Source organism: Alnus glutinosa, chromosome 7 (genome assembly GCF_958979055.1).
Source record: "Alnus glutinosa chromosome 7, dhAlnGlut1.1, whole genome shotgun sequence".
NCBI classification, from domain to species: domain Eukaryota; kingdom Viridiplantae; phylum Streptophyta; class Magnoliopsida; order Fagales; family Betulaceae; genus Alnus; species Alnus glutinosa.
The window spans coordinates 27,177,242-27,249,330 of NC_084892.1; the positions used below are offsets into that span (position 1 = coordinate 27,177,242).

Below are 72,089 nucleotides of genomic sequence, written 5' to 3' on the forward strand. Positions count from 1 at the left end.
CTTCGTCTACGGGTGCACCATCATCTATCTCCATGTCGACCTGTGGCTCGCCCAACTGTGGCATGTGAGAAATGCTCTGTGTCCATTGAGCAAGGCTGAACACTGGAATACTTCTATCTAAATTGGCCCGCTCCGGAATAGGAATTCCACTAGAAACGATCAGCTTGGTAATGAGGCACGGAAATGGAAGTGGCCTCTGTGCAGCACTGGCCAGCCTCTTCTCAATCATATCTTCCCAGCACTTATGCAATTGTCTCCATATCAACTCAGGGATGCTAATCCAATACCGCTTTTCAAAAGCATAGAGAGCGGCTAAAACATCACCTATCCTCTGTGTCTTGAGTCCCAATGGACACACATTCTTCTTTAAAATCGAATCTACGAGTAATAGGTGAGGTGGCAATTGTGCTCTCTTCGCACAAGTGCGTCTAATATCCCCATAAGCCCCTCCAAACATATCATGAATAATGAAATGCAAGTCACAGTGTGGAGGGTACTCACCAAAACGGCCTCTCGGGTCATCGATTGGGCAGCCAAGTGCATTGGCAATGTCTTTAATGCTTACGTACACTTGTTGCCCTAAGACAACGGAAGACAAATAGGCCGGGTTGTCCGTGTCGTATGTGAGATTTTGATAGAAGACACGTACAAAAGGTGGATAAAAGAAATCACCGGCGGGCTTCAAAAGTGGCGACAAGTTACGCTTCCGGATTTGACGATACGCCCATTTCACTTCTTCTTTTTCTCGAAATGCACCAACTATGTCGAAACGTGTTTCGACATTGAACGTGCGTCTCTGCCATTCCCGTCGTATGGTTTCACCGAGATGCCCGGGACTGTCGGGAGAGAGAGGAGAGTTCATTTCCATCAAAAAGTTCTTTGAGGACTTTTGTCAAACACTTGGTGTGCCAAAATGAATTTGCCAAGGAAGGCAAATTTTTGGATTTTTAAATGGTGGGAAATAGAAGAAAAGAGAAGGGGAAGAGATTGGAAGAAAAAGAAATGCAAACAAATAATCAAAAGTGAAGAAAATGGAGGAGTTGGGAAGAAGAAACCGAGAGGAAGAAAAGAAGCTCTCGGTGGGTCTGAAAAAAGAAAGAAAAAGTGAGGGAATGAGGAGGGACACGGGTGTTTTAAAACCCTGTCACGTGACTACTAGGCGATGTCGATCGATCGAAGAAAAATTCGATCGATCGAAAAGTCGATCGATCGAAACAAAATCGATCGATCGAAAAGTCGATCGATCGGAACAGAAATAGATCGATCTAAAAGCCTTAAACAAAAATAATTACAAATCAAGAAAAAGCACACAAATAACATGAAATACATAATAAACAAAATGAATGGGGTGCCTCCCAGGAGCGCTAAGTTTAACGTCTTCAGTCAGACCCTTCAAAATTCACTGCTAATGAATGGATTTGTGTCTGGCAGTGGTTGGGCAAAATTTATCGTTTCGTGCCCACTAGAATCCTTGAAACTTAGAGGATAAGGCACTTCAGGTTTAAAATATGCCTCAAGGAATTTTGTGTTGGAGTGTGGTGTTTCGGTAAACACTCCTTTACCCTTGGCAAGTTTGATCTTTTCTAATTGCCCTATTTGTTCAGTCGTTGTCTCTCCCATCTTTGGATCAATGACTACCCCTCCACTCCTAGGCTTAAAAACTGGTGGACTAGAACACTTCCCTTTCTCTCTCTCGCTAAATGACTTAGCTAGTTGTCCAAGTTGGACTTCTAGCTTTGCTATAGACTGAGAATGGGAATTCAGAATTTGAGTCTGAGACTCAAATTTACTGAGACTAGTCAACATCTTTTCCTCAAATGTAGAATTTCTAGGAGGTGGAAGGGTTGATTGCTATTGTGGGTTGGGAGGACGACTATTAGGTGGCGGCTGGTAGAATTGATTGTCGGACTGCTGATAAGCTTGGTTTTGCAGTCCATTATATTGTGGAATGTTAGGCCGCCACACACTACTATTGTTTCTCAAGGCCGGGTTATAAGAATTATTAAAATGATCACTAACCGGTCTAGAGTAAACTGCGTTCATCTGCTCAAAAGGAGGCTCAGAAGACTGTCCAACAATAGGACAATTCCCGGCCTGATGTGATGGATCGGAACAAAATGAACATGCATCATGTGGTGTGTGTATATGAGATGCAGTTGCAGGCCCGACATTGATCCGGTTGAAGCTCCCGTGATACAATGATTGATGTATTTGTTGTGAGTATAATTAGCTTGAACTCAACACACTTGACTGATATATATATATTGTTTGTACAATTCGCTTGAACTCAATACGAATTTTTATTATTTGCATAAATTTCGTTGTATAATTTGCATATTCATTAAAAATATATTAAAAAAAATATTCTAATTAATTTGTCTACATTTGTTCGCAGGTATTGATGGACTAGAGACTCCCTCCTTATGCATATCGGGCACCTCGCCCACCCGTGCCCCCCATGACCACGCCCACTGATTCGACGGCATTATATACTGCGGCGTGGCCACACCACCCAGACAGGGCTTATAGACCATTGTTGCCGGGTATGGTGGTCATGCCCACGTCAGATCACGGGCAGACTAGCACAGCTGGACCTTGCAGCTCTCCATTGTCGGAGCTGCCAACATTATCTCAGATAGGGTTCACCCAACTAGGTAACGCCTATCGATGGTGGGTGCGAGAGGGGATGGGGTCACAAGGTTATGCGCCGTACTTTTCGTATACGTATAGTGTACCGTCGACGTGTAACCCTGATAGTGAGACGCAGGATGGTAGATTTCCACTGTCACAGACCGGGGAGATGCAGATGCCGGCTGTGGGGTTGGGACAGATACCGGCATAGGCGGTGATGCAGGGCCAGATTTTGGGGGCGAGACAGATGCCAACATCGGGGGCGAGTCAGGGCCCGGGGCATGTAGAGAGCCAGATGCCTTTACCTGGTGAGAGCCAGGTGCCACTTTTCGGTGAGAGTCAGATGCCAGATGTGGGGGGGAGCCAGAGTACCCATGAGGAGGACGTTGTGATGTTGGGTACCGATCAGTTGGCCCCCGGTAGCCCCCAGGGTATGGATTCAGATGATGATCAGCAGCCTCCACCAGCCGGAGGGGTTGGCGAGGAGGTTGCAGGCGACCTAGCGACCCAGCACATAGGGATTGAGCAGATTCGGTTGATGGGTAAGTACATATTTAGACATCCTTAAAACTCATATTATGTTACCAAAATATTTTTTTTTTGTTTGGAAAAAAATAACTATTTGATTACAATTTGTTTATATATATATGTGTGTGTGTGTGTGTGTGTGTGTGTTATTTAGTGTTAACCAATTAAATGTTGAATATTTTTTTCATTATGGTACAACCCAGACGGGACCATTTATTATGAGGTGATTGACGACCCAGCGAGAAACTGGGTGCTCCCGAGGGGGAAGAAGGTTGTATTGCAGTACAATGCTGCTATACAACCTGTAGGACGAGCGAGGGCAAGATGATCAGGAGTGGGTCCTACATAAGCAGGCAATGTGGGACGCGCTGATGGTATGTTTATGAATATAATTTAATTATTTATTTAAATTAAACTTGAGATTAATGTTTTTCTTGAAGTTTTTAAACCTATAATGCTTTGATTGAATGTGCAGGAGGAGTTCTATCTACCTGTATCAGTAGACGCGCGCAGGGCACAACAGGAGGCGTTGAATGATATTGGCCGTAAGCACCGCTCGTGGAAGTCTAGGTTCAAAACCAAACTATGTATTGGAGACGGTGACACGCCCGAGAGTATCCGTGCGAGAATGCCAGACAATTTTTTTGAGAAGTATGATGCAGCAGATGTAGAGTTCCTGCTGAGAGATTGGTGCAGGGAGCATAAAATCGTATGTAGGCCAAAAAAATGTCAACTATTTTTTAATAACAGTTCATTTAATTTTAGTTTTAATTTAAGTGTGTCAATGCTTACATTTTTATTTTCATGTTCAATGCGTAGGCAACCTCTGAACAGATGAAGAGGCTGCGGGAGCAAAATGACCTTCCTCATTGTACGGGATCTAAAAGTTATGCCAAATTTAATCACGAGGAGGTATGAAAATATATATGTTTATGTTTTAATATTTGTTGCTAATTGTTTTTCTTTTTCTTTATACTATTTTTATCGCTATCTGTTTGTTATATATGTCAACTGCATGACGACAGACATGTACATCTGGCACGCCCCCCACTCGCGCCGCGTCGTTCGTGAAGACCCACACAAGGAAGGACGGCACTTACGTGAACGAACGTACACGGGTCCTATGCGTATGCTACTGATTTAATTTACTAATATTTTTAAATTATGTGTGATATGTCATTATTCAATATATGACTTTTTCATGTTGACGACGTACAGGAGAGGATGACACAGAGTTTATCCAGTGATCCAGCCGCCACGCAAAGCGTCTCCACAGACACGATGCGTTGGGCACCGAACGACACTTACGAACAGGCGTTTGGGAGGCCTGAGTATGCAGGGAGGGTTCGGCAGGTTGGGCCGAACGTCACACCTGTTCGGGGGACATGTTTCTCATATAGGCCTCGGTCACAGGGGGGACCATCTCAGGGCACGTCTCGGGATTGGGCCGAACAGTCTCGGAAGATGGAAGAGATCCAAGCGGAGCTACAGGCTGAGCGAGCGAGGAATGACCGGTAGCGCGTGCAACAGTTCGACGGCATAGAGCAGCGCATGCGACAGTTTGAAGTCTTCATGTCCTCCATGGGAGTATCAACACCATGTCTTGGTACTCAGTCTTCACCTGCACACGTAGGTAGTACGTCGTCTGTTAGTAGTGCATCTGCAGGTATGATTTATATTGTGTATAGGACAAAATTAATTTCAATTTGTTTTCATTACCCCTTTAATTTTGCAAGTAATATTATATACTTTAATTGTCTATATTATTTGCAGGTAATTCGACAACGGTTGGTACGTTGTCGCCTGTTGGACGACAGCTGAGCCAGCACTCCACTGTCGCTACACCTTCGCCCGCTACACCATTCATTGCGCAGCAATCGCCAGTTGGCGAGAACACGCCTGGGACGGTACCTTATGATTCGCAGGGACGCCCTTCAGATTTGTAGATATTTTGTGTAATTATTTTTTGTTCGTAAATATTTGCTTGTTAACAAATATGTTATTAACTATTGGTTTGTGTAATATGATTTCGTGCTGTTTTTGAGTAAAATAAATATTGCGTTATTTGTGGTCGGAAATTATAAAATCTGGAAAAAAAAAAAAAAATTAATTAATTAACCCAAATAAATTTTAAAAAACAATAACAAAATTAAATTTTAAAAAAATATATCCAAATTCAGTTTTTTATTTAATTAAAATTTTTATTTAATTATTTAATTGTATTTTTAATTAAATTAAAAATACAATTAAATAATTAAAGGGAAAATTATAGTTTAGTCCCCCAAATTACCATCCGTTTTGCGCTTAGCCCCACAAACTGTCAACACTCCGACTCTGGCCTACCAAACTACCAAAACCTTTGAAAAATGCCCCATTTGACGAAATATCTCCATATTACCCCTGCCACGTGTCATTTTTCAATTAAAAACTAAAAAAACTAAATTTTTATTTTTATTTTTTTAAAAAAAAAAAAAGAAAAGAAAATATGGGGTGGCTACCGAGCCACCCCTGAGCCCTAGGGGTGGCTTACGGGCCACCCCGAAGTCCATTTGGGGTGGCCCGAAAGCCACCCCTAGGGCTCTAGGGGTGGCTTACGGGCCACCCCGTAGTCCATTTGGGGTGGCCCGAAGCCACCCCTAGGGCTCTAGGGGTGGCGCGCGGCCACCCCAAGGGGCCGTGGCTCGGAGGTGGCGCCGACCACCTCTGGGGGTGGCTCGTAGGCCACCCCCGAGCCCTAGGGGTGGCTTACGGGCCATCCCGTAGTCCATTTGGGGTGGCCCGAAAGCCACCCCTAGGGCTCTAAGGGTGGCGCGCGGCCACCCCCAGAGGCGGCGCCACCTCTGGGGTGGCTCGCAGGCCACCCCCGAGCCCTAGGGGTGGCTTACGGGCCACCCCGAAGTCCATTTGGGGTGGCCCGAAAGCCACCCCTAGGGCTCTAGGGGCCCAGCGGCCGGGGTGGTCTGCAACCACCCTAGAGGTGGCGCCGGCCACCTCTAGGGGTGGCTCGCAGGCCACCGCACTCCCCAAGGGGGTGGCTCGGCAGCCACCCCATATTTTCTTTTCTTTTTTTAAATAAAAATAAAAATTTAGTTTTTTTAGTTTTTAGTTTTTATTTTTTTTTAGTTTTTTTTTTATTTTTTAATTGAAAAATGACACATGGCAGGGGTAATATGGAGATATTTTGCCAAATGGGGCCTTTTTCAAAGGTTTTGGTAGTTTGGTAGGTCGAAGTCAAAGTGTTGGCAGTTTGTGGGGCTAAGCGCAAAACAGGTGGTAATTTGGGGGGCTAAACTATAATTTTCTCATAATTAAATTTAAATTTTATTTAAATAAAAAACTGAATTTGAATTTTTTTTAAAAAAAAAAATTAAATTTGACACGTGTATTATAATACACGTGTCAAACCGTTTTGACACGTGTATTGTAATACACGTGTCAAAACATTTTGACACGAGTATTGGAATACACGTGTCAAATTTGACACGTGTATTGATATACTCGTGTCAAAATGTTTTAATACACGTGTCAAAACGGTTTGACACGTGTATTATAATACACGTGTCAAATTTGACACGTGTATTGTAATACACGTGTCAAATTGTGCAGTTAGTGACGCACATTTGACACGCGTCTCACGCGTGTCAAAATGAACGTGTCAAACTGTTTGACACGTGTACGACACTGTACACGTGTCAAACTGCACGTGGCAAATTGAAGTGATTTTTGTAGTGATGCTTGCTGCGTGGAAGACAAAGACAAGTTTGGAGTTGCTGTGCGGAGGATCAAAACAAAAGAAGAAGAAAAAATGCAAGCTACATCAAAACAAAAGAATTAAAGAAAGAAGAAAGACTAGCAAACAAAAAAGACAAAAAGACAGAAAGGCAACAAAAGAAGGGCTGAGCAATAAAAGAATGTTAACGAAACCTGCATTGGAGGACTTCGTGTTTTCTTCTCCAGAGCTCCAACCTTTTCAGCTGTGAATAGGGGTATTAGATGACTCTAGCGGCTCGTGAACTCGGTTTAACCTGGCTTGCTTAAACTTGATTCGGTTTCGTTTCGAAAAATAAATGAGTTATTCGTGAACATAATAATCTGCTCGTATATTAAATGAGACGTCATACTTGATAAACTCGGCTCGGCTCGGCTTGTTCAAAGCTCGTGAGTTCGGTTTGTATAAATTCGACTCGACTTGTTTGACTTGAATCATTACCTCACTCATATATATATTAAAAAAAAGTTTTATAAATATAAGATTTTATAATTAAAGTTTATAAATATTAAAATAGTAAACATAATAGATGTAATACCACTAACGTTCTATTTAGAATGTGAAATATATATATAGATGAAAGTTCAAAATTTTCTGAATTTTAATATTAAATTTTTTTTAAGTAATTTTTCTTTTTTTTATAAAACTCCAATCGAGCTCAAACCACTCGAGCTCAATTGGAGAATCGACTTGTTAAGCTAGTCGAGTTCGAGCCAAGCTCGAACTTGGCCTCTTCTTTACGAGCCAAATTCAAACAACCCTTCAAAACTCGGCTCGAGTTCGAGCCGAGCTCGAGTCAATTTTTTATGTATTCTAGCCGAATCCGACAACCCCAAGCTCGACTCGGCTCGAATACAACCATAGTTGTGAATGAGGACGATAGCGGGATTGAAATGCAATAGAGTAGGGGTGTAAACCGGCCAGCAACTGGGTATTAACCGGTAACCGTCAAACTGGTTTGGTACTCGATTGGAAAAAACTAATCACCGGCTCTACCGAAACGGTTACCGATTTTAACAATTATATATACGTGATTATAATTAATAAACGAGTATATATATATATATATAAAATAATATAAAAAAATATATTTAAAATAATATAAAACTAAAATGTAATCCTTGACATAGATTTTGCGTGGCTGAAATAAAGTTTAGCGTGTATGAACATATTTAAAAGGTGAAGACTATTATCGGACATGACCTTGACGAAAGAAGTCCTCCACTACTAGCTAGGAAATGGAGATCCCATTTTCCTTTATCGATAGTCAAAAGAAAGTGAGCCAAAACACTCGAAGCAGAAGGATGTATATATGAAAGAAGAAGTGCATGCAAGAAGTCCTCCACTGCGATTATTTTATTTATTCCAAGAATGGTAGGTACAGCTTCTCCAACTCCAACAACTTGATTTTTAATTCCACTGAGGCTCTGATCATAGTCGTTATTGGAGTACTGCCCATAATGATAACGCTTTTAAATCTAAACGATAGCGGAAATATGTTCTAGGTCCAAGGAGATTAATTCTTTTTTGTTACTTACTGCAGATCTTTGTTATAGCAAGTGGCCGACATATATAGATTCACGGAAAAAAAAAAAATTACGATGTTTCTGATTGTACGGATCGATCCAGAAGGTTGGGATGAGTAAGACTGGTTGTTTTTTTTTTTTTTTTTTTTTTGAATATATATATATATATATATATCATTAACTTTTACGGTAGTTGGGAATTGGGCAAATACAAGGGAACAACCCATGAGACTCACTTCACCCAAGACACAAGAAGGCCAAACAGGGCTAATAAAGCCCATGAATGGGCCTCATGAACCGGTCCCACAGTGCTGTGAGAAGCAGGGTATAAAAATTTGCCAACAACAAATCATATAATATCACCTCTCGAGATACCATACAATCTCCTAACTAATAAAATAAGCATAAATCTCATTATTCGAGGAAGATCACGATTCTAATTATTAAGTCACGACACTCTTATTCTTTGATGCAAAATTCTTATTTCCTTCTAACACAATCTAATTTAAGCATCGTATTCGCCGCCGGCTCACATCGGCAAGCACTTGTACTAATATTTTTTTTTTCTTGCAAGAAGTTTAATTTAATCGGTATTCATCATCCAAAAAATTGTCCCAACAGCAGCAAAATGAAATAGAAACCTATTTAAAATCGGGGTTAAACTCAATGACCTATTTTTGAAATTGACAATTCAAGGACTAAATCTAAATCAGATAAAAAATCTATGGACTAAATATGACCCTTTTTTTTTCTAACCTTTTATAACAAGTTTTTTTTTTTTTTTTTTTTTTTAAAATTGATTTGTGAATCTACATGGCACTTACTACGTAAGCTATTACATTTTTTATTGACACATAATAGTTCACATGGTACTTATCATTTGGAAAATGTTAGATTTACAACACCAATACAACAACTGTACAACAATCCCTCACATGAGGGTGAGTCCCACATACTGGGGTCCACCCTCATGTGAAGAGTTGTTGTGCAGTTGTTGTATTGGTGTTGTACAAGAATCAAATCCCTTATCATTTTTATCACTTGACATAATAATCTACGTGTCACTTATTTCTATAAAATATAGACTATTACATGCGTTTATAAAAAAATTATAATAAAAATTGTAGTGAAAAAAAAAAAAAATCCTTATTGCATTAAAATCATTGGTGGTCTTGCCACAAGTGATATATGATAGGAAAGAAATCTCTAACAATTTCATTTAGCATAAAATGTGATAGATTTTTTATGGGACTGATCGCCTATCTGATCGAGTAGGTTTTAAACGGTCCGTAAATTTATTTAGGCATACGAGTCTCATAAAAAACTCTTTTATATTTGCCATCTTAATTACTAAGAATTTCGCTGACAAATTACTGAACATCCCATATGATATCCCCCGTTTTGTGCCTGGGCCTGAGGTGAGGATATTAAATAGGGAGTGCATGGGTGTGGGCCGTGTGGCACAGTGGAACTGTGGAAACATGGCAGGAACCAATTTGAGCGTTTAAGGTTCTCTCTGCCAGCTTGCAATGGCCGGGTACAACTTAATTTATTAATTGCAGTTGAGAAGCCTCCAGGTACGTAACGTCCACAACATGTTGCTTCATTAAACTTTGTAGGATCCCATATATATATATATATATATATATATATATATATATATATGTCTGGGCCACATTTATAAGAGTTACCGCACCATCGAGAAAAAAAAAAAACTAAAGGTTAAACTTTCTAATTATTCGGTTAATCATACATAAAATGAATATTAGAATGACAAATATCAATTTAATAAGAAAAAAGAAAGTATACATAGCCTCTTCAAACTATTATCTAATTGTCTCCCAAACTATTAATTGTTTTAATCTCCCTTCTAAACTACACAAAAATGTCAACGTCCCTCTAATGACAAAAATACTCTTCATAAAATTATTTTTTTTTAAAAAAAATAAAACTAAAAAAATTATTTAAAAAAATCTAAAATAACAACAAATTATACCAACAAAATAAAAATAAAAACGGGGTTTCTTTTTTTTTTTAATTTTTAATTTTTAATTTTTGTTTTATAATTTTCTGTAATTTTTTCGTTCTTTTTTTATTATTTTTTTAAATTTTAATTTTAATTTTTTTTTTAAAAAAAAGCTTTTTTAAAAAGTTCTTTTTTTAGTTAATTCTAAATTTGTTAGTTTTAGTTTTTTTTTTTCTTTTCGAATTTATAAGGGCATTTTTGTTATATTGAAAAAAAAATTATAATCATTTTTGTTTTTTTAATGGGGTTAGAGGGAACATTGACATGTTTTGGTAGTTTGAGATAGCACATTGACACAATTGATAATTTGAGTGAGACGTTGACAATTGAATGATAACTAATTTGAGAGAAATATGTATACTTTTTTCATTTAATAAATTATATTAATTTCTTTTTTAAAATTTAATTAATAGGGTTTATTAGCCGTGAAATTTGAGATAATGCACTGTTTGAAGGAGGAGGTCCTTAAAAGCCAAACGTCAATCACGTTCTTCTACGGACAGATATGGATGAATAAACATTAAAGTCTGTCTTGTTTTTTCTGACTTTTTGTCTTCTTCTTTTTTTGAGTAATCTTTTAGCTATAGGGGTGCTGGCCTTCGTTGACATGGGGCAGACCTTAAATTGAGCTGGTTTCAGTGTGATGATTGGGCCCAATTCCCCCCATCCAGTTCATCAAAACTAGTTAGGACCACAATAACCCCCACACCACACTGCCTCATCCAAGTTTATTTATGCCCAGCCTAAAAATACAGCTAGTAGCTAGAACGCCATGCATTTAATAACCCACAAAGTTGATGACCCCCAACCCCGCTCAATTGGCTAGTTGGCACCTCCCCTGCATTATTCAAAGAGTAATGCTATTTGTTACGTTTATTTAATTTTGACTCGTGACGAAATATTTTTAAGTGTTACTATATTATCTAATGTAAAATGGTTGTAAAAAAATAACATTGCTCCTATTAAAATTTTATAGTCAATATTCCTTACAGGTAAAACTTTGTTTGCTCACAAATGTACGTATTTCGTTTACCTAGTAAAGTGAGAGATTGAACTGACCCCAAAGGATAACTAAATATTGTGATTTACGCTTCATGAAATGAAGGTTATTAATCCTCCCCCAACCTTTCCATCCCCTTCTAAGCATTTAAAAAAAAAAAAAGAAGAAGAGAGAAGTAAAGTGAGAGATCGAGCTATGCCAAATTATGTGCTACTTATGCATATTTGTGGTTTATGCGTGGCTGCATGTGGCGTAATTAAATATAGACAGCACGAACGTGCCTTTTAGTCCCAACCAAACCTTTCAATGAGATCTACACTTGCACAATAGCTAAGGCCAAAGGATTGGATAGACATTTATGATTTGGGTTTCTTCTTTTATGCAACTAAAAAACACGACGCCATAAATGCCACAATTACACCATGTACCTAATTTCAATTCCCATAGCTAGGTGGCGCATGCATGCAGGGTCAACCATCACTACTGTAGCTAGCCGGCCGCCTGCCATGGCCACCACCATCGTGAAATGTCTTCTAGTAAACAAACATTGTGGGGGCACAAAATGTAGTGTATATATATATATATATGCTTACCCAATTAGTTAATTAACACCAATTAGATATATTCTTGTATACATCAAAGGTGAAAATATATATAACATAACTGTTATTTTGCAAACAGCTATAGCATGACAATATTCAATCTTTATTCTTAATTGTGGTAAAACGTTTCTCTAATATGGGGAAAATTAACAATACAGACAAATGATTGGAATATGCTTTTAGCTAGGCCTTTTCCTTCTTCGATGGAACACGGCCGTCTGTTCCTGCGAGCGTGGCATACTTGTCCTTCCTCGTCAAACATGTGCACTCAAACCCCAATGTCCCAGCCAACACCCTTTGAATGTAATTCGCAACCTCAATCGCAGATTTCCCACCTTTGCAGGTGAGCTCTGTGGGAAGTTGATTCAAGAAGGTGACCTCGTAGGTTGGCATTGGATTCATGAACACAAAATAAGGGTCCAACAGTTTATGCCCACGTGCGGTCGTCCCGTAAAACACCGTTTGTTTGGTGTTAATCGCAACGGGCACGATCCTGTCGGTGAGCTCGGCAAAAAGAGCACTAAATCGTAAGAGAAAAGGCTCTCTACAAGTCGTTCCCTCGGGGCAAATCACTAGGTCTCCATCTTCAAGCAACTGCTTAATATGAGCTGCGTCTTTCTCTCTCTCTCTCGACAATGCCACGGTCTTGATCGGCGAAATCATCTCGCTAAATTTGCTTATACTATACGTGACACAACTGACTTTTCTTCCGAGGGCAACGGAGACGATAACGGGGTCCAAAACTGTACGGTGGTTGCAGATAAAGAGCACTCCCTTGTGGCCTTCCATTGGTGCTGGTGGAGGGGTGCCCTTAACAGTAAGCTTAACGCCTTGGATCTTATAAACTTGTCTGACAATTGGCTCAGGCAAAGGGACGTTGACGTAGACTCTGAAGATGGAGAGGACAATTCCGATCGGCATCCATAAGAAGGTCAAGAGGGCAACCAGTGGTGTCGGTCTCTGAACTAACCGGCCTTCGTGAAATATAATTGGGCTTAATAGCTTGTTGCTTGGAAGTGGCTCACATTTTGTTCTTGGCACCATGTAACCTTCCTGCATGCATTTAATTAACAAAAGCAAAAGGTCAAAAATTATGGGGTTCTCAATATATATATATATATATATATATATATATATATATATATATATATATATATATATATATATATATATATATATATATATATATATATATATAAATATAAATATATACATGCATGCATTCCACGCATTCAGATCGATACCATTCACGAAAATTCTCCTAAATTTTGTATGTGTTTTTACTATGTTTAAATCATAACAAAGTTCTGGATTTGAATATTGTCTCCATCTTTAACCGTCATTTTAAAAATATGAATTTAAATGATTAAGTTTCTCATTTTTATCCACTTAAACTTTTGAGATAAGTGATAATTTAACATACTATTTAATTAAGGTACTAATTAATTTTTTAATCAGTATTTAATTAAGGCACTAATTAATTTTTTAACCGATAAAATTTTCTCTAAATTGAGTTAGAGTTAATTTTTCAACGGACTTTGTGCTTTTTTTCAACCCTTAGTAAATTATCCTTTATCCACCATATATATGTGACACACTTGATTTGTAGATTGAAATAAAATTACTCTTAACGATTAGACTAATAAGTTTACCATAAAGTCGGCTACCGAAGGATCGAAGCCCTAGCTAGCTAGTACTACTAGATGATATAATATGGTAGCTAGGGTTCGCTAGGGCTCAATAATTTGAGGATAAAGGTATCGAAAAAGATTTATTGCCATGTATAGAAACCGACCAAAAATGGATGCAGGAGCACCAATATTTTGGTTTATAGGTAGCGTATTATTTAAGGAACACGATCGATAAAGCCACTCTCTGATCATGACCCAATTGACGTACATTGAAACCATTACTTTTGTGAAGAAATTAAAGAGAGTTTGCTAGCTAGCTAGGAGTCACAAGGATTATGCTTAATGAGTTAAAGACGAGATGGCTGTATAGCAGGATATTAATTATTGTTTCATGTTTCTTCCATGAGGCGCACGAAATAAAGGCTTGGATTGAATAAAGAGAGTACTTGCCGGTTGGGCATGAGGAACTTATGGTGGCCGGCCGGGTGTCAGTTGATCTCCTTAAAATGTGAAATAAATGTTGCTTGTACTACTTAATTCACAAATCACAAAATATAACAGGGCCCAACCACTATTAATTACAAAGGGAAAAAGAGTTTTACGTCCAAAGAGAGTGAACCCAAAGAAGGGCTAAAAATAGAAGCTGTGAGATCAATGGAACGTGAAAACTACGGAGGTGGACCACTTGAAATTTATTGACGATCGATAAAAGCTAGTTTCAAGGAAAGATGACAAATACGTTCATGGACAAAGCATTAATACCATAGACGCTCTCACCAAACCTGTAATAAATCTGGATACGATCGATCGTGTGTCATAATATATGGTACTGCCTATTCTGATCTAAGAAACAGTTATAACAAAGAAAAAAGAGGAAACGCTAATGAAAGACCGAAAGAGAAAGATAAAAAAAGAGATAAGGAATGACAAGTAGTACGTAGTTAATTAACTACTATTAAATTATTATTTATTTCAAACCTTTAAGCTAATACGAAAAGTTTGAGTTTAAATATTTTATAGCTAGTGAAACTTAACAAGTAAACTCTTTACCTAACATAAGAGGTGAATTATGAGATTCAGGTAAAATTATTATTTATTCAAAAACTTTAAGCCAATAAAAAAAATAATGAATTTAATAATTTAATTTATATTCTAACGACGACGTGAGAACAAACCTTGCAAAGCGACATGAAATCATGGTCGGTTTCTCTATCTCCAAGACCCACATCTGGAAAGGTTGTGCCAAATTCCTTTTCAATGGCTGCTTTTTTGTGATCACCAACAAGAACACCTGGTTTCTTAGCAAACCCAGTTGCCCTTCCAGATTTTGTGACCTCCAACTCCGTCCCAATTACCTTATCAGCCCCTAAAAAGGTTTCGGCAAATGGCTCCACCATGATTCTGGGACTGGCGGTAATAATGTATCGCTTGCCGAAGGAATTGAACACTCTCCAGGCCTCCGGGTGAACGTCCTCGGCGTAAAACTTGGGCAGGACAGACCTTGACACAAGTGCAATGTCTCTGATCTTCAACCCCGCCACAGCAATAAAGATGAAGCTTTGGATTGCTAAAGTCTCGGAAATGAATAAGTACGTGAAATATACGCACGGAACTGATGCTAAAAGCAGTAGCGCCCTTGGAAGGCTGCCGGCTTCGAGAGCAACGAGCATGTAGTATGGGAAAGCACTTGTTGACACAAGAAGCGTGCCGTCTAGGTCTGAAGCCACCGTTTGGTTTGATCTCCCGTCAGAGCTACATTTTGAGATCGGCTCGAAACGACGTTGAGCCCCCATGACGATAAGATAGATAGAGATAAAATGAAAAATGAGAGAGTTTGTGGGTGAAAGAAACAAAGATATGTAATGAATAGATAGAGAGGAGAGTTGGGGTGGGTTTTTAAAAGGAGTAGATGATGGCCATGTTGTTGGATTTTTTAGGAGGAAAAAAGATTATGTGGTTGACGTGGACGTAGAAATTAGGGCAGTTGTGAGGAAGTCTCCGAGTGGTTGCAAGTCGATCCTACGTACCACCAACATCACATTCAATTAGCCTAAAGGAACGAGACGGGGGCTTTGAAACCGGCCTCTAGAAATAAAACGCCAAGTTAGTTAGCTTGCTTTCAATAAAGTCAAGCAAAAAATAGGCTCAACGACTCAAGCCTCCAAGCTCCACTTAGGCTCAAGCTATATGGCTCGTATGCAAGTCATGTGCTCAGAAAAAAAAAAAAAAAAAATACTAAATAATAGTAGGGCATACGCAACCATGTGAGCAAGTTTGACAAATAATTATACGTACGAACTTTGCTACTGATTAAGATGACAATTTTCAACCACTTGGGGTACGTGGCACAGTTTAGTACGTGGTCTCGAGAAAATCTTTAGGTGCCAACTAGGCAATTGAGCGGGGTTGGGGGGTCATCAACTTTGTGGGTTATTAATTGCATGGCGTTCTACCAACTGTATTTTTGGGCTGGGCATAAATAAACTTGGATGAGGCAGTGTGGGGGGTTATTGTGGCCCCTAGTTTTGATGAACTGGATGGGGGGGAATTGACCAATCATCACACGGAAACCAGCTCGATTTAAGGTCTGCCCCATGTCAACACAGGCCAGCACCCCCAAAGCTGAAGGCCCCAACCCTAAAAGATTTCTTAAAAAAAAAAAAAGGACAAAACGTAAGAAAAAACAAAAAGACAGACTTTAATGTTTCTCCGCATTTATTCATCCATATCTATCCGTAGTAGAACGTGATTGACGTGTTCGGCTTTTAAGGAGCTCCTCCTTCAAACAGTACATTACCTCAAATTTCACGGCTAATAAATTGGCATTGATGAAGTTTTTCTTCAAATTAAGAGTTTAATATTTTTTTAGTATTTGAATTTTGATAACTTTATTTTTTGGTACATAGATTTTAATTCGTATCACAGATGGTATTTGAGTTTTGGGAAAAGACGAATTTGGTACTTTCGTCTATTTTTTCGTTCAATATTTAACAACTCGCCACGTGTCAACCTCAGCGGTTGACACGTGACACTATATAAAAAAATAAAAAAAGCCCGCCACGTGTCAATCGCTGAGGTTGACACGTGTCACTATATAAAAAAAATTAAAATTAAAATTAATTAAAAAATTAAAAAAAAATTGAAGAAAAAAAAGAAGAGGGGTGGCTCCCTGGCCGGTTTAAGGTGCCGAACCATCCCGTGGTTCGGCCACCACATGGCATAAAAAAAAATAATAAATATATAAATATATATATATATATATATATATATATATATATATATATGATGGGTTGACCCTTGGGGGTGGTTCAGCCACCCCTATGGGCAAATCCTCTAATTTTTTTTGTGGGTTTTGGTCCTTGGAGGTAGCCAACCACCCAAAAGGGTCATACGGGTGGTTCGGCTTAAAATGTGAAATAAATGTTCTTTGTACTACTTAATTCACAAATCATGAAATATAGTAGGGCACAACCACTATTAAATACAAAGGGAAAAAATGTTTTACGTCCAAAGAGAGTGAATCCAAATACGTACTCAAAATAGAAGCCGGCCGTGAGATCAATGGAACGTGAAAACTACGGAGGTGGACCAGTTGAAATTTATTGACAATAAAAGTTAGTTTCAAGGAAAGATGACAAATACGTTCATGGACAAGGCATTATTGCCATAGACGCTCTCACCAAACCTACAATAAATCTGGATACGATCGATTGTGTGTCATAACATATGTGATGGGAAATAATCGGTCCCGAAGTCACATGGCCTCCAAGTCAAGTCAAAGTTTCAACCCATAGGCTCGACCCGGTCCGATCCGACTCGGTCACCTCGGTTAGAAAACCTCAGCTTGATCTGGTTCGATCACCTCGGTTAGAACACCTCGGATCGACCCGATCCGACTCAGCTCGATCACCTCGGTCTTCAAGACCTCGCAGAATGTGGAATAAACCGAGATTTCCAAGTTTGTATGGAGTCAATACGTCTAAGATATTTCCGCCTTGGAGGACTGGTCTGGGTACAGTAAGCACCTTGAAGCTATCTTCTCAGATTCGGCAAGTAAGAATCTATTAATCGTTAGAAATCTATATCCATGATTCGCGGGATTTTTGCTAAGTACCAAATCCCAAGAGATCCAGAATGTATCTATATCCCAACATTAATGGGATACAGATCCTTATCAATGTGGAATTCAACTAAAAGAGGCAGGGTCCTATCCAACTTGTACTCAATTCAAAATCTATAAGGATAAGGATCAAACCTACATGATTCATGGCCAAGACTCCTAGTCCTTCAAGAACTCCCGTAAGTCTATAAATAAGACTACTACACCAAGTATTAGACATATTCTCTAAGCTCTGAGATTTTTAGTTCTCCATTAAAGTCATAAAGTGTGTACTGACTTAATCATCAGAGTGGGCGTCGTCGATGCCCTAGACTAGTTGTTTGTGACTTTCGTAGATCCCAAGGAAGGTAGGGAGGACGAGGAGCTTATTTGACCAATCACAAGGCGACACATCATTATACCGGAAACTGTACCAACAGTTTGGCACCGTCTGTGCATGGGAACAACATTGTTCCTTAAAAAAAAAAAAATTCATCATGGTGAATACACGCCGGTGTTCCAATCCAGGTCAGAACAACACCCATGAAGATGCAGATTCCATCGGCCCTGAGGCCCGAATAGCCAATCTAAATCAACAGTTGGCTCAAGCATAGACGAACGTAGAGGATCTATTGGCTCAGAATGCGGTGTTGTAAGCTGCCAGAACGCCCGCACCATCGCAACACCTAGAAGGTGGAGAGAATAGTTGAAATGAAGATGACCGAGAGGTTCCAAGCGAACACCCGGAAGGGTTTTGAGAACAAGGTAATCCCCGAAATGAGCTGCAAGGGAACCAGCCGCCAACCCAATCAACCGAGGCCGAGAGAAGGTTACAACAGATGGTCCAGGATTTGGGTGCAAAGTACGATATACTGTCGAAAACCGTGGCTGAGAAGCAAGGTGGGAAGGAGCCTTTAGCCAATATCTTTCAGAATGATGATTCCATGTTTACGATGAAGTGGCTAATACAGCTCTTCCCGAGAAATTTAAGATTCTGAATATTCCCATCTTCATGGGCAGTGAGGATCCGATGGAGCATCTGATGACCTTTCCGTCTCATACGTCTTTACACAAGACCCTTGATGTAGTGGCATGTCGAGCCTTTCCACTCAACTTGTCAGGAAAGACCCGAGACTGGCTTAAGAATCTTCTACCAAGGTCTATCGATAATTTCGACACCCTTAGGCCCTGACACAGTTTATGTCAGGTAGGGTTAGGCGAAAACCCCGAGGGTACCTACTCTCCATGCGCTAAGGTCCTAACGAGTCTCTAAGGGACTCCCTCTGGAGGTTCAACCAGGAGAAGTTGGACACCGAGAGCGCACTTGATGATTTTATCTATAGTGCTATCTTCCAAGGACTGAAGAAGGATGGCCCTCTCATGTCAGAATTGGCATTAAAACCACCAAAGGACTCACACGCCTTCATGATCAAGGTTGATAGGTACATCAACCAGGAAGAGACACTTCAAGCCTTCTTGGGCCCCCAGGAAAGTCAACCAGAACTTTCTTCATCCGGGAAGCCCAGCAAGAAGAAAAAGTCCGAGGCAGTGCAGGACAACGACCCCTCGGACTATAAGAAGGTGAGGAAGAATTTTGGGGATCACAAGTGGATCCCTCTGGATGCCACTCTCACTGAAGTCATGAGGGCAATAGAGAAAGACCCCGCCTTCCAAAGGCCGAAACCCCTCCCAGGGGTGCCACTGGCACGTCTGGCGAATAAGTATTGTGCTTTCCACAACTGTAATGGTCATCTTACCGAGCAGTGTATATCACTAAGGCAACTGATCGAGAAGTTCGTTGAGAACAGTAAGTTGGTTCGATTTTTGGTCAATGAAAGGAACCAGCAGGATCGAGCTTGGGCCTCGAGGCCGATAGAAGAAGAAGAAGGAGGCATAGGAGGGACTATGCACCGAGACGGGAAGAAATGCGAGAGAGGGCAAGGGAGCCCACTCTTAGGCCTCGGGCAGAAGAGAGACGTGAAAGAAGCCGGAGTAGAGCCTGAGAGAATGACAACCTCCCCATCGTCCATACCATCTCAGGAGGATTTGAAGGAGGAGAAGAGTCTAGTTCGGCTCGGATGGCTTATGCCAGACAACTGGACGACTTTGAAGTATACTCAATGCAGAAGCCTCCTAAAGGCTGAAGGTGTGATCCTATAGTTGTAAGGTTTTCAGACGAAGATTATGCCGGAGTTTCACTCCCGCATACCGACGCCCTAGTAGTATCTCTAACTATTGCTAATCATCATATTCAGTGGGTACTGATTGATACAGGAAGTTCTGCTGATATTCTTTTCAAATCAGTGTTTGATCATATGAGCATTCCTCGGGGTAGGGTGGCCTTGGTCATTTGTCATTTGTTGGGCTTTGCGGGCGAGAAGGTTTTACCTCTCGGGTCTATCGAGCTTCCAGTCACCGCAGGAACTTATTTGAGGCAGAAGGTTGTCATGGTGAAGTTCCTAGTTCTAGATAAACCTTCGGCGTATAATGCCATTTTTGGAAGAACTGCTCTTAATGAGCTAAAGGCTATCACATCAACTCCGCATTTGAGTATGAATTTTCCAATTGCAAAGGGGATCGAAGTTGTGAAGGGAGACCAGAGGGAAGCTAGAAGGTGCTAGAACCTCTCCTTGAAAAATATCCCCGAGACTCGTAGCCTCGGGGAGAAAACTAAAGAAGAGGAAAGATAGCAGTCACAGGTTGGGGAGCTAGTCGAAGACCTTAAGGTCGAAAATCCCGAGAAGAAAATTCGAGTAGGCTCGCAACTCCCCCAACAAGTGAAGGAGGAGCTAGTGGTGTTTTTTAGGCATAATAAGGATGTGTTTGCCTAGAGCCACGAAGATATGCCAGGGATTGATCCATCGGTCATTGTCCACAAGCTGAATGTGGATCCTAACTATAGACCTGTGAAGCAGAAGAAGGACTTTCATCGCAAAGCAAAATCAAGCTATATCAGAGGAGGTAGAAAAGTTATTGAAGGTCGGATTTATCTGAAAAGTAGATTACCCTGAGTGGCTATTTAATGTAGTGCTAGTAAAGAACTCCAGTGGTAAGTGGAGGATGTGTGTGGACTTTACTGACCTTAATAAAGCTTGTCCGAAGGATAGTTTCCCTCTACCTCAGATTGATCTCCTAGTAGACTCAACGTCTGGACACTAACTCTTAAGTTTTATGGTTGCCTTTTTGGGATACAATCAAATACTTATGGATGAGGCTGACCAGGAGAAGACTTCATTCATTACCGATCGAGCACTGTACTGCTACAAGATGATGCCCTTCAGCCTGAAGAATGCCGGTGCCACGTATCAAAGGTTAGTGGACAAAATTTTCCAAAAACAGATTGGCAAGAATGTTAAAGTTTATGTAGATGACATGCTAGTCAAGAGCATTCAGGCAGCTGAGCATATAGCGGATCTCGATGAGACCTTCAACACATTATAGAAGCATGAGATAAAGCTTAACCCCACTAAGTGTGCCTTCGGAGTATCATCAGGGAAGTTCTTGGGATTGCTAGTATTGTGCCGAGGCATCGAGGCCAATCCTGAGAAAGTAAAGGATGTCCTCAAAATGCAACCTCTGAGAACCACTAAGCAGCTGCAGCAGTTAACAGGGAGAATCGCGGCACTCGACCGATTCATCTCTCGGTCAACAGACAAGTGCCTTCCCTTCTTCAAGATCTTGAGAAAGGCATTTGCCTGGAGTGAAAAATGCGAGGAGGCATTTGGGAAAATGAAAGAATACCTGATGAACCCTCCACTACTAAGCCGACCCTTCGAGGGGGAGATACTTTACTTGTACCTAGCAGTATCCCCTTCGGCTGTAAGCTCAGCCATGGTAAGAAAAGAAGCAGGAGTGCAAAAACCTGTCTACTTCACGAGTAAGGCATTCCACGGGGCAGAAGAGAGGTATCCTCGAATCGAGAAGCTGGCCTTTGCCCTTGTCGTATCAACTCGGAGATTGAGGCCTTGCTTTAAAGCTCATGCGATTCGAGTAATTATGGAATACCCTTTGAAGAAGATTTTACAGAAGCCTGACCTTTCGGGAAGGTTAGTTAACTGAGCTGTGGAACTCAGACAGTTTGATATTGAATTCCATCATCGGACATCAATAAAGGGTCAAGCTTTGGCAAACTTTCTAGTGGAATTTTGTAACATTCCGGAAAGTGAAGAGCTTCCCAAAGAATCCACTTGGGTTGTGTATGTCAATGGGTCCTCGACCAGAGAAAGAAGTGGAGCCGGAGTTATGTTGTTAAACTCCGAAGGTCAAGAGCTTCGATTCGCAGTCAAGCTGAGTTTCGTAACCACCAACAATGAGGCAGAGTACAAAGTAGTTATAGCTGGCATCTCCATTGCACAAGAAGTTGACGCCAAGAATATAGAGATCCAAAGCGGTTCCTAAGTAATGGTGGGCCAAACCCAGGGAGACTTCGAAACTCAAGAAGTCAGGATGGCCAGGTATTTAGAAAAGGTACACGAACTCAAGTCCTGTTTTGACAGGGTTATTATCACAAAGATACCGAGGGAGGGGAATACGGTGGTAGATGAACTCTCAAAATTGGCCTTGGGAAGTAATGAAGAGATTGAAGCCTCGGGACAAGAAGTTATCATTCTAGTTGAGCTGTCCATTTTCACCCGAGAGTGTTCAATTCCTTCGGCAAGCGATACATTATTATCGCCAGTCCCAGAATCATGGTGGAGCCATTTGCCAAAACCTTTTTAGGGGTTGATAATGTGATTGGGATGGAGTTAGAGGTAACAAAATTTGGAAGGGCAACTGGGTTTGCTAAGAAACCAGGTGTTCTTGTTGGTGATCACAAAAAAGCAGCCATTGAAAAGGAATTTGGCACAACCTTTCTAGATGTGGGTCTTGGAGATCGAGAAACGGACCATGATTTCTTGTCGCTTTGCAACGTTTCTTCATCGTGAGAATATAAATTAAATTATTAAATTCATAATTTTTTTTATTACCTTCAATTTTTTGAATAAATAATAATTTTACCTGAATCCCATAATTTACCTCTTATGTTAGTTAAACAGTTTACGTGTTAGGTTTCATTAACTTTAAAAATATTTAAACCCAAACTTTTCGTATTAGCTTAAAGGTTTGAGATAAATAATAATTTAATAGTAGTTAATTAACTACTTGTCATTCCTTCTCTCTTTTTTTGTTTCTCTTTCGGTCTTTCATTAACGTTTCCTGTTTTTTCTTTGTTGTAACTGTTTCTTAGATCAGAATAGGCAGTACCCTATTGTTGGTGCAATTTTTGATATGGAGACGTGTCGCCTTGTGATTGGTCAAATAAGCTCTTCGTCCTCCCTGCCTTCCTTGGGATCTGCGAAAGCCTCAAAAGACTAGTTGAGGGCACCGACTACACCCACTCCGATGATTAAGTCAATACACACTTTATGACTTTAATGGAGAACTAAAAATCTTAGAGCTTAGAGAATATGTCTAATACCTGATGTAGTAGTCTTATTTATAGACTTAAGGGGAGTTCTTGAAGGACTAAGAGTCTTGGCCATGAATCGTGTAGGTTTGATCCTTGTCCTTATAGATTTTAAATTGAATACAAGTTGAATAGGACTCTACCTCTTTTAGCTGAATTCCACGTTGATAGGGATCTGTATCCCATTAATGTTGGGATATAGATACATTTCGGATCTCTTGGGATTGGGTACTTAGCAAAAATCTCATGGATCATGGATATAGATTTTTAACGATTAATAGATACTTACTTGCTGAATCTGAAAAGATAGCTTCAAGGTGCTTACTGTACCCAAACCAATCCTCCGAGGCGAAAATATCTGAGACGTACTAAGTCCATACAAACTTGGGAATCTTGGTTTATTCCACATTCTGCGGGGGCTTGAAGACCGAGGTGATCAAGCCGAGTCGGAATGAGTCGATCCGAGTTGTTTTGACTGAGATATTCTGACCGAGGTGATTGGACCGGATCGAGTCGAGGTGTTCTAACCGAGGTGATCGAGCATGGTCAGACCGAGTCGAGCCTATGGGTTGAAACTTCGACTTGACTTGGGGGCCACGTGGCTTCGGGACCGATTATTTCCCAACAGTTAACTCAGCCTGAGTCGTAAAGCATTGCAACAAGTGCCAAAGATTCTCTAGGGTAGGAAATTCACACCCTGAGAAGTTCACCGCCATCACATCTCCGTGGCCCTTGGCAAAATGGGGGGTAGACATTGTCAGGCCAATGCCTCCGGGTAAGAGTAATAGGAAGTTTCTGGTTGTGGCTGTCGACTATTTCACCAAGTGGGCTAAGGCGTAAGCAATGGCAGCCATTACACCACAAAACATAATCAGTTTCCTCTAGAGATCAGTTGTTTGTTGATTCAAAATACCGTACGCTTTTGTGACAGATAACAGGTCACAGTTTGACTGTAAACAGTTTCGAGAGTGGTGCTCTAAACTCCAGATCCGAAACTATTATTCCAGTGTCTTACGTCCTCAAGCAAATGAACAAGTGGAGGCAACAAACAAGACCCTAATGATAACGTTGAAGAAGAAGCTCCAGCAGAAGAAAGGAGCTTGGGTGGAGTATATTCCCGAACATTTCTGGTCATATCAGATAACAGTCAGAACCCCGACCAGCAATACCCCATTTTCCCTCACTTGTGGGACCGAGGCGGTCATCCTGGCAGAAAAAGGATCCCCAAGCTTCAAGGTGGCTTACTATAATCCAGCGCTCAATGATGAAGTATCAACTTGAACCTGAATCTTCTACAGGAAAAAAGAGACGATGCTCAAGTTACGTTGGCAGCTTATCAGAATCAAACGGCTCGATACTTCAACAAAACTGTAAACCCAAGGAAGTTTCAAGTCGGAGACTGGGTCCTCAGGAAAGTGAACTTAATGACCAAAGATCCAACTGAAGGGAAACTTGCACCAAAGTGGGAAGGCCCTTATCAAGTAGTAAAGTGTCAGAAAAAGGGGGCCTATCATTTGAAGACCGAGATCGGAAAGATGCTCCCGAGAGTATGGAATGCCAAGCACTTGAAGATGTACTATATGTAGTCATTGTAGCTCGGCAATCATATCATCAATAAAGAAATCTTCTTCTCAATTTATTGTCTACTGCGAAGTTATTATGGCAAAGCTACACCGGCTATTTACCCGACTCCCTACCCAAAAAACTTGGTCTAGTATTGGAGGGATTCCCAAGAAACTATCCACCCGACTCCTTCCCCAAAAAACTTGGTCGAGTATTGGAGGGATACCCGGGGGACTATCTGTCCGACTTCCTCCCCAAAAAACTCGGTCGAGTAATGGAGGAATACCCAGAGTACTTGACTACTCACCTAACTTAAAGGTGGTAGTTCAACAAAAGATATGGATAAAAGATATAGATAAAGATATGGATATGACTGAGACAAAGACTAAGAACTGAAAACAACTTGGAGATTATGAAAAGTTTGAAGTGAAAAGAGATATCCTCAAAGCTGAGTCAAGTTGTCAGTTTCAAATCTCAAAGAAAATACATCGGAAGAAGATATGAGGACAAAACCTCTTTAAAAAATCATCAAGTAAGTTTTAAACCTCGGAGGTAAAATTCAAATAAAACCTCGGTGGTTCCAGTTTGTTATACAAGTTTTAAACCTCGGAGGTAATATTCAAAACCTTGCACAAACCGTTTGTTTGTACAAGTTTTGGGGGTAATATGGTCAAGAAGAAAAAGAAAAGGAAGATTCTAAATTTCATTCATTGAGGAAGATTTTAAATTTCATTCATTGATTGTAGAATTTTGTTCATTACAAAATTTTTTACATACAAAATAAATATAAGTCTAATAAGGGAAACCCTAGCCTCAGAGTCGGATTTTAGGCTACATCATCTTCTAGAGGATCATCGTAAGGATTGGGAGTGATTGAGCCCCAACTCGGAACGTCGGGCATAAAGTCGAGGCCGTATTCCTCCATTTCCTTGATGGCTTCGTCTGGGATCCCAACTAGAAGTGGCCCAATAGTGGCAGCGTCAAACTTATACTTAGGATTCGTTGCCAAAGTTCAAAAGTTCTTGAACCCTCAGTTAAAGCCCTGACCCTAGCTCTGGTCTTGAAGGTAAGATACATAGCTGAGTTGCTTCAGATAGCGCTTCGTTTTGGCCATGCACTCATCGTATCTGGCCCAAAGTCTGATTAGAAGGCTCTCTGCTTTATCCTGAACCTTTAAATCTTTGTTATTCTCTGCCTCAAGCCTCTCCACCTTGGCCTTAAGCTTTTCCTTCTCGGCTTCAGCGGCCTCGACATTTTGGCAGGCTTTGGAGCATTCGTTTTGAACAGCTTCCAACCGAGACTCCAGTTGATCCGCCCGTTCAAACTCCTTGGCCAGGCTAATCACAGAGTGGTTGTACTGCTCGTTAGATTCGAGGACTTCCTTCTTCAGACGGGCATTGGTAGACCGTTCCTTAGATATTATTGCATCTCGGGAGGCAAGCTCTTCGTCTCAAGAATGAATGAGAGCTTTTAGGGTCACCACTTCCTTCTCAAGTCCCGAGAGTCTAGCTTGCACCTCAGGGGCTAGAGCAATAGGCTGTGCTTCTTGACGCCTCTCAAAGTTTTGCCAGAGGGCCGTCATTTTTACCAAAAGCTGCAAAGTCAAAGAAGAGAAAAACTCAGAAAAATTGCAATTTAACATAAAGTTGCCTCACATAAAAGACTGTTTCAAAAGGTTTACCTGATAGTGAGAAATAAGGATGCCTTGGGCAATCCTCTCGGGAGAAGCAGTCCCAGCATGCGCCAAGAATCCCTTGGGAATGAGATTCTTGATGGCCTCCATTGGATGTCTAAGAAGACCCCTACCCAGAACCTCGAAAGCCGCTTTAAATCGTGAAGTACCGGATTCTTCGATAGTTGGGATAGCCTCAACATTTGGGGCAGCTTCGGAGTTGGTTCCCCTTAGGCCAAATGTGCTAGCCCCAGGATCGACCCTGGTCTTGTATTGTACCTTGGCAAGTTGAGGCCCATCGGGCCCCATCGATCCTGCAGCTCTGGGATTAGCTTCGGTTCTATCTTGCACTTCAACAGACGGAGGCGCCTTAGGCCTTGTCGTGCCTGCACTTTTGGGAGTAAGGCTATCTGGAAATCCCGTGTGTTTAGGAGTTTCGGGCCTCCCAGCACCCACGCCTTCTAATATCGCCCTTTCAACCTCCACAGTCTAATCTGGAAAAAACCTGAACCCCGGAGAAATCCCACTCTGCACTTCGTCCTTGGGCTCGGGGAGTGGAGGGGTGCCCATTTGCTCATCGAAAAGAGTTCTGGGGGTGTGCTCTTCCTCCATTTCTTCAACAGAAGTTTGGTTTTGGTGCCAAGGAGTTGTGGCCCCTTCACCGTCATTACCCTCAGACTCATTGCCCAAAAAGGCAGACTCTTGACAAACCTCCTTGGCATCAGAAGGCCTAATGACTGGCCTGCCCCACATCCTTTCTGCCTCCCGAGATGATTCCTGCCAGGCGTTCTTGGGGCCCAAATTTTTTTTTCTGGGCCAAATGTTTTACTCGACGCCGAACCGGCTTGAGGCTTGCCTCTGGGGTAAGTTCTGCTTTAGCAGGCGCATGACTAGTTGTTCCTGAAACATCTTGATATCCTAGGTTAGCTTTTGAGCCATTATGCGACGCTTTGGAACTTGGCTCATCCCTTAGGTGAAAGGATTGCAAAGCTCTTGTTCCTCGGGTCGAGGAAACTTCTGGAACAAAACCTCGGAAGCTTATCGAACCTTCCTCGGCATTGGTCTCGGGTGCAGGACTCTTTGGAGGAGTCCTCCTCACACCAGAAGCAGCCAGGGGAATAACTTGCTTCTTCTTTTTTTGAGGAACCTCTTCGGGATTAACGGTAGTGGGTTCGAAAGGTCTCTTTTTGGCGGCTTGTCTCAGAGATTGAGGGGCATCACCCTTCTTCTTGATTGCGCCTCTCTTAGTGACAGTTTTCTTGTTTTCTGGAATTGTATATTCGAGGAATTGCCTCATGGTTTCATCGGTTACCAGTGTGTTGAAGTCCATCTACTCGAACTTTTCCGCTTTTACTCTTGCCTCGGACCAATCGCACATTCTTCTAACATCTTCTCGGTCAATTATGGTGATGGATGAAGGTTCGCATCGGTCAGGTCGCTATAATCGCCAAGTCCGAGGCATCCTATTGATTCTCGGGCAGAATAGTGCCCTTGGGGCATTCCCACTCCCCGGACACTAGGAAGAATTGTAGTTCCCGTAATTTGTTATCTGTCAGCCTGCTCTTGAGTTTGATGAAGATAGGAGGTGTCAAACAGCCAACTCGATCATACCCTCAGCAGTTTGTCTCAGCCGATAGATATTGAAGAACTGAAGGATCTTCATCTCCTTTTTCAGAACCAACCTCCATAGTATGTAGGAGGCAAACAAATATCTCCAAGAATTCGTTAGGATCTGGCTTGGAATGACCATCAGGAATAAGACGAAGTCCCTGGCGATCTTGAGAAAGGGAAGCTAAAGTCCGGCCATGAACATCCTCTTAAAGAGACTGACGTCACCATCGTTCAGAGCCCGAGTCTCCGAGTTTTGATAGAACATCCTCATCGTCGGAGGGATGTCGTAGTTCAGGCGTAGGACATCCTTATGCCTTTCAAAGATGACAGTTTCTACCATGCTCTCTAGGGGAGAAAGATCTACAAAACCGTCTGATTTCTTGGTTCGGGCTCGTGAAGTGGAAGGAACTTCATAAGCAGATTTCTTTTTGGCCATCTTAGGGAAGAAAAGCAAGAAATCGAAAGAGGATGGAAGGGAAAAGGGAATTTAGGAAGGAAAAAGCTTGAAGAATCAGCAACAATGGTAAAAGTGAACAAGTGCGGTAAGGTATAGTATTTATAGGGGGTGAAATGTGGAGAGTTAAATGCCCCCCATACGTGTCCGAGAAATCAAAAGGCGCCATTATTTCAAAAATCGCTGAAATCAAAGAGGCAGCCGTTTGAAGTTCAAAAAGTTAAAATCTCATTAAAGGCGTGGCCTCGAGAATGCAAGCCTCGATTTGACAAATCGGCGTCATCATGAAACGTGCAGGATTCATTCATAATGATGGGAAAAGGCGGCGACTGACAGACGTGGAGTGAATAGTGACAGTTTTCAAAAAATAAAATACGGATTAAAGGGATAAAAATAATTCCCTTAAGTTCAAAAATTTGAAATAAGAAAATTATGGGGTAATTATTGGGAAATAATCGGTCTCGACGCCACGTGGCCCCCAAGTCAAGTCGAAGTTTCAACCCATAGGCTCGACCTAGCCTGACCCGGCTCAGTCACCTCGGTCAGAACACCTCTACTCGATCCGGTCAGATCACCTCGATCGGAATATCTCGATCAAAACACCTCGGATCGACCCTGTCCGACTGGGCTCGATCACCTCAGTCTTCAAGACCCCACAGAATGTGGAATAAATCGAGATTTCCAAGTTTGTATGGAGTTAGTACGTCTCGGATATTTCCACCTCAGAGGATTGGTCTGGGTACAATAAGCGCCTTGAGGCTATCTTCTCATATTCGGCAAATAAGTATCTATTAATAGTTGGAAATCTATATCCATGATTTGTGGGATTTTTGCTAAGTACCCAATCCTAAGAGATCTGGAATGCATCTATATCCCAACATTAACGGGATACAGATCCCTATCAACGTGGAATTCAGCTAAAAAAGGCAGAATCCTATCCAACTTGTACTCAATTCAAAATCTATAAGGATTAGGATCAAACCTACACGATTCTTGGCCAAGACTCCTAGTCCTTCAAGAACTCCCGTAAATCTATAAATAAAACTACTACACCTTGTATTAGACATATTCTCTAAGCATTTTTTAGTTCTCCATTAAAGTCATAAAGTATGTACTGACTTAATCATCGGAGTGGGCGTAGTCAGTGCCCCCGACTAGTCGTTTGTGACTTTCACAGATCCCAAGGAAGGTAGGGAGGACGAAGAGCTTATTTGACCAATCACAAGGCGACATGTCTCCATATCGGAAACTGTACCAACAATATGGTACTGCCTATTCTGATCTAAGAAACAGTTACAACAAAGAAAAAACAGGAAACGCTAATGAAAGACCGAAAGAGAAACAAAAAAAGAGTGAAGGAATGACAAGTAGTTAATTAACTACTATAAAATTATTATTTATTTCAAACCTTTAAGCTAATACGAAAAGTTGGGGTTTAAATATTTTATCATGTAAACTGTTTAACTAACATAAGAGGTGAATTATGGGATTCAGGTAAAATTATTATTTATTCAAAAAAATTAAGCTATTAAAAAAAATAATGAATTTAATAATTTAATTTATATTCTAACGATGACGTGAGAACAAATCTTGCAAAGCGACATAAAATCATGGTTGGTTTCTCGATCTCCAAGACCCACATCTGGAAAGGTTGTGCCAAATTCCTTTTCAATGGCTACTTTTTTGTGATCACCAACAAGAACACCTGGTTTCTTAGCAAACCCAGTTGTCCTTCTATATTTTGTTACCTCTAACTCCGTCCCAATCACCTTATTAGCCCCTAAAAGGGTTTCGGCAAATGGCTCCACCATGATTCTGGGAATGGCATTAATAATTATTGATTGCCGAAGGAATTGAACACTCTCCAAGCCTCCAGGTGAACGTCCTCGACGTAAAACTTGGGCAGGACAGACCTTGACACAAGCGCAATGTCTCTGATCTTCAACCCCGCCACAGCAATAAAGATGAAGCTTTGGATTGCTAAAGTCTCGGAAATGAATAAGTATGTGAAATATACAAACATAACTAATGCTAAAAGCAGTAGCACCCTTGGAAAGCTATCGGCTTCGAGAGCAACGAGCATGTAGTATGGGAATGCACTTATTGACCCGAGAAGCGTACTGTCTAGGTTTGAAGCCACCATCTGGTTTGATCGCTCGTCGAAGCTACATTTTGAGATCGATTCGAAACGACATTGAGCCCCCATGACGATAAGATAGAGAGAAAAAGAAAAATGAGAGAGCTTGTGTGTGAAGGAACAAAGATTTGTAATAAATAAATTGAGAGGAGATGGGGGTGGGGGTGGGTTTATAAAAGGAGTAGATGATCATCGCCATGTTGTTGGATTTATTAGGAGGAAAAAAGATTATATGGTTGGGACCTAGAGGGAGAGTTTTAAAGACTTTTCAAACTGTGAGTGGCCGGTGGTGAGCTGAGGGTTAAGATCGACGATTGGAAGAAGTTGCCCTTTTTTTTTTGAAGTGGACTTAGAAATTAGGGCAGTTGTGAGGAAGGCCCCGAGTGGTTGCAAGTTGATCCTACCACCAACGCATTCAATTAGCCTATTTTCTAGTTTTTAGGTGCCGGCGGAGGCCTCTCATTAAAGATCGGCTCAAGCCCTTTTGTACAGGACTGGCTAGAGGCTATTATAATCAATTAATTAGTTATCTTTTGTTTGAACCTCATTTTTTTAATACTTTTTATTACTCAATCAAGAAAATATAGTAGATTAGATTGGTTTAACAAAACAATTTCACACATACGTTCAGGGATTTCTCCTATCCAAACTACTTGATCTATAATATGTTTAACGGCAGTCTTAATAAAGACATACGCCGCATTATTAACACACAATTATATTAATATGATGAATCTGCCAACTAGAAAGTGAGTTTAAAACTATGCAAGTGTAATTATTCTGTTTGAATGTACGTCTTTAATTGAATAGCGTAATTAATTTGTCTATATGTTTCTTGTTAGAGTTTAAAATGATTAGAATTGTATCCGTAATATTATACTACGTACATTCTATTATTCTGCATGTTAGGTATTGTATTATGGCACTACTAAGTTGTATTACTAGCTAGCTAGGCTGACCATTTTAGTACTGTTGGCTTCTCTATATATACATAAAACAATAAATTTGAGAGAGCTTTTATGAGACTTATCTGTCCAAATAATTTTTGAGTAAATAGGTTCTATATGAATTCTTTCACATTTGTTGTCGGACAACACATTGTTAAAGATCCAAATCCATATATAGGCCCACTCTATACAATTTCTGTGTGATTTCAGTGATATATTTATGATTTCAACAAAGATCATTAACATGAATAATAGACATGTGCAAAAAATATATATTTGTGAGAAATATTCTTTGTATTTTACTCGTGTAGGTTGATCGAGTAATGCTAAAAACTATATTTTTATCCCACAATGCTGATATGACAGTCTTAACTAATCTTTGGGTTAGTCGGAACTATCACGGTAACATTATGGTTGTAAAATAAAAATGTGTCATATAACATTTCTTGATTTGGTAATTATATTTATAGTTATTTCCATTATATTGGTTAAAAACAGACTTACCTATCCACATAAAATTTAGAAATTTCTTCTTTTCTTTTTGCACTCTTCATGACTTAATCACTACCATCACCACAAGGATCCACTCTAATACAAGAAATTTTTGCTCTATTGATGTCAGAAAACAAAACAAAAACAAAAAAAGTTTTAATTATTTAACCGCTAGCTCATGGTTTAAATGCTAGTCATGACAATTTTCGTGCTCCAATTTTTCTGGACATTTAAAGGATCTTGAAATTAATAGGATTTACTCTTTTCTTTTCTTTTTTTAATTTTATATATATATACATATCTCACCAATCAACAAGAGATATAAAATGTAATAAGTTATGGGGAGGATATTATCAAAACTTCTCGTTGAAACCTATCAGATGGTGACGAGGAAGAGTGGGCAAGACAAAAATAATAATAGCATATTTATATACAGAAGAGAAGAAGATCAAAGCAACCTTTCAATATTGAAGAAGATAAAAGGTATATATATAGAACACAACTATTTTCACTATTATTGCTTTCCCTTTTTTGGGTGGAGTATGTCACGAGGCCTTCAGATGTTGCAAATGTAGGCAAATCTTTTACGTGTTGATGATTTTCCTGAGCTTTCAATGATCTGTGGCCTTGGACTCATGACATGATCTTTCAATTAATACAAAGATCAGGTTAAATACAATAACTTCATCAGTGCCCCATCGCCGTTTGGCCTGCCAAACATTGCTCACCAATCTCATTCTGTCATAAATATTTCATCAACTTCATGGTATATAGGAAATTGTCATTTTTTTCCTTTTTTTTTTGGTTAAAAAGGCTGGCAGAAGAAACAAACTATAACTATTGAAGTTGGACGTGACTATAAGAACACCTGCTTGCTACGAGCTGGCTGCATAAGAGGAGTCACCGTATAGTACTTGGATGTAACCATATTAGTAACATCTGTCCGCTAAGAGCTGCATAGGAGGAGTTTAGACAATGAGAACTACATGTGCTTCCTCAAATCTGACTGAGCTATAGTCTGACCCAGTCCCGGCCATCGATCAGGACATTAATAAGACCTAAGACAGCTAATACTAATAGGATTAATGGGATACTCATTTTGAGAATCGAACTCTCAACCTAATACGTACCCAATTATTATCACCTAAAGATTTTCTTGAGATGACTGCCCTGCCACCCTTAGTGGTTGAAAATTGTCATCTTAATCAGTAGCAAATTAAAGTATATATGTATAATTATTTGTCAAACTTGCTCACATGGTTCCGTGTACCCTACGTACTATTATTTAGTTTTTTTTTTTTTTTTTTTTAATATTTTTTTCTGAGCACATGACTTGCATACGAGCCATATAGCTTGAGGCTAAGTGGAGCTTGGAGGCTTGAGTCGTTGAGCCTATTTTTTGCTGGACTTATTGAATGCAAGCTAACTAACTTGGCGATTTATTTCTAGATCGAGGTTTCAAAGCTCCAGTCTCCTTCCTTTAGATTAGACCGACGAACAAATTTCCTTCTCTAATTTGCTTTAGGCTTTATTTATTTTGTGGTTGGAAAGACTTTTTCTGATTCACTTCTTGCAAAAGTTTCCAACGGGTAGATATATCAAAATCAACCAACTGATCATCTAATTTCTCTCCAAGAAAGGGTTAACTTGAAAGAAATCATAAATTTAATGCTAGTTGGGGATTTTGTTGTTGAGGTTAGGAACTCGTTGCCTCTCCAGACCGACACATTAATTTGCTGCTGCCAACAACTGATCATCAATGCATATAATGGTTCATATAATAGTTTTTAGATTTTTCAATAATAACATAGATTCACTAATGTTTTCTCCTTTGGGCTTGTATTTTGCAAATTTATAAGATTATTAATAATTTATTATACCTTTGCATACAAAATTGATCATCCAAAAAAAAATTCAGGGCGCGCGGCTGATTAATAGGCTAGGTAGGCCACTTAATTAGGCCATTACCTATATAAGGCCCCTAAATGGAGAGGAAAAAATAAAAAATAAAAATTAAAGGTCTCATGAAGAAGAAGAAAAAGGAAAAAAGTCATAAATATTAGTAAATGAAAATTGTAAGTACATTAATTTTGTCTCTCCTTATGCAGGAGTTTTGACACTTTGAGGCATATGTATTCTCTATGTGACAATTTTGTATTTTGGCCGTTAATTTTTATGCGTGTGGGAGATCCAGAATTGATCCATAACAATATTAGAATCAAACAAAATTTTAATTAGTAAAACGAGAAGAATGGAATTTAGAGAAAAATAATAATATAGATATTTAATGGCGAAGGGCCACTAGAGACAATGATTGACAACGGTAGAGGACGACAAAGGGCTGCTAAAGACAGCGGTAGACAATTGCCATTAATGGCTGAGGACCGCCAAATATGGTTACTGGCCAATGGTTGGTGGTGGGCTGGCCAATGGTTGGTGGTGGGCTGTGCAGGGTGATGGTCGATAGTGAGTTTCATCGGCTTTTGGTCTACGGAAGATGGTAAATATAAGTGATTATTTTTTTGTGCTCCCCAAAAAAAAAAAAAAAGCATTTTGAAGAATATTCTATTTTTGGGGAAATTAATAACTATTATTTACTTTTTTTATATAAATAGTTTTTAGGGTTAAATACCCCGTTGGTACTTCAGTTTTACGTGTTTTTAAATTTAGTACCTCAGTTTTATTTTGTATCATAGGTGGTACCTGAATTAGGAGTAAAAACCCATTTGATACCTCTGTTAGATTTTCCGTTTAAATTTTAACGTCTCGCCACATGTCAACCGCTAAGGTTGACACGTGTCACTACATAAAAAAAATTAAAAATTAAAAATTAAAATCTTTAAAAATAATAAAATTAAAAAAAAAAAAAAAGAAAAAAACAAGAGGGGTGGCTGAGCCACCCTCCTTGGCCACCATGGGGGTTGGCTGGCCACCCCCATTTTGGCCAGGGGGTGGCTGAACCACCCCATAGGTGGTGGTTCAGCCACCCCATGGTAGAAAAAAAGAAAAAAAAAATTATTGGTTTTGGCCCTAGGGGGTGGCCGGCCACGGGGGTGGTTCGGCCACCCCTCTTCTTTTTTCTTTTTTTAATTTTATTATTTTTAATCATTTTTTAAAGATTTTAATTTGTAATTTTTATTTTTTTTTATGTAATGCCACGTGTCAACCTCAACAGTTAACACGTGACGAAGCGTTAAAATTTGGACGAAAAATCTAACAGAGGTACCAATAGATTTTTACCTCTAATTTAGGTACCACCTATGATACAAAACAAAACTGAGGTACTAAATTTAAAAACACGGAAAACTCAGGTACCAATAAAGTATTTAACCCTAGTTTTTAAATGTAAATAGTACTTATTTCTAGTTATTTATGGCATAACCAAACTACCTATTCACACGAAGTATTGGTAGCGATTATATTTTAAAAGTTGATGTGATTTTTAAAATCGTCAATAAATTTTGATCAAATAAAAATTTTAAAAGTCACATCAATTTTTAAATAATAAAACTAAAATAAAATAATAGTCCCAATCGTACATCACTCATCCATGCATACGTGACCTAAAAGTTTATAAATTGAACTGATTACGGACTGAGGGTGTTTGATATGATGGGAAGATTGTCCATTTTTTTAAGATTGTCATAATTGTCATTGATTAGATAGCAATTCCCAACTTGCAAGAAATAATTTGGACCAGGGAAATCTGATCGATGACAGATCCGATCAGTAATATAATACATACAATGCCCTAAATTGATGACAGATGATCTATTTTTGCTAGGGTTTGACCAGTCGGGATCCCCATCAGTTCTTCAACGTGTTGAATGCTGTTAGCTAATTAACCAATAAGCTTAATTAAAACTTCACAAATGCGCTTAGATCAACACTAGTATCTGCTTAATTACGTGTATATATGAACTATATATCTCATTCATTAATGTGTACGTAAATTAATTAGGGATAAGTGCACTTCTTGAGGTTGGTCTAAATTACGAATCACTCTTTGTGGTACAAAAAGTTCATGGAGGGTCCATATGATAAACCATAATTACTAATCACTCGATCCCTGAACTCGTTTTTCGTTTACCAAGTTAATAGAGTCCGTTAGTTCGCCACGTTATATAAAATAGTGGGACAACCTCTAAATATCATTTGTATTGTAATCCACTAACAGACTCTGTTAACTTGGTGGACGAAAAACGGGTTCAGGGAGTGATTTGTAATTATAGTTTATCACAAGGATCTTCCATATATGAATTTTTTGTACCACAATAAATGATTCATAAATGCAGAAATTTCTTACAAATCGGTTTGTAGGATATTTCATACAACTCACATATAAGACTGACATGTGTCCTTTAAATATGTAAGAAACACATATTTTTTTTATTAATGCTATTAAAAAAACAAGTGAAAAACATATGCTATTAAAACAACATGTGCTTCTTATATGTCGAGGGATACATGTCAATTTTATATATATATAGGTTGTATGAGATTTTCTACAAATCGATTTGTAAGAAATTTCTGTCTAATTCGTAATTTAGGCTAACTTCAGATATTAGTGGTTAAATTATCCCAATTAATTAAGCTGGATTACGGGGAGATCTCCTAAATACGTGGTTTTGCTACTTAAAACAATTTCTAGAAAAAGAGAGAAAAAAAGGCATATATAGAAGATTTAAGACTGTCTCACTCAGCGCCGACTAGAAGGTTAGACAATTAAGGATAACATTAAAAGCTGATCCGACTATCTTAGTGATTGATAAAGATGTTCCAACAGTTAACGTGTTTTATGTTTTTGTCCGAAATTTGCCACAACGTGGATTTCAACTTTTTTTTTTTTTTTTTTTTTTTTTTTTTTTTTTTTTCATGTGGATTCTGAGAGCTTCATCTATCTTCTATAGCGATGTCCCTCTTTTTTTTCTTTTTTTTTTTAAGATTCAAATATGAAAAAAAAAATTATACGAATTGTATAATTATAATGAGTGGGCATCCTAACAATAGTATCCAAACAAAAAAGGCAATATGGAAACAAGCATAAATAGCAAGCAGCGATTTCATCTATGATCACAGAGGAACCATAAACGAGTCGAATATTTTCAAGAATTGCACAAGGCGGTAACAAATGGCAAAATGACTTGGTGAAGAGCTCCAACCGGTAAAATGCAACAACCACTGTGAAATGGTTTTTGCGGGAAAGATACTGCCGAAAACAGAAAAGGATCTGTTGAGGAAGAGTGAAAACCGGCTACAAAAATCTCTACTACGGATCAAACAACATAAAACTAGGGAGACGGTAACCCACCAGCAAAATACGTACAAACTTGCTTGATGAGAAAAATTGTTGTGTGCTCTTGGTGCATGTTATCTCTCTGGTTGTAAGGTGTTTGGGTTGGGCTTGTCTGGGCCCTTGGTCTGCGGAGCCCATTTTCATTCTCTGCGTGGAAACTTAATCTCATAATTGCAAAGGCTTTCAAAAATATACCAAAATATGATACGTTTGCAATTTTTGTATAATTCTTGTACAATTCCAACAACTTGTTTTTAAAATTAACCATTGGATATGTAGGATCCACATGTAAAAATCAGATATAATGATGATTTAAAAAAAAAAAAAAAAAAGTTCTTATAATTGTACAGAACTTGTAAACATATCATTTCTCAGACATATTACTTTCGGCATGTATAATCCAGTGGACATGCACTGAGCTCCTTTAATGGTCATATATTTCAATAGTCTCACATTGGGTTCTTGAAATAACATGATATCATGTACACTCTTAAATGTTAAACAAAAGAAAAGAAATACAATCATAAAATAGCTTATTTGCATTTAACTTGAAATAAAAAGGGTATTTGCTTGATCACTTTACCTAAAGAATTTATCTAGTGTAGCGTTAGTTCTTTAACAACATAAATTGGAGAAGAAGGCAACAATAACAAGCTATAATTCATTGATTGATTGGGATAAGTACATTGGGATCAACAATAATTATCTTTTTGCCTCAAATAAAATTGAGAGAAAAAGAAAAAAGGAAAAAAAAAAGTTAAGTGTAATGAAATATCCATACTCAACCAGAATAATTAATCCAAACTAAATTGTCTTTCTAAATTTGATTTATTTATTTTATTTTTTAAAAAAAATGAAAAATAATTTTAATTTCTTTTTTCTTTACTATCTTTTAGGATTTATCTGGACTATACCGCCATGGCCCATGCCCAGTATACGGGCTCTTGGCCCAAAGCTTTTTCAACTAGAATAACGCATCCCATGATTCCCATCCAATCCACATTAAAGAAAAAGAGAGACAAAAGAGGGCCCAAAAGATTAAACAAACCGACTAAACTATAGGCGTTGAACACACGCACAGGCCACACTGCCACAGAGAGTCGGAAGACAAATACATGTAAATTCAGTATCTTAAACCCTAATTAATCTCCTCTAAAACCAGCAACATCTATATATATATATATTTGAACCCGACCGAGCAGAGTAGCAGTAGGAGAAGTAACGCCGATTCACAGCTTACGTAGTAGTCGGAGCGGAGCCATGGTGATCATGCCCACCAGTTACTTGTCCGAAGATTTGCTTAGAGACATTCTCTTGAGGCTACCGGTGAAGCCGCTTGTTCGATTCAGGTCAGTAAGCAAATCCTGGTCTGCGTTACTGAAAAGTCGAGATTTTACGACCACCCATCTGAGCCGCTCAGCCAATCATGGCTGTCACCTACTTGTTAACAGTGAAGGAGCTGAAAACCACACCATGTCCTTGATATCGAGCGAAGCACTCGATGTGGCGGCCAAGATAGAAAATCCTGAAAAAGGAAAAGTTAGATTAATAATGGTGGGTTCTTGTAACGGTTTAGTCTGTTTATATCAGAATTACTGGTTGATTCGCTTATGGAATCCTGCTACTAGAGAACACAAGATTCTGCCAACACCTCGCATCACCCCCACATTCCCGAGCACGTCGAGTCCTAGGTTCTCCATAGGATTTGGTTGCCATCTTAATGACTACAAGTTGGTGAGGATTGTGTATTCTAAACACCCGGATGAACGTCAAGTTGAGGTGTACTCGACGAGTATAGGTTGTTGGAGATCGATCGATGCCATTGTGCCCTGTTTTATCGAGCAGCGTATGTGTTCGGTAATCCTGAAAGGAGTGCCATATTGGCTGGGTTTTGGACCGTTTTGGGAAGACACAAGGTTTGGACAAGGGGAGCCGCGTAGGGATGAGTTTGTCGTGTCTTTTGACATGGGCAAGGAGGTGTTTCGGCAGGTGCATGTCCCATATGCTGAAGGTTCTTACTCCGACTACAGCAAGAAGCTCGGGGTATTGAACGAATCCCTGGCCATAATCTACTATCCTTGCCGTGAACAAGTCAGCAATTTCATTGATTTCTGGGTGATGACCAAAGATCATGGGGTTGACGAGTGTTGGATCAAAGCACAGAGGATTGGACCCTTTTCAAGTATTGGGATCCCGCTTGGGTTTTGGAAAGATGGGGTGGTCGTTTGTGAGAACGGTGACGAGGAGTTGTTACTGTATGACCCAAATATCAAAGCAGTAAAAAAACTTTCAACTTATGGGGCTGATCATGGGAAGTTAATTTCTACCAACGTTTCTACTTACATGGAGAGCCTTGTTCCTGTGAACGGATGAAGCAGACAACTATAATAGTGGTAAATAATTTTGTTTGACCTGTTCAATCTGATCATGAATCCTGTAATAATTGTTGCGTAGGTTGTAAATCTCTGTCTTTGCGTATTTTCTTTTATATTCGCCTACCCATTAATGAAATAAAGAAGTTGATGGCAACTTGATTTGCCGGTACTACATCGTTTTTGCTAATAAAGTAGGTAAAGAATTTTCTAATAGCAATGGCAATAGAAAAGGAAGTAATTTTTATTAACGCCGGCCAGTTTGTTTTTGCGTAGTTAATTTTTGGAGTTTGTTTGTTTATAACTCTCAAAATTATTTGAAAAATATTTTTGGCGTCTGGCTCGTATGAAAAATCTCTCGAGGAAGAAATAGACGACAACGACGAGATGTGGATAATAGAGTGTTTGAGAATATAAGATCTAATGCAATTGTTTGTTCAATCCTGCTCATATATATTGTTTGCAATTTGGGCAGACAATTGTAAACGGACCTCGTGTGTTCTATATGCATTAAAAGGTGTTTGAGCAGCTTGAGACCTGCTCGGACAAATAGGTCTCATAAGGTACCCTCTCATAATTGAATGTTCGGGGTGTAGGGAAGCAGCAAAACATGGTTTACACATAAGAAACATAAATCATTTTACATCTAATGATAGTTTTTTTTTTCTTAGTTAACTGAAAATATTTTCAAATTGATCGAAAAAAAATAAAATAAAACATGTTACGAGTCTACAATTATATGGAAAGAGACATTATTTAACTAAGGAGAGTATTATTTCTATTAAAATTTTAGTAATAGATAATAGTAGAGAATAAAGGGATAGTATGTTATCCCTAAATACTTGTATATTATCTTAATTAATAATCTTGGTGCGTTTAGAGACAAACTAACTTGAATAAAATACTAAACTCCTAATTCTACTGGAACGCACGTTCTTTTTTTTTTTTTTTTGAATGAAATATTTGAATATTTCATTGATCAAAGATCACAAGTATAGAATTCTTACATCGCAAAGCATAAAGTTCTATAAAATCATAGCCACATGCTATGAGATTACATAGTCATAGATACAAACAAAATTCTTATAATAAAGTGTTATCTATAACTTTCATCTTCTCTTAACCTATGTAAAAAAATAGTTAAAGAGTAGATCTAAGATAATGGTAGCCAAATATCTTAGAAAAATTTATTTAAACCGGTTGTGAGAGATAACCCCTCATACTTAACTAAGCTTCATCCTATAGATTATCCATGATGACAAATCTAAAAAGAAGAAAACTCTTATTCAAAGCAAAGACACAACTAACAAACAGCAGCAGCAGCCAGTGAAGAGATGAACGATGAATGACACAACATGAAGGTAGATGGATGGAGAGGCCAAAAATGCTGATATGGACGGAGAACACCTACAAACAAAAGAAAAAACTAAAATGGAAGGGGGAGGGTAAGAGTGGGGAGTAAAAAAGGAAAGGGAGAGGAGGAGGAAGCATCAGATCTTTTTTCTGAGAGGTGAAGTATAAGGCCAACTTAGGGAGAGAGAGAGAGAACGCACGTTCCTTTTAGACTCCTATTGCTTTAAGAGCAAAGTCTCAATCCTAATGAAATAACAACATTATCTAATGGGGATGTAAGTCCTCATCTAATAAGGTAGAGTCATGCTTTAAGAGCAACACTCTTCTTCTTTATCAAGTCTTCTTCTTCAATATGAAGTCATCTTTTCATAGAACTATAGACTCGTAACGTTGTACTGATAATTATGAGAAATATTGACATGACAAATTGACAATGAATTGCAATATATGTAGTATTTTGCTTGTGTTTGATTTACATACTTTTTAAACTTACATTGTCTTTTAGTTGAATGAAAGTTAAATTTCAAATAACAGTCATGATTGCTTGTGTTGTAGGTAAAAGCACAGTTTATATAGCTGTAGTGGGATTATGTGGTGGGTTTCACTCGATCTGTTTTTTACTGGATAAACAGATATGAAGAAATCCCTTTATGTATATATGCTTTTGTACTGAGACAAATGTATTCAATATAAAGTTGAAACTTCATATATTTTGGAATTTTGACAAATCTTTTAAATTTGGAGTTATGAGTTCCTATTCATGATTGGCAATCATGCCCTGCAGCCCTGGTTTCAAATTTGTGAGCCCCTTATTATGCAAGCACTTGTTGGATTTGAGTAATGATGATATTATTTTTAATTGGAATGCTGTAATTATACATATCTGCCATTCTTAATCTTCATTACTTACAGAACAAGCAAACTCAATACACCTTGTTTGCTTGCCCGCTTACATACATAAAAAAATACCCTGGTAAAAACAGAAGGATAGAGGGGGAGATTTACCCACGGGTAAGATAACATAGATACCAATCAACCATTTTGCAGGTCATTGCTTCAATGATGTGATCATTTAGACTTGAATGGAATGGCCCTGATCACTGTCTGATGGTACAAAGCAGCCAGTGCTGCCCCAATGAAAGGTCCTACCCAAAATATCCACTGCACCAGAAGAATTTAACAAGAAAACTGTCAGTGAATTCTGCAAAACATCTGCTCTCTTAACAAAGTTTTCCTCGGAATCGGATTATAGAAAAAATTCTTTCAATTTAATCTATTAAACCGATGTGTTCAAAATAAGACAGAAATTTCCGCGGACTATAATGTGAACTGATATTTCACTTGTAATAGACAACAAAAATGATAAAAAGCTTACATGGTCATCCCAAGCTTGGTCCTTGTTGTAAATGAGGGCTGCCCCAAGACTCCTAGCAGGGTTGATGCCTGTCCCAGTGATGGGGATGGTGGCCAAGTGAACCAGAAACACAGCAAACCCAATTGGCAGTGGAGCCAAGATCTGAACATAAAGTTGAATTGTGTGGTCATTAAAATTGCAGCCATTAATAATTAGAAACAGAGATGCATGCGCATTGCGTGAAGATTTTGCTTACAGGAACGTGGGAATCTCGGGCATTTCGCTTGGCGTCGGTGGCAGAGAAAACAGTGTAGACAAGCACGAAGGTGCCAACAATCTCGGCGCCAAGGCCATCACCCTTGGAATATCCGGAGCTGATGGTATTGGCACCACCACCAAGCCTCTCGTACTGGCCTTTCTGGAAGCTTTTTACTACACCAGCACCGCAGATGGCTCCCAAACACTGCATTAACATGTAGAACACCGCCCTCGTCAGCGACACCTTCCTTGCCAAGAACAGCCCAAAAGTCACCGCAGGGTTGATATGACCCCCTGCATCGCCACCCCCACACAAACAATTAGTCCTCTCAAAACTTCACACCGGCGGATCAAACCCATATGTGACACTAAATGCATGGTATCATGAGCCATGATTAAGCATTAAGTTTTGAGCCCACAATGAGAGAAGTGTTAAAGCATTGATTAAGCTTAAGTTTTGAGATCATTCTTACCTGAAATCCCAGCGGTGCAATAGACAAGAGCAAAGATCATGCCGCCGAAAGCCCAAGCAATGCCTTGAATACCCACAGTAGAACACTTGCTAGGAGACTTGACAACACCCATCACCGTTAAAACGGTGATGTAAAGAAACAAGAAAGTGGCGACAAACTCGGCTATGCCGGCCCTGTAAAAGGACCATGATGTTAACTCCCCTGGCTCAAAGAGGGGTGCCGCCGGTGGCTCCTGGTAGTCCTTGGTGTCCTGGCTCTGAGCAGCTGTTCCGATAGGTTGCCTCTCTCTGTACCTGTTTGCTCCCAACCTCACATCTTCATCCTTCCCCTCCATTTCCTTTCTCTCTAAGGCTCTGTGCTCTCACTATATCTTTTGTGTAGCTCTCTAGGCTTTGTGTGAGCTTTGGTTGAGTGAAGTGAGTGGGTATTTGTAGGGTAAGTACGGGGAAAAAGTTGGCAGGTTTTGTTGAATTTCTTTTGGTGTTTTATCAGTAATTGAGAGAGACTGATCTCCCACCGACCCATGTATTCACCCACCTTATCAAAAGCTTGCTTCTTGGCTTGTAATCATCGTGGGCGTCCTTGTCTTTCTTATTTGTAAATCTCACTTTGCTTATTTACTTTGCAATCATCCTTGCCTTTCAATCAAAGTTTGGGAAATGATGGCAAAGCGCCATTGGATGAACCACTCCAGGAGTTGGAACTGATAGCGGCACTAAAAAGGTGCACGCGTATGCTGTAAATATATAGCATACACATAATAAGCTTTCAAGTTTGGTCTTAACTTAGAAATTTCAATTGCAGTTATATATACATCCTATAGTTTCAGAATTATTAAATCAATTTTATGCTTGGATTGCTTATAATTCGGGTAACAATGTGAAAAAGCTAACATAAAACCCATCTATCTAAGCAAATTTTAGGCCGTTCGCCTACCTATTTGAATAAGTGAACCTTATAAAAACTCTTTTGTAACAATTCGAACAGAATATTGCTAAAAAATTTAATTGGATTAAGTTTTTGTTAAATAATGCTCCGTTTGTTTCGACGTAAAATGATTTCCGTCGTAAAATAATTTCGACAAAATCATTTTCAGAAAAAATGATTTTCTCGAAAATATTTTTCGGTGTTTGGCTCGCACGAAAAAACTACGAAACGCAAAAATCAGAGTTGGCAAATGTAGCCTGAATCCGGGGAGAAAGTTAGACCAGATCCGACCGAAATCTTCCGGATCCGGCCCGATCAATGGCAGGATCCTGTCATATCCGGCCTGATCAATGGCCGAATCCGTCCAGAGCCGGCCAGATCCGACCGTTTTGGCCAGATCCCGCCGGCTTGGCCGGAATCCGGCAATATTCCGACAGGAATCTGGTGGCCGGCATCCGATGCCTGCAGGATACCGGCGACCGGATGTTGTCGGACTCCGGCGCCGGTTGGATTCCGACGATCGACAATTGCTAAATTCTGACAATCGGATATCAAACGTGCGTGTAAGAACAAAGAGTTTAATTTCGGAAAACGATTTACGGTTTTAAAAATTGTAAATCGTTTTCCAAAAATTAAAGAAGCTGTTACGGTCAAACTGAAAACGATTTTCGTTGACCATTATTTTCGCCCCTATCAAACACCATAAAATGCCGAAATCATTTTTCAAAAATTATTTTACGCCGAAACAAACCGAGCATAAAAATAAAATGAATTCCACTTAAAGTTGTGCTTCAAACCTCTTTGGACATTAGAAAACCCTACGGGCAATATTGTTCAATACTGTAATATCAAAAACGAAAAATCATTTATTTAGTCATTGAGTTTGTAATTGTACCAGATTGATTTTTAGGGTATCAAAAGTATTAAATTGATCCTTAAGGAAAGCTAATTATCGAAAGTGATTTTATCGGTGATTGTTAGACAGAACCCTTTAGATACAAATATAAATTCACATCACAATCAATCATTGGTTGACACGTGACATGACTAATGACTCATTTTATTGTAAAATTTTAAATTAACTTTACAATTAAATTAAAATGCAAAAAAAGACCGCCTTCACCGCCGGATGATTAATAGCAAACCACTGCCGACCCTACCCTACGATGAGCTATTAAATCAATTCGTTAATAAATATACAATTATGTTGAATGTCTCATTCGAAATCACTAGTTCAAGTACATACCCATCTAGAAAATTGGTTATATTCTCCCACCCACAAATACACCAATAGCTCATGGGGTATAAAAAATTGTTGTGGCTTAAAACGATAAGATCAAGTGATGAAATTTATATTCCAAGTGATTAATTAATTAGTATTTTGAGCTTGGCTACAATATGGGTATACATACAAGTAAAAGTCTTTATTTATTATACCCATTATCACTTGGAAGCTTATGATTATTCATAATGATTGTGCTTGATGATGCTGGCCCAAACAAGAAATATTGACTAATAATAATGATCACAAGCCACCTCCACTGACCGACCATTTGAGATTTGGACTGCGGCGAAGCCATAAGAGCCATACATTACAAGGCTGCCAAGAGACAACCACGGTCCACAAGCTTACGAGTTAGGACGACCGACTTTTGCCGTCCAGATCTTAATTTCATGCGTTCTGATGTGTCCTGTACGTGTTCTTTGGACTGCCTAACGGGCAAATTTATTTATTTATGATTTTTTTTTTTTTTTTTGAAGTAATGCTTTAGACTTTTATTAATCAAATCAAGATGAAACAATTTACTGATCAGCAATTACAAAGTTACGGATGATTTCAAAGTAATTTTCCGTCCAGACTTGCTCTAAATCAAGATTGATAAATTGACTTCTTTGCCAACCGGTGAGTTATTTCATTTGCTTTCCTCTTAACGTGTCTCACATATTATGATTGAAAACTATTCAGTACCCTTTTTGTATACTCAAGCAGCTGTCTATACCGACTCCAATTTTACAACCTTCCATGCTGCCAACACTCCGATCTGCCACTGTTGGATTTGAGATGTAAGGTTTTATAGAATACATAGATGTCGGCACATTCTCCTCATGGTCTCCGGCAATCACTCCTGGCCTACACCCATCTTCATTTTTGTTTAATTTCACCGAAAATTCCCCTCTAGAGGTTCCAATTCTTACTAGACTACTAGTTGATCTTTTTGTCGATTAGGACATATGGCAAACAGCATATGCTTGAGACTTCTTCCTCATTAAAAATTTATCTATTCGTCTATTAGCTTCTCTTCAAGAACTCGTACTGGTGATTGGAACGCATAAAATGTAGGAGTCAATAGCCATTTATCTCCTCAAATTTTAATTGAAGCCCCATCCCCCACTCTCCATATTAATCCTGCTTTTGGAAGTACCTGACCATTCCATATACTCCTTCAAGCATAAGATGGCTTGATACCCAATCTAAATTCTAGAAAATTTTCCCATGGATAATATTTTTCTTTAAAAATCAAAGCCACTAGAGTGTTGGGATAGTGCAGTAGTCTCCAACTTTGTTTTGCCAATAACACCTTATTAAAACATTCCAAATCTCGAAATCCTATTCCACCCTAAGACTTTGAGTGACCCATTCTAGATCAGCTTATACATGCAACTTTGGCCTCATTCTCTTTTTGCCTCCACCAGAATTTAAGCATCAAAAAATTTATCTCGTGTCATAAAGACTTAGGCATTTGAAAGACGCTCGTAGTATATGTGAAGATGACTTGAATTACTGCTTCAAGTACGATTTCTTTTCCCGCTTGCGACAAATATTTCCCCTTCCAACCATTGAGCCTGCTCCATATCTTTTCTAGCTTTAATGCCTTTGAAAGTTTTTGTTTTTGACTTGCCAACTATTGTCGGTAACCCTAGATAATTCCAATAACTTTGTGATGCTTGCACTTACAATGGATAAAATATGATCCCTTACCTTGCTTCTTGTATTCCTACTGAAATAAATGGATGTTTTCTCCTTGTTGAGTTTCTATCCTGATGCTTTTTTATACACATAGAAAACCCACTATATTCTACTCCATTTCAAAATATTTGCTTTACAAGATAGTAAGTTGTCATTAAAAAAAAAATAAAAATAAAAAATCTCAACTTTGTTCCCCCAGGTACTCCTGTAATATATATTTCTATTCGTCTCTTATTTCTAGAGAAGCAAACTAAGACCCGCCGTACATAAAATAAACATGTAAGGAAATAAAAGGATCACCTTGTTTAGTGGCGGAGTCAAAAATTTATCTTTGGGAGGGCCGATTTTTTTTTTCATTTTCTTTATGTTCTACATTTTTACTATACACAAAAAAATATAATAAGCACAATCTAAAATAGAAATGAAATATATATATATATATATATATATATATATATTGATATATTAGTAAGGTAACATGTAGGCACTAGTAAAAAGAAAAAATAAAGTATCTAAAATTGCAGCTTTCAGTTTGTAGAAAACTAAAATTATCAAGTATAGAATTTGAATTAAAGTTCTTAGTAATTTTATTTTCATTTTCACAACTAACAAACTACAAGCTAAACTGTATAACATAAAAGGTCTATAAAAGACTCACAAATGAATTAAGAATAACTAAATACTAATAAAAATGTCACCGAGTATTGCTTCTATGGAAAGCTCCATCAAAATCACAAAAAGAAGATGAACTAAAGGGCATCATGTGTAGAGACGACCATTAAACCTCCAATAATACTTAATTTTTCAATTTTCTTACATAAGATATATTCAAAACGGACAAACTAGCTAGTTTATGGTGCAACAATTTAGTAACTCAAATAATTTTAAAATAAAAAGAAACAACAATAATAATAATAATAAATGTTATCTTGTAATATAAATAATAGAATAACTTATACATAAAAAATAAAATTAAAAATTAAAACAACTACGATTTGGAAGATAGTGATACAATTTAGAATAGAAAACTAAAACTAAAAAAAAAAAAAAAAAATACTTACTTTTAGAAGAGACGTCTACGTAGGAAAAAAAAAAAATCAAGAGAGAAAACTATAAAAATAAATAAATTATGATGAAATTTGAAAGAGGTTCATACTTTTCAATTTAGAGCCTTTTTTTTTTTTTTTTTTTTTTTTTTTTTTAAATTCGTAATCTATTATAACCTACAGTACTTTTTATTTTAAAAAGAACCTGACACTACAAGTCTACATACTTACCCTATGTGATTAATAAAAAAATCTAATAAGAAACTACGTGTGGGGGCGTGGATAAATTACTTAACAATTTTTGTTATAAAATATTTTTTTTAAGCCTATTGCAGGGGCCATGACACCTGCTGGCCACTTTGCCACTGCATACATCCCATACAAATTTTCATAAAACAAAGTTTCAAATTCACCATTGAATTTGTGGTACCCAATATGGGTCTCATAAATCCAATGGTAGATTTGAAAGTGAGATGTGTAGGATATATATTTATATCATTTCTCGTTTTGTTGAGATCTCAATTTTGACAGGCCCATGTTGAGATCTCAGTAGGGGCGTGGATCAATTCCTTAACAAATTTTCTTATAAAATATATATATATTTTTTAAAATCAATTGCAGGGGTCACGACCTCTACTGGCCTAACGTGGCTCCGCCATAGATCCTATATCTGCACAATGTAATCGGCTGTTTTTTTTTTTTTTAGCCAGAAATACCCATATATGAGCATTGGATGAAAAAAAGAAATAGATTATATATCAATGATGAAATGTGCCTTTTAGGTATTCCGCAACTTTTTACCAACATCATTCAACTCCTTTGATGATGACGGTTCTCGAGGCAAATTAGGCAATCCTTGTTGAAGTCATCTCAAGAAGATTAAGTAGCAGAATTAATGTATGTTTATATTTTTTTTCTTATTTATATTTATTATTTAAGGTTTATAATTTCATTTTAATTGATTTTTTTTTTTTTTTTTTCATATCAAATAGAGTTAAACTAGCATATTATCATTATTAAAGATATTATAAAATCAAAGTGCTTGATATTTTATCTACCACCTGGGCAAGTGAGGGGTACAACAAGGCATAGACGCATAGGTGATGTAGGACAAGTAGAAGGAGATGCGGATGATAGGAAAGGAGGGGAAGATGACGGAGAAGAGGATGGGGAAGATGGTGGGATACGGAAGTAGAGGAAGATGATGGGATGATGGAGAAGACGATGGGGATACGGAAGGAGGAAAAGATGATGGGATGTCCATAATGACCGTGATCAGATTCATAGGGATGATACGCAATGAGGTATCTAAGATGGGGAAAATGATGATCACAATGTCCATAGTGAACGTGATCAAATTCATATGGATGATACGGAAGGAGGTGTCTATGATGGGGAAATTGATGGGGAAGCTGATTGGTTAAATAATGGAAAAAATGATGATCATAATGTCCATACTGACTGTTATAAGATTCATAGGGATGATACGGAAGGAGGTATCCGTGATGGGAAAGCTGATGGGGAAAATGATGATCATTCCATAGTGACATTGATCAGATTCATAGGGATGATACGAAAGAAGGTGTCAATGAAGTGGAAAATGATGATCACAATGTACATAGTGATCGTGATCATATTCATAGGGATGATACAGAAGGGAAATTGATGTTGAAGCTGTTGGGGAAAATGATGATCACAATGTCCATTACCCAGGCGCAGCTATGGGAAGGTACAGTCTCAGAGCTGGTGAGAGATTTCAATATGGAGAAGGGGTAAGAGATAGAAGAGTCAGAAGAGGCAGAAGAGGCAAAAGGAGTGGCACAAACGAATGCAACTCTGGTCATCCAGTGGCTCAAGAGGAATTTATCATGCCTTCCTTTGTTCCGCAAGCTTGGAATGTCTTGGAATTTTACACTGGGCCTGACAATGTCTTTAAATTTAACACCGGGTCTGGCAAATGTGTTGCGGATGCAATTTCTTTCATGAAGCAATACATTTCCTATAGTCACCAAGCTCATGACCGTGTTGCATATTAAATACTGAAAGTTTTAGTAGAGGTATATATTTGAATAAATTCTTTTAGGGTTTTATTTTTGCTTTGTCACACTGGCTTTTCTTTTCTAGCCAATGTTAAATACAGTGGCAATTTACCTGGATTTTTCAAAATCCGGAAAGATAATGGATAATCAACTGGAATTGACAATCATTTATTTCCTTAAAGAAATCATTCCAATCAATTGCCCCGAAGGACAAGCTAGCAAATCATCAATGGATTTGGCTAAAAATATCCTCAAGAATTTCTTTAAGGTATTTTTATCGAATTTTTCATTATTTTATTTTTTCCTTAACTGCTTAGTAGTGATGGCCTATTTAATTTGCAGGCTATAGTGGACGTCATTATTGTTTATAAAAAGTTCCAGTCAATTGGATTGTTAGAGGCATTCGAAGAGCTAAAAACTGATTAGCTTAACGCCAAGAACATGGACTTTCTATTGTTAGAAAGTCGTTTGAACATTGAGAAAGATAAGCTAAAGGAGGCGGAGGAGAAGCTAAAGGAAGCGGAGGAGAAATTGAAGAATTATGAGAAATCTCATATTACCTAGTAAACACATATTGATGTAATTACGCTTTGAATACGAGGGTGAAAATTGTGTTACGCTTTTGGAAAACAAGATTTTTTATTCTTGTTAAATGTGGTTTTTGGTTAACTTTAACTACTTTTCTCACTACCCAACATTTAACCACATGCTTATGTGCAAACCATGCTAGTTGGTGGGTTACTTGATTGGCTAGTATTACTAGACTCTAAAGTCTAATTTGCTGTGGCTAAAAAAAGAATCAAATAAGGTGCCTCGTGTGAAGGCGTGGATAAATTACTTAACAATTTTTCTTAAAAGATATATTTTTTTTAAAACCAATTGCAGCGTCCACGACCCTTGTTGTCCTTAACATGGCTCTGTCACATCTCAATACAACAAAGTTTCAAATCCACCATTGAATTTGTGGGACGCATATTGGGTTCCATAAATCCAATGATAAATTTAAAAATGAGATGTGTAGAATGTGTATTTATATCATTTCTCGTTTTGTTGAGATCTCAATTTTGATGAGCTCTTGTTGAGATCTCAGTAGTTGCGTGAATAAATTACTTAACAAATTTTATTAAAATTTTTTTATTTTTTTTTTAGAAAAAAAAAAAAAAAAAAAAAAAAAAAAAAAAAAAAAACCAATTGCAGGGGACATGGCCCCTGCTGGCCTTAATGTGGCTCAGCCACTGCAGACAAGTCTCTGTGCTGTTTTCTCAAATGGAGTGATAGTGTCGTACAAAAAATAGACATTTGAAAAACTCTGATTATTGTTTTATGAATCCTTATTTTATTTTATTTTGATCTTCTTTAAGGTAGGAACATCATTGTCTATCAAGGCATTCACATTTAAAGTTGAATATTGGAGATTCTAAGCATTGATGTGTATTCGTCATTTGAAGAGTATATTGAGTGAGTTCTTAAAGGTAATAATTCATTGTAGCGAGTATATTCTCAAGCATGCCACAAAATGTGATGAGATTGACATCCTAGCAATCATATATCACAAAGAAAACTGAACATAAGGTAGTATGTTCTAGGCCATTTTTAGAGCGAATTTGAATCCTGCCCCCACGACGCCTCCTGGATCCTCTTCTACCCCTGCCGACGCCTCTTCCTCTTCCGTCTTCTTCTTGTCCTCCTCCCTCGTCTGATCCTCCTCCTCTGCTGCCCCAGTCTTCTTCTTCTTCCCTTCTGCTCCCTCCACCTGATGCTCCACCCCTTTCTCCAACTCCTCTACTTCAGCCCCTGCTTGGGCCCCGAAACCATAAAGGCTAGATTGAATGTTAACACATTCGTTGTTGAAATATTGTAAATGACAATTAACCACCAGCTTAACTATGACAAAGAAGAAAAAAAAAAATTAGTATCAAATTGTAAAAATAAATAATAAATATAAACATTAACAAATAGGAACATACATTTATCCCCATTGATCTCTGTTCACTGAACATCTTCTTGTTTGCTTCAAATACAGTGTGCTTCCAACGACTGAAATCACCTTCTTCATCCTTGTAGTTGTACCGTATATTTGACCATCATTCTTTATATATGATCGGTTGTTTTTCTTTGCCCAATACCTAGATGTTGGTATTTCTTGACAAAAGAAATACAACCGTTCACAAGAAGTAAGAATATGGTAGATTTCTAAAGTCCTGCCTATAACAGAATTGAGGACTATTATAGTATGTAGAATTTGGAAAAAAAAAAAAAAAAACTTGCAGTCAAAGGTGGAAATCGCTCACTATGAATCTTTCGATAGAGATAGTCGTAAACAATAATCTCATGGACTGGGTGAAAAAGAAGGCCAGGTGAATTCATAGTCCTTTGAAATCTCAGTGGGGGAGTGGATCAAATTCACCATTGAATTTCTAGGATTTGAAAATGAAATGTGTAGGATATATATTTATATCATTTTTTCGTTTCGTTGAAATTTCAATTTTGACAAGCTCTTGTTGAGATCTCAATGGTTGCGTAAATCAATTACTTATCAAATTTTCTTATATGAAATGTGTATGATATATATTTATATCATTTTTCATTTTGTTGAAATCTCAATTTTGATGAACTCTTGTTGAGATCTCAGTGGTTGCACAAATCAATTACTTAACAAATTTTCTTATAATATATACATATCTATAACCAATTGCAGGGGTCATGTCCCCTGTTGACCTTAACGTGGCTTCGCCACTGCAGCCAAGATTCTGTGCTCTTTTCTCAAATGGAGTACGTGATGGTGTCGTATAAAAAATAAACATTCGAAACATATATTCTAGTTGTTGTTTTATGAATCCTTATTTTATTTTATTTTATTTGGATCTTCTAAGTTTAGGTAGGAACATCATTGTCTATCAAGGCATTCACATTTAAAGTTGAATATTGGAAATTCGAACAATTAATGTGTATTCGTCATTTGAAAAGTATATTGGGTGGGTTTTTAAAAGTAATAATTCATTGCAGAAGCTAGAGTATATTCTCAAACATGCCACAAAACGTGAGGAGATAGACATCGCTTGCACACCTTGCCGGCAGTCATATATCATGAAGACAATTGAACATAGGGTAGCAAGTTCTGGGCCATTTTCAGGGAGAAATTGAACGCTTCCCTCAAGTTGGCCCCTAGCTCCTCTTCAACCCTGTTGACGCCTCTTCTGTCTTCTTCTTGTCTTCCTCCCCCGTCTGATCCTCTTCCTCCGTTGGGCTCGTCTGGTACGCTCGAGTCTAGACAACTCCGTACGTAGATTTTAAATTTATAAGTTGAATCACTCGCAGTAATACGAATCAATTGTACTATAGTAAGGGTTATCGAACCACAAGGATTAGGGGGTTGATTTGAGTAATGGGATATTCAAAGGAACGTATTTAACTTAACAATAAAAACAAAAGTAAAGTTGTAGAATTGAAGCTACAACGAATCTAGTGATGAAAACAAAGAAAATGGAAATTAATTTAAAAGAACTTAGGGTAATGATCACGTCAAATCCTAATAAGTGACCATGCATTATGTCAAATAGAACCATTGCATGAGACATCATTCTCTTTCAAGAACATTGGCTTTATTCAAGAAATCAAGAAACTCATAGACAATTAAATCCTTTTTTCATGACTGATCCTATATCTGCACAGTCCTATATCTGCACAGTGTGATTGACTGTTTTCTTTTTGCCAAGAAATACCCATATATGAGCATTGGATGAAAAAATGAAATAGATTATATATCAAGGATGAAATGCGCATTTTAGGTACCGCAACTTTTTACCAACATCATTCAAATCCTTTGATGATGACAGTTCTCTAGGCAAACGAGGCAACCCTTGTTGAAGTCATCTCAAGAAGATTAAGTTGCATAATTAATGTATGTTTATATTTTCTTTATATTTATATTTCTTATTTAAGGTTTACAATTTCATTCTAATTGATTTTTATTTTTTTTTATTTTTTTTCATATCAAATATAGTTAAACTTGCATATTAGCATTATTAATGATATTACAAAATCAAAATGCTTTATATTTAATCGAGCACTTGGGCAAGTGAGGGGTACAACAAGACATAAATGCGCAGACGATGTATGACAAGTAGAAGGAGATGCAGATGATATAGGACAAGTAGAAGGAGATGTGAATGATATGGAAGGAGGGGAAGGTGATGGAGAAGATGATAGGGGTATAGAAGGAGAGGAAGGTGATGGGGAAGATGAGGCGGATACGGAAACAGGGGAAGATGATGGGATACGGAAAGAGGAGAAGACGATGGGGAAGATGATCACAATGTCCATAGTTACCGCGATTAGATTCATAGGGATGATACAGAAGGAGGTGTCCATGATGGGGAAAATGATGATCACAATGTCCATAGTGAACGTGATCAAATTCATATGGATGATATGTAAGGAGGTGTTCATGATGGGGAAATGATAGGGAAGCTGATGGGAAAAATAATGGGGAAAATGATGATCATAATGTCCATAGTGACTGTGATAAGATTCATAGGGATGATACATAAGGAGGTGTCCATGATGGGGAAGCTGATGGGGAAAATGATGATCACATTGTCCATAGTGACCGTGATTAGATTCATAGAGATGACTTGGAAGAAAGTGTCGATGAAGGGGAAAATGATGATCACAATGTACGTAGTGATTGTGATCATATTCATAGGGATGATACGGAAGGATGTGTCCATCATGGGGAAAATGATGTGGAAGCTGTTGGGGAAGACGCATGTAGGGGAAGGTACAGTCTCAGAACTGGTGAGATGATGCCGGAACAGAAAAGCGATTATTCTGCAAGCTAATCAACAAGTAGTTTACAAGGAAGAAAGCAAGAAATTCACCCCAAAAACAGAGAGAAACTCTGAATTCGATAAAATTATCAATAAACAACAACTACTGGAAAACGCCCACAAGCCGGGCTAATATAGCTGAAAAATTACCAAAAATAGCAACATCCTGAAAAGCCCAATAAATCTCCCAAGGCTTGAAATAAATACAAATAAGCATATTATGGAAATACTTGGTGCCAAAGAATATCTCCAAATTAATGGAAAATACTTGGTGGCAAAGAATTACCATATTAAGGAAAATATAATAACTATAATATTACTTGACGACAACGTAAATATAAATATGGAAATTCTTTAAAAGATAAATCAAGAGATTTGCCGATAGTCTTTTCTTTCCTTCTTGGTCTTTCTTTTGATGGATGTTAACAACTTGGTAGAAAATATCTTCTAAATCACAATTGCCAAATGTCTCTTCTTTCCTTCTTAAGTAGTTGACCATTTCCTTTCTTGCCTAAGCTAAATGAATCTCATCGCCGCATCATAGACCAATTAATTCTATAGTTGTATCTGATTTCCTCCTGCATCAGTCTCACCGGGTTGGAAAGAATTCGTCCTCGAATTCGAATCTTCTTTACCTCGATCTTTTGGATGGCCGATCAATTCATTCCATCCCATATTTTTCAATACCAAAGTAACTTGAAACCAGAAGATAAATAAGTTACAACCCATCACAACGACTAGCTTCACACAAAATTGAAATAAACCAATCTTCTCATGTCTTTCATTTATTTTCTCCAATTCACGCTCCATAAAAGTCTTCAAAGAATTATCAATTATTTCTTGACCACAAAAATTAAAATTGTCAACTAACACGCTAAAACCAACATTCAACTTATTACTAGGTGAATTTGATAGAAATCTTTCAATTCCAATGAGATTAACATAGCTAATTTCCTCATTACTCAACTGAAATCCCTCGTTATGTGGACTTTCATCAAACACATGGTAGTCATTATTTTCTTCAATAAATTTTATTTCATCAACCAGAAAACTTACCTCATTCAATAAATCTTCTTCGTCAGGATATATGTCGTCACAAATTATTGGAGAGACCCAATCTAAATCTACTACAGATTTTTTCTCTTGATCATACGACAAAGAATCTCCCATAAGATCTTCATCCATGATATCAATATCATAAATTGGTGGAGAATCCCAATCCATGAATCCTTGTGAAGGATCTTCAACATCTTCATGTTCAACATCATCATGAACATCTCCATGTATGAACTCCTCATCAACGAACTCGTCTTCTTGAAACTCTTCATCAACAAATTCTTCATCCCGACCACGTTGTTCCTGGTATGGAGCAGGATTGTGATACGGGTTGTCGAAGGTGGAATTGGAATCGGAGTTCTCCATCTCAGGATTGCCGAATTCCTGCACAGCAAGGCGTTTGGCTAATTCTGCAACTTGCCTCTGCAAATCCTCAATCATCACATCCTGAACACTGCGATCACGGTGCGGAGCTTCCTCATTCGGAACCTGCCCACGACCACGAACACCAGCCATCGAAACTGATGAAGACCACGTCTCAGGAAAGTGCTGAAGCTCTGATACCAATTGACGCCGGAACAGAAAAGCGATTATTCTGCAAGCTAATCAACAAGTAGTTTGCAAGGAAGAAAGCAAGAAATTCACCCCAAAAACAGAGAGAAACTCTGAATTCGATAAAATTATCAATAAACAACAACTACTAGAAAACGCCCACAAGCTGGGCTAATATAGCTGAAAAATTACCAAAAATAGCAAAATCTCGAAAAGCCTAATAAATCTCCCAAGACTTGAAATAAATACAAATAAGCATATTATGAAAATACTTGGTACCAAAGAATATCTCCAAATTAATGGGAAATACTTGGTGGCAAAGAATTACCATATTAAGGAAAATATAATAACTATAATATTACTTGAAGACAACGTAAATATAAATATGGAAATTCTTTAAAAGATAAATCAAGAGATTTGTCGATAGTCTCTTCTTTCCTTCTTGGTCTTTCTCTTGATGGATTTTGACAACTTGGTAGAAAATATCTTCTAAATCACAATTGCCAAATGTCTCTTCTTTCCTTCTTGAGTAGTTGACCCTTTCCTTTCTTGCCTAAGCTAAATGAATCTCATCACCGCATCATAGACCAATTAATTTTATAGTTGTATCTGATTTCCTCCTGCATCATGAGAGAGTTCAATATGGAAAAGGGGTAAGAGATAGAAGAGTCAGAAGAGGCAAGAGGAGTGGCATAGGTGGATGCAGCTCTGTTCATCCAGTGGCCCAAGAGGAATTTATCATGCCTTCCTTTGTGCCGCAAGCTTGTAATGTCTTGGAATTTAACACTGCACCTAACAATGTCTTTGAATTTAATAGTAGGTCTGCCAAATGTGTTGAGGATGCAATTTCTTTCATGAAGCAATTCATTTCCAGCAGTCACTCGGCTTGTTGATAAAGTTCATTAAGCCTCACTCTTCCACAAAAAGTACCTTAAGGGAAGAGGTTTGTTCAAAGTTTATAAAGCCCACAACCCAAATATACCTTGGCAATATAAGACTTTTAACATGCCCTCTCACGTGTGGCATTATTGTTTAAACATGAGTATAACGGGAGAGAAGGCTCAACATTGTCTAAGGCTCTAAAGCTTTGATACCATGATAAAGTTCATTGAGCCTTACTCTTCCATAGAATGCACCTTAAGGGAAGAGGTTTGTCAAAGACTTACAAAGCCCACAATCTAAATATGTTAAGTGTCAAATGGAGTGATGGTATCATATAAAAAATAGACATTCGAAACATTTTGGTTGTTGTTTTGTGAATCTTTATTTTATTTTATTTTATTTTATTTTGATATTCTATTAAGTCATTCACATTTAAAGTTGAACATTGGAGATTCCAAGAATTGATGTGTATTCATCATTTGAAAAGTATATTGGGTGGCTTCTCAAGCATGCCAGAAAATGTGAGGAGATAAACTTCGTTTGTACACCTTCCTGACAATCATATATCAAGAAGACAATTGAACATAGGGCAATTTGTTCCGGGCCATTTTCAGGGCGAAATTGACCCCTACCCCCACGTCACCCCTGTCTCCTCTTCTACCCTTACCGACCAGCCCTTCTGTTCTATCTTCTTCTTGTCCTCCTCCCCCGTTTGATCCTTCTCCTTTGTTGCCCCCGTCTCCTTCTTCCCCTCCATTCCCTCCACCTAATGCTCAACCCCTTTCTCCTACTCCTCTGCTCCGGCCCCTGCTTGGGGCCGAAACCATATGAGCTAGATTGAATGTTAACATATTCGTTGTAAAAATATTATAAATGACAATTAACCGCTAGCTTAACTATGAAAATGAAGAAAAAAAACTAAATTAGTATCAGATTGTAAAAATAAATAATAAATATAAGGGGTAATTACATTTTCCCCTCATGAACTACCGGCCTGTGTCATTTTGCCCCCACGAACTACCACTTCGACCACAAAAGAGCATCAAACTACCATCTTTATATACTTTGCCCCCTTCTGTCAGTCTAATTCATGCAAAGACTTAAATGCCCTAACTAAATTTCAAAAATTACCTAAATATCCTCATATTAAAAAAAAAAAAAAAAAAAAAAAACTGAAGGAAAAGGGGGTGATTGCCGCCACCCCCTGAGGTGGTCGGGTGGCCTGCAAGCCACTCCCAGAGGTGGCTCCGGCCACCTCTAGGGTGGCTCGTGGCCCACCCCGGCCTAAGGCGTGGCCGCACAGCCACCCTAGGTCTTTTCTAGGGTGGCCGCGCGACCACCCCAGAGGCCGTGGGTGGTCCGCGACCCCAGGTTCTGGGGAGGCCGTGCGGCCACCCCTTAGGCCGGGGTGGTTGCCGCCACCCCTTTTCCTTCAGTTTTTTTTTTTTAAAAAAAATAAATAAATAATATTTTTTATTAATTACTGTAGAGGGCATTTTAGTCTTTAAATCAAAATTAACGGTAAAAAATGACATATTCCATCCAAGTTAACGGGATTCCCTGACGGAAGGGAGCAAAGTATGTAAAGATTATAGTTTGATGCTCTTTTTTGGTCGAAGTGGTAGTTCGTGGGGGGCAAAATGACACATGTCGGTAGTTCATGGGGGAAAAGGTAATTACCCATAAATATAAACATTAACAAATATGAACATACATCTATTCTCCTTGATCTCTGTTCACTGAACATCTTCTTCTTGTTCGCCTCCGATGCCGTGAGATTCCAAGGACTGAAATCGCCTTCTTTTTCCTTGTATTCATATAATGTACATGTACCGTATATTTGTTCATCATTATTTATATGTGATTAGTTTTTTCCTTTGCCCAATACCTAAAAGTTTGTATTTCTTAGCAAAAGAAATACAACTGATAACAAGTAAGAATCGGATACATCTCTAAAATCCTGCCTATATCAGAACTGAGGACTATTATAGTACTTAGATTTTGAAAAAAAAAAACTTGCAGTCGAATGTGGAAATCGCTCACTACGAATCTTTTGACAGAGATAATCGCAAACAAGAATTTCATGAGTGAATTCGTAGTCCTTTGAAATCTCAGTAGGGACGAGCTTTGTTGAAATCTTAGTGAGAGCGTCGATCAATTACTTAACAAATTTTCTTATGAAATATATATATTTTTTAAAACCAATTGTAGGGGCCACGGCCCTTGCTGGCCTTAACGTGGCTCTGCCACTAACTTTCTCTAAGTTCTTTTAATAGAGTAATGGACCCATGAGATTGTCCATTAATGGACCCATCCTTCTCTATATGGGCTTGAATTAATTATGGACCCATCATTTCTCTAAGTGGGCCTAACAACTTATCTGGTGTATCCATTGCCTGAGCCTTTTTTTTTTTTTTTTTTTCCTCCACGGCTCATTTTCAGCTCCATAGGAACTTGATTTATCTTGGGCTGTAAACCAAATTCGGGCTGTAAGCTCTAAAAAATAAAAAAATAAAAAATAAAAGCCTTGAATCTTTTCGAGAAAAAGATAGAAAAAGGGATTCCAATTGGATTTGGCTTCGATTCAGATCCATTGAGGTTGGAACATATATTTCTCAATAGGACACGTGTTTCAATCAAATTAGGTTCAGTTTCAATTGCAATTGTGCCCAAATCGAAACTATCTCAATCATTATTTATTGTTTCATAATATATTCGATTGTCAGCAAAAAGGATTAATAAAAAAAAAAAAAAAAAGGAGTTGAAAGTCATAATTTTCACCTAATTCTAAAAGTACATCGGGAGAGACGATGACCAACTTCTCCTCATTCATTTCTATCTTTTCATGTTCGTGGTCAAGATGTTTAGATGGTTCCATCAAGTAGTTATTAGGTAAGCTACTACGTAGATGGGTTTTGCTTGTTACTTTTTTTATTATTATTTTTGTGGTCAAGTAATTTAAAGAAGATAAAAAAGTGGATTAGGTTCATTAAGGAAAAATTTTAGCCCATCGAGAAAAGTAGTAATCTTGTGTGTGAAGGTATTTTTTTTTTTTTTTTTTTTTTTTTTTTTGTAGGTTTGTGTGTGAAGGTATTAATTGTGAAGATATGTGAGAGGAGAGTTTAAGATCTCCTTATTTATCAGTTAATAAAAAAAAAAATTATTTATTAAATATCCTTATCTACCTATAACCTATGTCTCTATAAAAAGACCTATGTGATAGAATTTGACATATAGAAAGATGTTGTGGTAGCCCTGGCCCAAGCTGGGTAAGATCTGCCCAAAACTCAGGGTTCTAAGTCCAATCCGCTAACTGCAGTTTGGATTCATGGGCCATGGCTGACCCATTTTTGAACCAAGAACAACGGACTCAAGCCCTCCACCCAGAGCTTTCCATTGCTCATGTAGATTTACCCAATTAGCGAATCCGCATATGTTGATAACTTTGTTAGTCAATTCTAGGGGTTAAAATTATGGGTCGCAATTCGGGTTTGGGACATGAGCTGGGTATAAAATTATATATAGATCAATCATAATATGATTTATATAATCAAACGAGTCAGTCTTTTCAATCTTAACCTGTTAATTTCGTGTTGGGTTTATATCGAATTTGTGAGTTATGTCAAAGCTGTAAGCTCATATGTCGCTTGTTGGGTTTGAGTCATGTCAAGGTATGTGTATAAGACTATATAGGTCAACGTTAATCCAACCCATTTAATTAAACAAGTCTAACCTTCAGCCGTAACCTACTAGTTTTGTGTTGGATTCGTATCGGATTTGGGGGTTATATAAAAAATTGTCATTCCTAGGTTAAAGGTTTAACTAAATTAGTATCTGATGATTTTAGGATTTTTGGATCCATAATTAAGCCCTTAACAATTGGTATCAGAGTAGTCACCACGTCACTGAAGGGTCGTGATGCAGGAGGAAATCAGACGCAATTATAGAATTAATTGGTCTATGATGTGACGATGTGATTGGTTTGATTTAAGCAAGAAAGAGAAGGGTCAACTACTCAAAAAGGAAAGAAGAGACCTTTGACAATTGTGATTTAGAATATATTCTCTACCGAGTTGTCAACATCCATCAAGAGAAAGACCAAGAAGGAAAGAAGAGACTATCGACAAATCTTTTGATTCATTTTTTAAAGAATTCTCATATTTATATTTACGTTGTCGTCAAGTAATATTATAATTATTATTTTTTTTCCCTAAATATAGTCATTCTTTGGCACCAAGTATTTTCCATTAATTTGGAGATATTCTTTGGTACCAAGTATTTCCATAATATGCTTATTTGTATTTATTCAAGTCTTAGGAGATTTTTTTAGGGTTTTGCTATTTTTGGTAAAATCCTAGAGGTCGAATTTTCAACTATATTAGCCCGGCTTGTGGGCGTTTTTCCGACAGCTTATTGTTATTGATAATTAATCAAAATTCAGAGTTTTCTCTCTGTTTTGGGGTGAATTTTCTGTTTTCTTCCTTACAAATTGCCTGTTGATTAGCCTACAGAATAATCGCTATTCTGTTCCGGCGTCAATTGGTATCAGATCTTCAGCACTTTCCTGAGACGAGTTCTTCATCAATTTCGATGTCTGGTGGTCGTAGTCGTGGTGGTCGTTATGAGCAGATTCCGAATGAGGAAGCTCCGCACCATGGTCGTTCTTCATCAGTTTTGATGGTTGGTGGTCGTCGTGAGCAGGTTCCGAATGAGGAAGCTCCGCACCATGATCGTAACGTTCAGGATATGATGATTGAGGATTTACAGAGGCAAGTTGCAAAGTTAGCCCAGTGCCTAGCGGCGCAGGAATTCGGCAATCGTGAGATGAACTCCGATTCCGATTCCATCTTCGACAACCCGTATCACGATCCTGCTCCATACCGGGAACAACGTGGTCGGGATGAAGAAATTGTTGATGAAGAGTTCCAAGAAGACGAGTTCGTTGATGAGGAGTTCATACATTGAGATGTTCATGATGATGTTGAACATGGAGATGTTGAAAATCCTTCACAAGGATTTGTGGATTGGAATTCTTCCCCAATTTATGATGTCTATCATGAAGAAGAAGATTTATTGAAAGAGGTAAGTTTTGTGGGTGATACAATAAAATTTATTGAAGAAAATAATGACTACCATGTGTTTTATGAAAGTCCACATAACGAGGGATTTCAGTTGAGTAATGAGGAAATTAGTTATGTTGATTTTCTTGGGATTGAAAATTTTCTATCAAGTTCTTCTTGTAATAATTTGAATGTTGGTTTTGGTGTGACGGATGGCAATTTTAATTTTTGCGGTAAAAAAATAATTGATAATTCATTGAAGACTTTTATGGAGCATGAATTGGAGAAAATAAATAAAAGACGTGAGAAGATTGAATTATTTCAATTCAGTGTGAGGCTAGTTGTTGTGATGAGTTGCAATTTATTTATCTTCTGGTTTCAAGTTATTTTGGTATTGAGAAAAACGAGATGGAATAAATTAATCGGCCTTCCAAAAGATCGAGGTAAAAAAGATTCGAATTCGAGGACGAATTCTTTCCAACCCGGTGAGACTGATGCAGGAGGAAATCAGACGCAATTATAGAATTAATTGGTCTATGATGTGGCGATATGATTGGTTTGATTTAAGCAAGAAAGGGAAGGGTCAACTACTCAAGAAGGAAAGAAGAGACCTTTGACAATTGTGATTTAGAAGATATTCTCTACCGAGTTGTCAGCATCCATCAAGAGAAAGACCAAGAAAGAAAGAAGAGACTATCGACAAATCTCTTGATTCATCTTTTAAAGAATTCCCATATTTATATTTACGTTGTCGTCAAGTAATATTATAATTATTATTTTTTTCCCTAAATATGGTCATTCTTTGGCACCAAGTATTTTCCATTAATTTGGAGATATTCTTTGGTACCAAGTATTTCCATAATATGCTTATTTGTATTTATTCAAGTCTTAGGAGATTTTTTTAGGGTTTTGCTATTTTTGGTAAAATCCTAGAGGTCGAATTTTCAGCTATATTAGCCCGGCTTGTGGGCGTTTTTCCGACAGCTTATTGTTATTGATAATTAATCAAAATTCAGAGTTTTCTCTCTGTTTTGAGGTGAATTTTCTGTTTTCTTCCTTGCAAATTGCCTGTTGATTAGCCTACAGAATAATCGCTATTCTGTTTCGGCGTCAGGTCGACTTAAAGGCTGGTGAAATATTATGATCGATCTTAATGGTTAAGGGTTTAACAAAACTAGCATCTAACAATCATATAAGGCTTTTGAATCAATGGTTAGGTCATATATTGATCCAAACATTGAGAATTATAGCTCTTGATTGTGGAATCAAACACTGTTCTTTTCGCTTTTTATTCTTTTCAAAGAAGGGGAACCCAATTAGTTTAGCCTTAAAAATGAAAATTTTGAACTTGTAATATTAGAGCATGTTTCCCTGTAATAATCCCCTAACACCTGTTGAAAAGAAAGCATATTCAAGATTTTATGATCACCCATTCAGAACAAGAGCTACTACTAAGCAACTTCCCTGTTGACTTTGCTTGGAATCTCCTTTTTCATACCCCGAATTTCATGTGGCTGTGTGTGTGTTTCTTGCTGTCTGCCACAATATGTCCAATCCATTCGTGCAATATTGGAGGAGGCAAACGATAGTGGGAAGACAATGAGAGATTGAGAAATTGGGTTGGAAGGAAACACTTCAATTCTTTTAACTCGTTCTTTTTGCTCTTTAGAATACAAAACCATAGGAAGAAAGAGACAAAGAGAAAAAAATATTTGCCACAGTTTGTTGTTAGCAAATGTCAAGGGAGTTTGCTTACTTCCTTTTTGTAAACTTGCACTCGAGGATGGGGTCCAAGGCCTGACTTAATCGAATCTGAATTAGTGGAATTCATTTCCCATACATAATTCATAAAAAGAAGTATCTAGTTTTCATCCAAATTGATTTAGAGAAAATTCTTCTAACTGTCTATGAATCCGGCCAACATGTATCCATAGAGCATTTGATTTTCACAATATTTTTAATATATAGAAGAAACAGTTCATGTGGCATGTGTCCTTAATATATGTAATTAACATGGTTGAACGGTGCCAAATGTGTGCGGGTGAGAGATATAATAATGACTGGTTGCCCAGTAGTTGGCAGCCCAACTGTGTGTGTATGTGTGAGTGGAGTAACGTCTGGAACATTACTCCACAGTACTTCCAACATTTCATTTAAGTTGGTCTATTCTTCTTAGTTGCCTACTGTGAAGAGGTAGAACTAGAATATTAGGAGAGGGGGAGGGGTACAAAATTAAAAATAAAAATAAAAATAAAAATTTTGAAGGCAAAAATTAATTTTAGGGGTCCATTTCATAAAAATACATAAAATTTAGAATAAATTTTCAAAATTTTATGGCATTTCTAAAATTTTGTGGGAGCCCTGAAATCCCAAAGGTCCCTTGGTTTCTCCCTTGCTTATAGTTTTATTAAAAAGGTGAAACATGAGAGAGGTTACTGATAAATTATGTACGTGAGTATGTAATCGAAAAGACACAAAATAGCAGCCTCTTTTAGTCTGGTTTTCTGAGTGTGTAGTGGTATTTAGACTGTGAATATTGTGGGTATTGCTCTTGTAGCGTGCTCCCCACATAATAAATTGATGCCGACTCAAGAGCTAAATATGTGGAACAACTTCAGCCAAGTCCTATATTAGTGCAAAAGTGGTTCCGAACTTACGTTTCCGCTCTATTATATGTCTAAACATTGGAAATTAGGCAGATGATCACTATCCAAAGTTACAATTTTCCTTAACACAAAGTCAGCAAATTTGGACAGAGTAGTAGGAGTTGAGTTGAGTCGGATATTGCATTTACAAACTAAGGATAAGTCTGAATTGAGTGAAAAGGCCAGCCAAACGGAAAAGTGAAGAGAAAGAAGTTTCACGTGTAAAAAAAGGAGAAGCAAAGTGTACTCCTTTTCTATCTTCTATCTCATCTTGTACAGAAATTTCTACGACTTTCATCCCTGCTGCATAAAGATCCCTAGAAGTAAAAGTTTGGATTCCTTATTTCCTTAGGAAATTACTTAGAAAAGACTAGCAAAAGAAATGCCCCTTTAAAGCTTTCATCTAGATTATTAGTATATATATATGTGGCTTGAAGCTGTCCTCTACTACTATCTTTATATTTCACGTGTGGAGACATTCTCAGTGCTTCTTAGTATTGCAAAAACTTTCTAGGAGAGATCCAATCATGTTAAAGGGTATCCCCAAGTCAAAAAGATCCCCACAAATTCGATGGTTCTTATCTTCTCAAGGGACAAATCATTTCGATTGCTTTAGCTTTCATCTAAATCGGACATGAAATATTATTTAACGAAAGAGATCAAAGAAATAAACTAAACAAACACATACAAAGAAACACCATATTTACACTTTTCATTCTAATTAGGGTTACGCGTACAGAGTTGTTGCAATTTTTCACTATGATGAAGATACTAATACAAAGGAGTTTAAAACATAATGAATATATACGCTACCAATAGGGCTACAAACCCAAAGGTTAAATATCGAAACTACTCTCTATAAAATTATGGGGCGGGGGATCCGTATAGAGATCAAGCTCCACATAACACATCATGAAGTGTTTGTTAGAACAGACGACCTCATGAGGTAACGATATGAAGTGCCTGCAAGGAAAGGAAATGAAAGTTTAGCATAATAGTTTGCCGAGGCGGGCTGGCCGAAGATAGCTTCAATACTTAAATCAATATAGCCAAAGAGAACAATTTAGAAAAGTGAAAGATATTGTCTAAGAGCACTCGCATTGGATCATGTAAAAGCCCCTCTAAATCTATAATAGATAACAAACTCACAAAAACATCCCTCCATTGGATTATCTATCATAAATCTAAAATAGAGTTTTGGTAGATTTGTGAATAGTGCAACTCTACATGTGAAGTTGCACTATTCACCAATCTATCCATTATTTTATTATTTTCTACATACAAAAAGTGAAAAAAGTAAAATGATAAAAAGTAGAAAAGAGATAAAAAGAATAAAATAAGAGTAAAAAAAGAGTATAGAGTTAAGATTAGATAATCGGATGGAGTGTGCATTTTAAAACCCATTAGCTAAACTAGATAAAGTGAATTTTGATTAATTATTTTAGATTGAAATATACACGATCCAATGTGAGTGCTTTAAAAGAAAGAGATAAAAGTCATATTTTACTTAGTGTTCACTGCTTTTTTAGCCCGTCTGTCATAACTGCTAGTCATGTGGCACGCTCTCATTCGAGTCTTTCTTGTTGCTGCATTCTCTAGGTCCTGTGACTTCCAAACAATCACCTCATGCTGACATGCTAAAAAGAGGGGATCCGGCATGGTGTTTTGTGACTATACTCGGGTCAAGCCAATGAACTGAGCATCGGGCCGTCAGGCCCAACAGTGTAGAATTATTCGGAACTTAAAGCATATCCGAGAGTCGATCTAGCCAACCTCATTTGTCAAAAGTAGAACAACACATCAATCATTTATGTCTAAATGTGAAACCTTTTATTAAAATCACATAAAAATCTATCCTTCTCCAAAAGGATTATTTCATGAATGACATAAGCAATGTCTCAGCAAAGCAAATGCCAAAGGGGCATGGAATTTGACAGCTCTAATTGGACATCATATCAGTACTGCTCAACTCCCCTTGTCAATGGTGATCAGCACAACGTCACGTGGAGGGATCCAACTGTGTTGAAACTTGGCAGCGCATGAGGGGCGGATGGGAATGGAGAGTGGGAGCGTAGGGGGGTGCATGTGTGAAGAGGATGGTTTTGTTGGGCAGCTGTCTTCTGTCATAGGACGCAAAGCACGTGACGGGCACGAGGGTCCCCCCCGAATGTCTGTCTTCGATTCCTCCAAATTATTAAATGTAACAGCTCTCAGCCCCTTCCAATTTATCCTCCTTTGGCTCCTATTATTATCAGTTGGTCGTCGGGAACATTAATTCTTGACAAGCTTCATACTGATAGGATATGAATTGCCTCTCAAATTTACATTAAATTACACAAAACTGCAACGATATTGTCGTTATTTCATGTACCCAAAGCGGCTCTTTTGGTCTTTCATTTGGGTTAGTATGTTGGCAATGGGTCCTGGATCTGGTGAGGGTGGGCTATCTCACAACAGCTACGCATATGATCAAACATCAAAACATCATGCTGAGAAAAAGGGATCAGAATTCTGTTCATTTCATTGTTCACATTAAATTTGTAAGATGTATATTGATATATACAAGCCTTAGGTAAACTTGCAATGAAAAGATGTTGAAGAGCTTATTATATACACATGCAGGTTAAGATTGTACTTGACTTATTGTAATACTTAGGATTATAACATACTACCACGCTCCATGACTGACGTCTACAGCAGTCTATTCGATTGATACTGGCCTACGTTTTATATATTCCAGCCTATAGATCGCTCCATCTGTGACTCGATTGACCACAAAGCCATAACTTATTCAATCCCATACTTGACGAGTTGCGTCCTACATATTTCACATTCGTTGTGATAGTTGGCTCTGATACCAAATGATACAAACTTTGGGTAGATTTATTATTGAAAACCGACTTTCAAAGGAATGGTGTGCGCACATCCCAAGAGCTTATAATACACATAATTAAGTCTATACTTATGCCATGTAAAATACTTACGATCGTAACATATATGTTGTCATATCATTTAAAATTTTAAATAACGATGGAAGCAACATAATTCAAGATCATAATTCAAGATCTTATTCCGAGAAAAAAGCTAGTCAAGTTGAGAGGATGGTGAGCATTAACTTCACAATGGCCCTAATTATCTTCCATATCGAAAAAAAACCACTGTATGTTGTCCCTCCTTAAAATATTGGGTCCCAACCAATTCAATTTATCCTTACCATTCATCAACTGGACCACCATTGACAATGGCCCCTCCCTTTTTGACCATAGAAAAATATAAAAAAAATATAAAAAAAAAAAAAATTCCACCAATCCAGTTCCCTCGAATAATTATAGATTTGTACAATGTAGTGGACTTTTAACAACCTGTACCCCTATTTATGAAAGGAAAATTGAAGGGCTTCTCATGCCCACAAAACAGTAACCACCCCCCCCCCCCCCCCCCCCCAAAAAAAAAAAAAAAAAAAAAAACAAAAAAAAAAAAACAAAAAAAGAGAAGAAAGAAAAAAGAAAAAAGAAAAATAAAAAAACTCCACCGGCCAGGAATAATATTGAAGGGGCAGAGATATTGTACAAGGAAGAAGCATTGAAAAGATTGATGGGAAACCCAAATCTGGGTATTATCCCATTAAGCCGGGAGAATTGTCATGAGCTCCTCACCACCAGTGGTTGTTTCATCAATGGACAACGATGTGCACTGAATTCTGCTCTCACCGGACAGCTGAGAGACAGACCCCATTGCTCTCGCAACTTGCATGAGGAAAGTGGATGAGGGTAAGCACCATGTACGTGCACCACCTCTTGAAAGGATCCTGTTTTATTATTGCATAATTCATGTAGGGACTATGTGTTCCCAATGTGGCTAATGCAACACCTTACCTATTGCACCTAGCTATTTAGTATGCATGTCATGTAGGACGAATTTCATTTCATTTAATTTGCATGTGTAACCCCGGCCTCTAAATTATTTATTTATAAATTAATATGGAGGGTTAACCATTAATTACTACCTTGACAACAAAATAAAAAGCAGAGAAAATGTTATTACGTGTGTATATATATATATATATAAGATACAATCACTAGTACATCATTAGCTACTAGAACTTCTAAATACGTACAATAACCATTTATAGATTAATCTTTTCACATGCCGGATGTTCACATGCCGGATGTTCTCGTTCGAACGGCTCATATCACGTTCAAATAGTATTTTCAAATTATTTAAAACATTGTGTCCTGCATGGCACATTGGAATGGGTTGTCTCATTCGAACGTGACCCTTGATCCAAAACTACTAAATTTTGAAAATGCAAAAGGTTCCTTCCAAATTTTAGGTAAATTTTTAATTTTAGACCACCATATTAAAATTGGGAAAATACTTGGAGTACAATAACTTTTATTATAATCCCTTATAAACTCACGTAGCAGTCCACATTTTAATGGCTAATGTAACAAGTAACATATGAACTTTCACGTCAATTTTTAAGTAATTTGTAGTAAATGCTTGTTGGGGTATTTTTGGATATCGGCTTGGGTTAGTAATGAGTAGGGAGAGTCGAGCCCAATGAGATGCCTACTATAATCTGTTTTACCGTACATGACCATGTTCTGGCTATATGCCTAATATAATATTATATGAGGTATATGACCATGTCCTGCCAAGAGCCTAATATAATCTGATACGTGGTACATCGTGACCATGTACGGCCAACTGCCTAATCTAATTTGATATGGGGTACTACATGATCATGTTTAGTTTGACTAATTGTCCAATATAATTCGATATGGGGCACATCATGACCGCCACGTCCTTGCCAATTGCCCAATATCATCTTACTTGGGGTATGTATATGACAATGTCCTGGCCAATTGCTCATATAATCTGATTTGGAGTACATAATCATGTTTTGGCCAATTGCTCAATAAGATTTAGTGAGTCGTAAGTCACTAGCGACAGTGCTTCATATATGTCAGTCGTATCATAGGACCTCAACAATAACAGTTTGGCTGGATCGCAGGCTCTTGATGTATAGTTCAATGGGATTGTGGCCATCCAATAGCCTTGCAACAGTAATCCCTTAAGAATAACATATGCATGTTAGTAAATTGTAGCAGACATCGGGGTACCATTTGGGGCTGAAAACAAATGTAATTAGCTGCGGCATGCATGTTAGAGAATAGGGAAGAACATGGCCACATGGGTTTTACAAGGTGGCCTACAGGCCTAGCCTATGCATCAGTTAAAGATGTAAGAAATACAATTATCACTCTTTGACTGAGTTAATTAAGGTGGATGCATGGATTATGTAGGGAACAGAATGCTCAATAATCTTATGAATGCCAACTCAAAAAACGAGAATTCTGAGCAGAACCGGCCCGATGCATATATACTGATATATATCCTTAAATTAATTAAACACTTCATGTTACTGGCATTATTTAATATTGGAATAACAATTATTTAAAAGCAACAAATCTGGGTTGACTAGCTCATCATTAGTCTAAATCCAATTAATTTATCATATAAATGCAGATCTGCAAAAATCAGAACCCTGACTTCAAAATATCTTATACTTCCTTATGCGTTTTTTAATGGTTGAAATGGTTTAATTTTCTGTTATTATTGCAGGTTCGATTATGATTTGGCTCTTAGATCAATCACCATGTTGCTCTAGTATCTTATTTTGTTTTCGAACTGTCACTCTATGATTTCTTGATTCCCTATGGCACTGACCCTTTCAATAAAATAGGAGTAAAAGGATCAGGATTTATGAGCATAAACTTATCAATTTCGTTAATGAGGATTGAATTATAAAAATTTGTATTGAGTTAGGCTAAAAATTATATTTTTATTTTTTTCTAAAAAGAAAAAAATTCTAAAACTCTAATATGGTTAAAAGTTAATTATGGTTAAAATAATAATTTTATACTCTTAGGACCTTAAAGAATTGAAGAATGCTAGAGCATCTCCTGGTCTACATTTGAAATGGCATAAATGTAATTTTTTTTTATTAAAATATTGCATTTATGCCATCCAAAAGGACGTAGATGTAATTTTTTAATTACATCGATCTATACCATTCCAAATGTATACCAGGAAAACACCAAGAGATGCTCTAGCATTCCTAAAATGAGATCAATTTTTTTTCTTGTGTACAATTCATGTTCATAAAGATTGAACTTTCGGTGAAAGTTAACAATGAAGCCCCCAATTTCATAAATTTTTTAGCGTATGTAAATTCTTGGAATATAAACTTGTTTACCTTCCCATTTTCACATTAACAAAAGTTTACCGTGCATAACTTTCTCCAAGGTGGCAATGTCAATTTTAATTAAATTGTCAATAGAACATAGAAAGTCTTTGTCTCCAATGTGCTCCAACCTCAATCTAAATTAAATGCTAAGAAGAATACGAAAAGTCTTCAAAGTGCATAAATTTTAATTTTTTGCTTTGTCCAAAACATATAGAATCAAACGCTTATTACTCTTTTACAATTTTCAATTTTCTCTTTATTTTTCCATTGAAGTCTTATTCATTTTAGGTTCTCAATATAATATTAAAAGGATCTCACTTAAACTTGTCGCCTTATACTTCAAAATGTATTGAGCCGGCCCTACCCACAACTATCCTACAATGCTGGCGTGTCAGTCCCAACCATCTCTTGGAATTTTATTTTTTTTTAATATATAATAATTGATCCAAGGGTTGGTTGGGACTAACAACTAAACATTTTGCAATAAAAATATAGTTTCTAATATTACTCAACATTGTAGTACAATTGTGGAATAAAACTGTGGTTTCATGCATTACTCTTTTAAATTAATTAACTATATCTTTTAGTTATA

At 37.9% G+C, this 72,089-nt stretch overlaps 4 protein-coding genes and 1 long non-coding RNA gene across 6 annotated transcripts; 3 read left to right on the forward strand and 2 right to left on the reverse strand.

Annotated features, from left to right (window-relative positions):
* Positions 1–12,131: 12,131 nt before the first annotated feature.
* Positions 12,132–15,595, reverse strand: LOC133873718 (glycerol-3-phosphate 2-O-acyltransferase 6). The gene is made up of 2 exons (XM_062311464.1): positions 14,889–15,595; positions 12,132–13,135 (listed from the first exon to the last, which is right to left on the reverse strand). The coding sequence occupies exons 1-2, from the start codon at positions 15,504–15,506 to the stop codon at positions 12,266–12,268; spliced, it is 1,488 nt and encodes a 495-aa protein (XP_062167448.1). The 5' UTR covers positions 15,507–15,595; the 3' UTR covers positions 12,132–12,265.
* Positions 15,596–18,651: 3,056 nt separating this feature from the next.
* On the forward strand, positions 18,652–20,433 carry LOC133873396 (uncharacterized). The gene is made up of 4 exons (XM_062311108.1): positions 18,652–18,712; positions 18,772–18,970; positions 19,087–19,958; positions 20,087–20,433. Exons 1-4 carry the CDS (start codon positions 18,652–18,654, stop codon positions 20,431–20,433), a joined length of 1,479 nt encoding a protein of 492 aa, XP_062167092.1.
* An 18,087-nt stretch (positions 20,434–38,520) lies between these two features.
* LOC133872809 (F-box protein CPR1-like) lies at positions 38,521–41,872 on the forward strand. Its single transcript, XM_062310422.1, has 2 exons — positions 38,521–39,823; positions 41,711–41,872. Exon 1 carries the CDS (start codon positions 38,691–38,693, stop codon positions 39,801–39,803), a length of 1,113 nt encoding a protein of 370 aa, XP_062166406.1. The 5' UTR covers positions 38,521–38,690; the 3' UTR covers positions 39,804–39,823; positions 41,711–41,872.
* Positions 41,873–41,987: 115 nt separating this feature from the next.
* On the reverse strand, positions 41,988–43,655 carry LOC133872810 (aquaporin PIP1-2-like). Its single transcript, XM_062310424.1, has 4 exons — positions 43,241–43,655; positions 42,766–43,061; positions 42,531–42,671; positions 41,988–42,316 (listed from the first exon to the last, which is right to left on the reverse strand). The coding sequence occupies exons 1-4, from the start codon at positions 43,572–43,574 to the stop codon at positions 42,224–42,226; spliced, it is 864 nt and encodes a 287-aa protein (XP_062166408.1). The 5' UTR covers positions 43,575–43,655; the 3' UTR covers positions 41,988–42,223.
* Positions 43,656–45,968: 2,313 nt separating this feature from the next.
* LOC133872811 (uncharacterized) lies at positions 45,969–50,855 on the forward strand. 2 transcript variants are annotated; one of them, XR_009901078.1, is made up of 3 exons: positions 45,969–46,070; positions 50,403–50,488; positions 50,563–50,855. It is a non-coding gene; the product is annotated as an uncharacterized LOC133872811 (long non-coding RNA). The 2 variants fall into 2 exon arrangements; XR_009901077.1 differs by lacking the exon at positions 45,969–46,070 and adding an exon at positions 48,919–49,078.
* Positions 50,856–72,089: the final 21,234 nt, after the last annotated feature.

Bases quoted from the DNA above. Each gene is read 5' to 3' on its own strand.
- LOC133873718 (XM_062311464.1), bottom strand. From the start codon at position 15,506: ATGGGGGCTCAACGTCGTTTCGAGCCGATCTCAAAATGTAGCTCTGAC. The intron at 13,136-14,888 runs GTTTGTTCTCAC...AAATGCATGCAG, and splicing joins ATTTCATGTCGCTTTGCAAG to GAAGGTTACATGGTGCCAAG.
- LOC133873396 (XM_062311108.1), top strand. From the start codon at position 18,652: ATGGTCCAGGATTTGGGTGCAAAGTACGATATACTGTCGAAAACCGTG. The intron at 18,971-19,086 runs GTCTATCGATAA...CGAGTCTCTAAG, and splicing joins CTTAAGAATCTTCTACCAAG to GGACTCCCTCTGGAGGTTCA. The intron at 19,959-20,086 runs GTGTGATCCTAT...TGATTGATACAG, and splicing joins AAGCCTCCTAAAGGCTGAAG to GAAGTTCTGCTGATATTCTT.
- LOC133872809 (XM_062310422.1), top strand. From the start codon at position 38,691: ATGGTGATCATGCCCACCAGTTACTTGTCCGAAGATTTGCTTAGAGAC.
- LOC133872810 (XM_062310424.1), bottom strand. From the start codon at position 43,574: ATGGAGGGGAAGGATGAAGATGTGAGGTTGGGAGCAAACAGGTACAGA. The intron at 43,062-43,240 runs GTAAGAATGATC...GTGGCGATGCAG, and splicing joins TTGCACCGCTGGGATTTCAG to GGGGTCATATCAACCCTGCG. The intron at 42,317-42,530 runs GTAAGCTTTTTA...CTTCTGGTGCAG, and splicing joins ACCAAGCTTGGGATGACCAT to TGGATATTTTGGGTAGGACC.